At 36.8% G+C, this 72,089-nt stretch overlaps 1 protein-coding gene across 5 annotated transcripts; it reads right to left on the reverse strand.

Moving 5' to 3' along the window:
- Nucleotides 1-31,563: 31,563 nt before the first annotated feature.
- On the reverse strand, nt 31,564-50,336 carry LOC131077739 (protein WVD2-like 4). Of its 5 annotated transcripts, none has more exons than XM_058015290.2 (11): nt 50,100-50,336; nt 49,916-49,969; nt 35,144-35,204; nt 34,780-35,042; nt 34,284-34,670; nt 34,036-34,097; nt 33,740-33,820; nt 33,492-33,591; nt 33,319-33,390; nt 33,023-33,133; nt 31,564-32,398 (listed from the first exon to the last, which is right to left on the reverse strand). In XM_058015290.2, the coding sequence occupies exons 3-11, from the start codon at nt 35,202-35,204 to the stop codon at nt 31,802-31,804; spliced, it is 1,734 nt and encodes a 577-aa protein (XP_057871273.1). In that variant the 5' UTR covers nt 49,916-49,969; nt 50,100-50,336; the 3' UTR covers nt 31,564-31,801. The 5 variants fall into 5 exon arrangements, with proteins under 5 accessions (XP_057871273.1, XP_057871274.1, XP_057871275.1 ...); XM_058015291.2 differs by having other exon boundaries at nt 35,144-35,216; XM_058015292.2 differs by having other exon boundaries at nt 35,144-35,251.
- Between the last annotated feature and the right edge of the window lie 21,753 nt (nt 50,337-72,089).

Below are 72,089 nucleotides of genomic sequence, written 5' to 3' on the forward strand. Positions count from 1 at the left end.
AGACATATTCACCAAGCTGCTACCTAAGGATACTTTTGAGTATCTCAGAGGTAAGCTAGGGGTAATTCCCTTACATGCTCTAAGGTGAGTGAAGATTGGAACTGTGATGCTAAAAATGTTGTTAGTATAAGAGGCATACACATATAATGAGACAATAAAGTATAATCGAAAAGCTTAATTTCAAAACTAAATCAAAGATGCAAACCATAAGCCTTCCTTGAGATGTCCCATTTTCCTCTATTCTAGAGGACCTTGAAGGTGTTGGATTGATGGACTCTCAGCAGAGCAATGACCTCCAAAGTGACAACTCAAGAGTTGAGTAGCTATTTGATCATGATTAACTATGGAGATGATATGAAATGCATGATTTAAGAAACTAGATTACCATGCTATGATAAATCTAAAAGCTAAATGCTAGATAATTGAAATGCAAATTGCCTATAGTAATGATGCCTAAATTGATATGAGATGGGATCCTTATTGCTCCAAAATGGGGGATATTTATAGGAATTCCAAGGCCAAAGCTGAGGCGGCAGGAATTGACGGTCCAGATTTGATCTGAAGATATCAAGGGCCAAGATTGAGGAAGCTGGAGAAGAGGTTGGAGGAAGGGACACTTGTCATCTCTGTGGTGACAAGTCTCAAGGAGCCTTGCTCATGAGAGGGCAAGTGTCCAAGGGAGGAGACATGTGGCAAAAGTTCCATGTGTCTCAAGAAGAGAATATCCACACCATGAGAGGTTAGGATAAGGAGGTTAGGATGTGCAAGATTGGATAGGGTTAGTTAGACCCAATGTTAGATTGAATGGGTTAAGTTAGGGGATGGTTAGGTTAGGTGGTTAAAGTTAGGAGCCATGTGCTCATTTGAATTTAGAAATTCAAATAATTGGAAAATGGTAATTAATCTCAACAAACTTGAGTTTGTTAATCTTAATTAGGGATTAGAAGAATTGATTAATATGGGGAGACATTAATTAATTTAAAATTAATTAATCAAAGGGGGATGTTAGATGAACTATATAAATAAATCATTTAGATTTATTTACTAGTAGATGAATATAGAAATTAATTAAATTGCTTGTGAATTCAATTAATTGGGAAGGGGAATTAATCAAATAATTGTGTATTTAATTAACTATCTTCAGACCATTTTTAGGTGTATACATTTTGCCCCTCTTTGAAGCAATGTGTGACGACGCATTGATTCAAAGAATAATCTCAATGTGATGATGTTGATGTGATATTGGTTTGATGGGATGCCCCAGCCATTGATTGCTAAATTGTGATAGGATGATGCCCCCTCGGGAGATCAATTGAGATAATTGACCTTTGGAGTTTTTGGATCTTTGCGAAATTGATTTCCCGATTAGAAATGATTTGACTTTTGCAATGTTGATTAATGAAAGTGTGAGTTCTTTGATCACTATGATGTGATTCTGGATGTGATGATTGATAAAGCTTGATTGAATTGATAAGATTGATTAGATTGATAAGATCAAGATTTAGTCTAGTTTCAGGAATGACACCTCCTGTATAAGACAAAGATGATCAAAGCGTCTAGTTTCAGGAACGATATATCCTATATAAGACTTGATCAAAACATCTAGTTCCAGGAAGGATTCATCCTGTATAAGACATGATAGAATGGATCAGATGAGATAAAGAACTGACATTTTGTTGATATCCTATTGCAGGAAGATTTAGATGCTGATGTGGGTTCATATTTGAGGGGGTAGCATAAGATTTGTGTTGGGTCGACAATATTTGGAGAGATGAGTCATCGTTCTGATTGTGTATACACCTATGATGATACATTGATGATTCATGTGATAGATTTGGCCTTGGATAAGATGAGCATTGTGATTCCATGCAGAATGAAATGCAAGCTAAATGCAAATGAAAAAATGAAATGCAATGCAGTGATCGTTCCAGTCATGAAGTCATTGCTTTGTTTCATCATTGAGCCTTTGAAATGTGGGAAGTGGGTGCAAATATCAATGGTATAATTGAACCATAATGACCTGAGCACTAGTTTACTGGGTTTTGATATTGCAAGTTAGCACAAGCATCGAGGTATAATTGAACCAAGATGACCAAAGTGTTGCTTGCGTAAAACAGGTAGTATTAACCATTTCTATATGCAAGTCCAAAATGTCTTCAATGATACTCTGGTGATCATTTCCTTAGACAACTTTGCAAATATTAATGATTAATTTATAGACAATAGACAAGAAAAATATCATGTTCCTTCCTCGTTCCTCTAGTCAAAGACATCCTAGAGTTTCTCAGAAATCATGATAGCGAAAATCAACATAAAATAGTTGATCCATTATTGCCAAAGTGTTAAAATCATGAGTCAAGATATATCATCCATTGATATGTGATAGTTAATGGTTGATAATGTGATCTTATGTTCAACGTTGGATGTATCTCAGTTTTTTGTTTGACAAGCGTTGTCTGACTGTTGTTCTACCTGCTTTGATTAAGCTCAAAATGATTGCAACTTTTTGCCCCCAACCAGGTTCAGGATTTTGCCCCCAGCCTAGAAACAAGCCTTATTATGATATAGTCAATGATCTAAACCATGACAAGAAATCACCTGGGATGCCTGTGTATGGACAAAGGCTTTATGATGAATATGAACAACCCTGATGGAAAAGAATGCGCGAACCAATAGATGGCAGAGCTAGTTGACAAATAGTGCCTGTTTGCCAGGTTTTCACCATCTATTTTATTGCACTTTTTCTCATTTTTGATTTTTTACTATTTTTGGATTTTTTTTGCTTTTTCACCGTTTTTGGATTTTCTGCTTTTTTAGTGTTTTTGGATTTTTTTGCTTTTTCACTGTTTTTGGATTTTTTTTTGCTTTTTCACTGTTTTTGGATTTTTCAGACATAAAACTTCTTTAGATGCATGCTATTGATGGGTTCCTCGAGCTGATCTTTGTCTTATGTTGATAGCTGATATGCCCCTAACCCAAATACTATTGTGACCACAAAGGGACCTAACCAGTTTGGTTCAAATTTTCCCTTCTTTTCTCGATCTGACTGATTTCATGGATTTTCCTTTAGTATAGTTCTCCCACTTGAAAGATTCATAGTTTGACCTTGTGATTATAACTTCAGCACATTCTTTGTTGATATACCTTTAGATGATCAAAGGCATTTTGTCTTCTTTCATGGATCAGTTCTAACTCTTGCAGTCTAGATACTCGTTGTTCTTCATCTGGGATAAGTCCTTTTAGTGATACATGTAGAGAGGGTATCTCTACTTCTACTGGCAATATGGCTTCTGATCCATATAGAAGAGAGAAAGGTGTGGCACCTGTTGGTGTGCAGATACTGGTGCGGTAGGCCCAGAGAGCAGGGTTTAATTGAATATGTCAATCTTTCCCAGCATCGTTCACTGTCTTTTTAAGGATTTTTAGAATAGTTTTGTTAGATGCTTCTGCTTGCCCATTCCCCTGTGGATAATAGAGTGTGGAGAATCTGTGCTGGATCTTAAACTTCTCACATAGCTCTTGTACATCCTGATTCTTGAATGGTCGCCCATTATCAGTGATAATGGTCATTGGTATTCCATAACGACAAATGATGTAATTCAAGATAAATGCAGCAATTTGTTTTCCAGTGATATTTGTGAGAGGTACTGCCTCAATCCATTTTGTAAAATATTATGTAGCTACAAGGATGTATTTGTGACCATTAGATGAAGAAGGATTTATTTTTCCTACTAGATCAAGACCCCATTGGCAGAAAGGCCAAGATGTTGCCAAAGCATGAAATTCTTGTGATGGTGCATGAATCAAGTTCCCATGGATCTGACATTGTTTGCATGTTCTAGCTATCTGAAAAGAATCTCGTTCCATAGTCAGCCAATAATAGCCCAAGAGTATGAATTTTTTCGAAAGCGTAAGACCACTTGAATGAGTGCCACAGATGTTGTTATGGACTTCATTTAAGGCCTTCTCAGATTCTTCTTGTTCAAGACATCTTAAAAGAGTACCGTCTAAACCTCGTTTAAATAGGGTATTCGCGACAAGAGTATAATGGGAGGATTGGTGAATAAAGTTTCTCTTTTGATTTTTTGATAAGTCAGGAGGTAAGATGTTATCTTTCAGGTATGTGTAAGTTTGGCCATAGCAAGAGGAATCATGTCCAATAAGTTGACAAATGGTTTGGGAATCAAGACAATTATGAGACAGGTAAAACAACTCTTCAACCAGGAATTCATAACGCTCTTGATTTTCCTGTGTTTGTCATAGAGAAGCAAGTGTTGCCATGGCATATGCTACTTTGTTATCATTTCTTGGAATTTGTTCAAAAGTGATTTCAACAAAATATTTCTTGAAGTCATCCACCATCTTTTTGTAAGGCATGAGTTTGTCATCTTTTGTTTGATAGTCATCATTGATTTGATTGATGACAAGCTGACAGTCTCCAAAGACCTAAAGTTGTGTAATGTTCCATTCTATAGCCATTTTGATACCTGTAACCAAAGCTTCATATTCTGTTGTATTGTTGGTGCATAGGAAGCTTAATTTGTATGCTTTCGGAATTGTATGACCTTGTGGTGTGATGAATGGTATGCTTGCTCTTGATCCATGATGTGTTTCATTATTGATGCTTGCTCTTGGACTGATATTCGGGTGATGTATTATAAGATCTGGATCCAACCCTGGAATGTCTACATATGACCATCTTTTGATTTGCCTCCTTTTGAAGAATTCCAAGTATTTTTGCCTTTCTAGTTCTGATAGAAAAGTTGTTGGATGTAGATCAGTTGTGCCAATGACAACTGCCTCTGCTGGTTCCATCAAGATATATGACTTCTCTTGATAAAATTTAGATAAGGTGTCAAATCTCTCATCTTTCGGTGCCTCGAGGAGGTTTTCACCGTTAGATGTGTCCTTTATTTTTACTCTTTTTTGGTCTAATGTTGCCAAGAAATGGTTTTCAGCATTAGACTTGATATTGTTTTCTTTATTTTCACTTTTGCGACTAGGAGATTTGACACCCATTTGACTTGAAGATACGTCTCTAAAATTTCTGGTGAGAGTTGTTGTAGGTTTGATTTCATTAAGATATAAAGATATGGCATGGTCATTAGGAAAGGTATCCATGGTGGTATGTGTTAGGCCCAATATGGAAAGCTAACATACTGAGAGGGGAGGGGTGAATCAGTACTTCAAATCTTTTCTTCAACAATAACTTTACTGTGCTTATCGACTTAATATTTCGGTAGTAATAACTGACTAGAGTATATAGAATGACTTTGGACATAAAACTAATAACTTAGTAAATAGTAACAATATGTCCTTCATTTTCCCAGTCCATAGGTTCGGGATGAATTAAGGATAAAGGATCCTCATGTTGGATCATGTCAAAAGTATTAGGGGTCATGATAGAGATGTCAAGGATTTCAGTATATATTTCCATGTCTAGAACAATACTCTTGTCAGAGTGACCTCGCGCAAGTAGCTCCTAATTTTCCTCGGTTAAGTCCATGTCAGCCGCATGTGATTATGATTCAAATAGGGTAGTTCCTAACATTTGTCCTGCATACGTGTGAACTATATTGACTTCTACATATTCTTATTCCCTTTCAACTTCAAGTTTCTCTTGTTTGTTGTTCCATGATAATGAATATTCTCTGTTTCCTCGATCTCTTAGTTGTATTTGTTTTTCCATGTTTGACAAAATTGATGCAAATGGTTGTTCTTTGGATAGTGTGCTGGAATATGTTGCCTCTTTTTTATGTGAAACCAGGACCTCTTGAGCTGATTTCAGATTATTACAACACTGCAATGGATTTGAGTCTGCTGATATTGTGATTTCCTGTCCATTGTAGGGAAATTTTAAGCACTGATGGCATGTTGATGGAATAGCTTGCATGTTTTGTATCCATGGTCTCCCCAAGAGTATATTGTATGGCAGGTCCAAGTCTAGAACTTGGCATGTTGTCTCTTTTTGCAAAGGTCCCATGTTGATGGGTAACATCAAAATTCCTTTAGAGTAATGTTCTTCTTCACCATATGCTTTAATTTTGATCTTTTTCAGGGGATCAACTACATCTTCTGAATAACCCAAAGCACGGACAAGACTCAAAGAGAAAATGTTTAAGCCAACTCCTCCATCTATCCAGACATGTTTAACAAGCATTCTATGAATGAGGACTTCAATTTGCAAGGAATCAATGCTTGGATGTGAAGGAAATGAGATTTGAATAGGATCCTCTGAAATAGGCTTGATGGGTATATTGTTTGGTAAGGATGCTATTAAAGGTTCTTGCAAGCTTTTAGGAGGTGTAGGAATAGATGCCTTTGGAGAGTTAATTTGCGTATGGAGGGATGAGTCGTTACTAGACATAGGTGCATGATTTTGATCTTTCTCGGCCAAATCCTTTAGGGATATCTTTAAGAGTTGCATAAAATATAACCACCTTTCTTTTGAGATGTATTTGAATCCTTGTGAGGTTTTAACATGGTTGGATTTTGATTTTGGACTTGTTTGATTGTTCTAAAATGTTGGTTTGTTATGTTTTCTTCTTGTGTTTTGCTTTGGTATGTCATGTTGATATGATTTTCAGCTATTGCAAATGTTTTTGTTTTTGTTTCAAAGGTTTGATTGTCTAAAAGTTGTTTTTGATAAGGGATCAATTGTCAATGTAAATGTGATAGGGCGATATGACAGGACAAGATGGTTTAAGTGTTTTAAAAGTTTGCAAGTTTTTCGATCTTCAGTTTTCGAGTGCAATGGTGATGATTTGATAAGAAGCAAGTCCAATAGGAATGATATATCCTATGATAGAGAATGAGGTTATTTTGATCAATCATTGTAGTTTCATGATTAAAGGATGATAGATCCTGATGAGAAACTATGTTTGAGTGATCAGTTTATCTAAGAAAATGTGATGTTGCACTTTAAGGTGTTAGATCTTTAAACTTGTTGGAAATGAATACTTGAGATCTTTAGCATGTCTAGCTCTTGAATCTATTTTGACATAAGATAACCTGATTGAATGACCCAAGAAGATGAACTAGTCTCTATGTTTGACTGTCTGAGAAATGGGTTATTTTTGTTTTTTGATTTTGATGCACTTTACCATAAACGCTGACAAAATAACCAGAAACGCTGCCAAACTGACTAGAAACACTACTATATGGACCAGAAGAGCTGACAAACTTACCAGAAATGATGTTATACTAACCAGAAATGCTGACAAATAGACCAGAAACGTTGACAACCAGACCAGAAACGCTGCTATACTAACCAGAAACACTGCTATATGGACCAAAAACGCTGACAAACTAACCAGAAACGCTGACAAACTGACCAAGAATAGTGAGGAACATACCAAAAACACTATTATGTAGTGAAATGACTCTAAAGTTCAAAACATTGATGTTTAGATTCAAAAAATTAGGTGTTTGAACTTAGGAGATTGTTGTTTTGACCTATCTTTTTTATTTTCAAACTCAGATAACTGAAATTTAGGCCTAGCAAGTGCATACTAGGAGATTTAGTGTTGAAACATGAGTAATTTGACATTCAACCGAAAAGAGTTGATGTTTAGACCAAGAGAGCTGGCATTTAGACCGCAAGAGCTGAGGTTTAGACCAAGAGAGATGACATTTAGACCAAGAGTGTCGACGTTTAGACCAAGAACTCTGAAGCTTAAACTAGTGATGTTAGAATTATACAATGATTATTTTGACCCCAAGAGTTAATGTGTAGAATGAAAAAATTGATGTTTATACCTAGCAAGCTCAACCTTGGAGAGTTAATGTTGAAATATGAAAAATCTAACATTCATACCAAGAGAGATGACATTTAAACTAGAAGAACAACTATTTGGACCATAGGTGCGACTATTTGGACCATAAGTGCGACTGTTTGAACCGCAGGTGCGACTGTTTGGACCGTATGTGCGACTGTTTGAACCATATGTGCGACTGTTTGGATCGAAAGAGCTAATTTGTAGGTGCGACTATTTGGACTGTAGGTACTACTGTTTGAACCATATGTGCAACCGTTTGGACCTTATGTGCGACTGTTTGAACTGTATGTGCGACCATTTGGACCGTATGTGCGACTGTTTGGACCGAAAGAGCTAACCTACACTAGATCCCAACAACATGAACAAGGCACACACAAATCAAGCCCATGGAGAACATAGAGAACAAGGTTATTTCAATCAAGCGTTGTAGTTTCATGATTAAAGGATGATATATCTTGATGAGAAACTATGTTTGAATGATCAGTTTATCAAAGACAATGTGATGTTGAACTTTAAGGTGTTTGATCTTTAACTTGTTTGGGGTGAAAACTTGAGACCTTTGTGTCTCTTGTTCTTGAATCTATTTTGGCAAAAGATAACCTGATTGAATGACCCAACAAGATGACCTACTCTCTATGTTTGACTGTTTGAGAAATGGGTTGTTTTTGTTTTCTGATTTTGATGCAGTTTACCAAAAACGCTGTCAAAGTGACCAGGAACTCTACTATACTGACTAGAAACGCTGACAGACAAACCAAGAACGCTGACAAATAGATCAGAAATGCTGACAGACAGACCAGAAACTCTGTTCTGCACACCAGAAACATTGACAAATAGACCAGAAACTCTGCTCTATAATACAGTGACTCTAAAGGTCAAATAATGATGTGTATACTTAGCAAATTGGGTGTTTGAACTTAGGAGATCGTTGTTTTAACCCCATTTTATGATTTTCAGACTCAGAAAATAGATATTTAGACCTAGCAAGCACAAACTAGGAGATTTGATGCTGCAACATGAGCAATTTGATATGCAACTCACAAGAGTTGTTGATTATACGAAGGGATCTGACCTTTAGACCAAGAGAGCTATTGTTTAGACCAAGAACTCTGCTATACTGACTAGAAACGCTGCCAAATGGACCAGAAACGCTGGCAAAACATACCAGGAACTCTGTTAACCTGACTAGAAACTCGAATGTTTAGGACAAAAACTCTGATGTTTAGACCAAAAACTCTAATGTGTTCAACCTTGGAGAGTTAATGTTAAACTATGAGAAATTTGACATTCATACCAAAAGATCCGACGTTCGGAATGGAAATGCGGCTGTTTGGACCATAGGTGCGACAGTTTGAACTGCAGATGCGACTGTTTGAACTTTGGATGCAACTGTTTGGACCAAAAGTGCTAATGTTTGGACTGTGAATATGAGTGTTTGGACTGATAAAGCTAATGTTTGGACTGTGAATGTGATTGTTTGGACCGTGGATGTGACTGTTTTGACTGAAAGAGCTAACCTGCTATGAAACTTATGAATTTGACAGTTTGAAGTTTAAGTTTTTTAATGTTTGTTGTATTTCAATGGATGATATATTGACTTGACTTACAAACACAGAATTCAGATTGTATTTTTGTCCCAAAGGACACATAAAGTGTATGTTCAAAAAGCTTTAAAGAAAGCCCAAGTTTTCACAGGTTTTGAACAATTTGAAAACACATCAATCAGTCTATCCTAAGGAGATTGGCTGTGAATGAAAACCTTTGCTTGCTGACTTAGGTACACACCCAATAGCTAATCAGAATACGATCGTTGAGTCTCACGCAATGGATTCTCAACGTCGTATTATCCAACTCCAAACGCTAATGGGGGCACGATATGGCAAGTATCTTGGGAGAGTTACTATCTCTCTTGCATAAAGATTATCACCCTTTCGGAGGTGAATCAAGTAGCTTCTAATTTACTTGGAACTAGTAAGGGGTTTGTTCGGCGCGTCGGGGTATAAACTCAATTAAGAGGTCTCCCAGCCTTGAAAACCAAGGTTTGATATACCTGAAGGTACAGAGGAGAGCTATTCCCGAGCACTGTCGTTGCTTTTATTTTCATCAAAAACACATTTATTTTATAGTGGGTTGGAGTACTTGGCGTTAGCCGTTCCCACTTAGGTTGTTCCCCTCTCATCGGCCTTAAGGGCTAAGAGTTAATAACTCCTCCGGAGGGTTGGCTTGCTAAAGAAATGCATTATTGAAAGAAAAGGATGAGTTTGGTTTTATGATCACCTAAGAAAGGTGAGAGCATACTCGCCTATCATCAAAACACATAAAACATGTTTGTTCATTTCCATTATAATTAGTCCATGCGCCTAATTTAACAAATATAAGTGCAAAATCTTGCGGCTGCAAACAAAGTTAGTAGTTTATGTTGCATTCTTTGGAGGCGAAATAGTTTATGACTCCGGTCTTTCACAGCGAAATAAGCACCTGTAAAACCAACAATCTGCAAATTAGGTTCAGGAAAATGACAATCCAGAAGCAGAAATGAGGAATGCAACATACAATATTTGCAAAATTAATAAAAAACTGAAAACGCCATCAAATTGACCAAGAACACCATCATATATGCCAAGAATGTTGCTCTGCACACCAGAAACGTTGATCTGCACACCAGAAGCGCTGCTCTGAAAACCAGAAATGCTGTCAAATATACTGAAAACGTTGACAAATGTACTAAAAATGCTACAATGCATACCAAAAATGCTAAAGTACACAAAAACATAAAAACAAAGTTGAGGAATCTCCCATGAACGCCATTTGAGGTGTCAGAACGCCACAATAGAGACCAAGAACGCGATTTGAGAGCCCAAGAGAGCTAATCTGCACTCCGAAAGAGCTAATCAACCTGTCAATGAAATTTCCTGCAAGCAAACTTGTTAAAGATCAAAGGGGCTAGGCCCCACGGTGGGCACCAATTAATGTGATGCTAAAAATGTTGTTAATATAAGAGGTATACACATATAATGAGACAATAAAGTATAATTGAAAAGCTTAATTTCAAAACTAAATCAAAGATGCAAACCATAAGCCTTCCTTGAGATGTCCCATTTTCCTCTATTCTTGAGGACCTTGAAGGTGTTGGATTGATGGACTCTTAGCGGAGCAATGACCTCCAAAGTGACAACTCAAGAGTTGAGTAGCTATTTGATCATGATTAACTATGGAGATGATATGAAATGCATGATTTAAGAAACTAGATTACCATGCTATGATAAATCTAAAAGCTAAATGCTAGATAATTGAACTGCAAATTGCCTATAGTAATGATGCCTAAATTGATATGAGATGGGATCCTTATTGCTCCAAAATGGGGGATATTTATAGGAATTCCAAGGCCAAAGCTGAGGTGGCAGGAATTGACGGTTCAGATTTGATCTGAAGATATTAAGGGCCAAGATTGAGGAAGTTGGAGAAGAGGTTGGAGGAAGGGACACTTGTCATCTCTGTGGTGACAAGTGTCAAGGAGCCTTGCTCATGAGAGGGCAAGTGTCCAAGGGAGGAGACATGTGGCAAAAGTGCCATGTGTCTCAAGAAGAGAATATCCACACCATGAGAGGTTAGGATAAGGAGGTTAGGATGTGCAAGATTGGATAGGGTTAGTTAGACCCAATGTTAGATTGAATGGGTTAAGTTAGGGGATGGTTAGGTTAGGTGGTTAAAGTTAGGAGCCATGTGCTCATTTGAATTTAGAAATTCAAATAATTGGAAAATGGTAATTAATCTCAACAAACTTGAGTTTGTTAATCTTAATTAGGGATTAGAAGAATTGATTAATATGGGGAGACATTAATTAATTTAGAATTAATTAATCAAAGGGGGATGTGAGATTAACTATATAAATAAATCATTTAGATTTATTTACTAGTAGATGAATAGATAAATTAATTAAATTGCTTGTGAATTCAATTAATTGGGAAGGGGAATTAATCAAATAACTGTGTATTTAATTAACTATCTTCAGACCATTTTTAGGTGTATACAAGAACAACATCAATCCAGTATGATTTTCCTAAGAAATTTATGTATTTGGATTGATGATTATGGACAACTCCTGTTAGGGGGAGCAGTCATTGCAGTATGTGAAATAGGATGTCTAGACTACACCTTTGGCATTGTTGTCAAAGGGGGAGTGAAGTCAGATGGAACATGAAGGGAGATGAAGTCAGATGTAACATGAATGGAAGCCAATGAGACGGGGAGATTCAAACAGAGCAGTTGATCGATACAACAGAAGCAGAAGTGACTAGTTGCTAAAAGAGAAGTTTGAAGTGTTGCCATCAATGCCAAAGGGGGAGATTGTTGGCATAACTAATGGTGTCAGCACAATCGGTTCATCAGTTAGTATTGTCATTGATGACTAACACTTATCGGTGAATAAGGCTAAGCTCATAGGCAAGGAGGTGTGGCAAACCCCAATGGTTTACTTATGGCTGCAAATAGTATGGAGGATTCAGTGCTTCCCAAATATGCAGTATTGACACACTTAAGCAGTATGTTGGTAGAAGACTAATCAGTTGAAGGATAAATAAAGTAGTTGACTGGTTAGTCAAGCACCTGATAGGTGTTGAGATTAGTTTCTTAAAACTAGCAAATGAAATGATGATGTGGTCACAAGAGGTGACTCAGATTGCAGTTTAGTAGCCTTATGCATGACCAAAACACTCTAGACAGACAGGTGATCGGTTTGATTGATGATCAATGACTGGTGGCAAAAGATGAAGAGTTACACTGGTGAACCGGTGATACGGGTTGAAGAATGCTATCCATCGAGAATCTTGGAGCAATGACTGTTAAGTTGGCTGCGATGACCAAAGGTGAGTCAGTCATGGCAAGATATCATCAAACAAATGGCTAGTGAAGTCTACAGCAGTTAACAACCAGTTAAGGTGAAATTTGTGCGGATTTTCCGGTTCACATTAAAGAGACAGAACACAACCTAGAGGTTAGTGAAATTATGAGTTGCGGAGGCAGATAAAGATGAGTTGCTGGCGAGATTGATGGAGAGCACGCAGAGAGAGTGCGGGAAGATTTGGGAAGATTTGAATTTCAAATCTACCGAGTGTTAGGTGTAAACTCATTGAGGAATCAGTGGGTATGTGTTGGCAAAATATGGTATACATGTTTTTGGTGAAAACCAAAAAGATTGATCGTAAAAATTGCAAAATGCAATTTTGAAGAGAATTGATCCAGCAAGGTGAGAAGAGGGCAGAACTACTAAGTGAATAGTAGAGTGGTGAAGAGAGTGTGCAGAGATCGGATAGTGTGAAGAGAAGAAAAAGAATGCAGAGCACCAATAGAGTGAAGAGCAAGTGTAACTAGTGGTCAAACCGAAGAGCTTCATTTGGATCTGATTAAGCTAAGAGTAGCTATTACAGCAAATCATTCTCTCTGTTGTTTTCTAGTAACTACAACAAAAAAATCCCTTAACCGGGTGGACTTTAATAGGTCCCTTTGTAAAATCCTTTAACCGGGTGACATCTTAAATGATGATCCTAAGTCCTTTAACAAGGCTACCTCTAACAGGGTAAAGGTTCTAACAGGCCTTAAAGAAAATCCCTTAATCGGGTGGCACCTAACAGTGTCTTTGTAATCTCCTAACAGGGATGGCTCCTCATCGGGCGTAGTCCAGAAGAGTGCAGATTTTGTGAGTTTCTACTCACACCGTGGTTTTCTCCCATTTGGGTTTCCACTTGATAAATCTTGGTAGTCATGTTTGTTTGATTTTATGTGTGCATGTTTCTTATTAATGCTGCTTATACTGATAAGTGTTAAGTTTGAATAAAAGTTTTGATTAAGGTTAAATCTGGAACAAACTGGTATAGCGTTGATTCACCCCTCCCCTCTCAGCACCGGTTGGGACTAACAAAGGTTGAGGCAGCTCGTGTTGTTGTGGATGTTCCTTTTGTTTCGGTAGAAGGAAAGTTGGTCAAAGGTGGTGATGAGTCGAAGGTAGTGGATGTTGTTGAGGATACTCAAATCCTCTGGATCAGTCTAAATATGAAACTCCTATGAAGTTTGAGGAAAATGAAGAGGAGATTGAAGTTATGGCATCTATTTCGAAAGCAAGAGACACTACAGAGGAAGTGAGAGAGTTCTTGGAGAAGGACCAACAAGAATCATTAAGGGTGTTGATGTTTCTCATTGAGGATAGTGAACTGCTCACTTTTGTATCTGATGTATTAGAAAAGATCATGCCTACTTACTTACCTGATACACCCTTCATTCAACTGAAGAATCTTGTCAGTTCGGTAAGTGCTCATTTTGAGTCTCTTGTGAAGACTGCAGAGGTTCGGGTTAGGAAAGGAGTTAGAAACAAATGGATTCAGTAAATTGATAATGTTGGTGTAAATAATTATTCATCATGGATATTATTACACTTTACTTAAGTTTACTTAGGAAATGCATTTCATAGTAGTTTGGGTATGAGACACTTGGGTGTTTGTGCCACATTGGGATAGTGTGTGTAGGAGAATTTCCACCTTTTATGAAGTTGATCTTGTTGTTACACTCCACATTCAGTGGGTGATCCACCTCATGTGGACTATTATATTGTTTCTCCTACCTACCCACACCTATTTCCTACCTACCCTTGTTTCTTATTGAGCCACATGTCATGTTTGTGTGCTCACATATCCATAAGCCTTGCCTATATAAGCAAGCTCATCTACATTGTATAAAAATGGAACAATTGATCATTTATCTATTGATGAGAATACAGTTTATTCTTATCCTATATTTTGTCTCTCTATTGTACTTTTCATTGAGCTCTTGATCTTGGCAAAATCTCACATGGTATCAGAGCCATTGGGGCTTCATTGATTGGTTTTTGGAGACATTGTGGAAGGCTTCTATTTTCGGATCTGAGGGACTGCATTTTTTGGAGGCATCTTAGAGCGTTTTTTACCTCACCATTGCGTCCGAGAGTCCATTTCCATAAAAATCGAGTATAAATTCAACCTATTTTGGTGAAAATCGATTTGTGGGTGTGGAGGAAATTTTCTGCCCAATTTGGGTGGTACGGTACGAAATTTTCGGATTTTTGTTTTTAAAAAAAAAAAAAAAAAATTCTCAAAATTATTTTCCAGTTTGAAAATTTTTTTCAAAAAAAAAAAAAAAAATGGAAATTATTTTTGGGATCCATACCTTCTGCCCAGTCAGCAACCCAGTTGGCTGCCACATCACCTGCCAAATCACTTGAATAGACAGGGCCCAGTCAGCCATGAAGTTTGGGTGACGGTCATACGGCCGTCAAATTTAACCTCCTAGTCCACTGACGTCATCATTTTTTCAAAAAATTTGCAGGCCCCTCTCATTGAGCTTTTTGATTTTGCAATTCAACTTCAAATGGCCATATCTTACTCATTTTTGCTCCTTTTTTGGTGCAATTTTTTTTGAAATGGGCTAGAATTTTGTGTACTTTCACGTGGTGGAATTATTTTCTGATTTTGAAAGACAGATTTCTCAAAATTCTCAGTTTTTGGTGATTGTACTTGTCTAATCCCTGTTTCCGCAACTTCTAGGTCTCCGTTCGGGCTCATACGAACTCCTTTTTAGGTGCCGTTTTTTTGAAAGTGCATTATTTTTTGTCTACTCTCAGAATATGCTATCGGTTTGCAGCAATTGTGGGTAGAAATTGTACTTTCATCATATGGTCTTATTTGGCCAATTTGGCATTTGTATTGCATAGATCTATCTTTCTGATCTTTTGCTTTGAAGTTGTCAGCCTATGGCAGTTGTAAAACAAAATCAGAATTCCACCTTGCCATTGTTTGCAAGTGGCCTATTGTACACGCACTACATATAAAGTGCCAAAATCATCATTTTTGGGGGGGTACTTTGATTGAGTGAATTTGGGGGGTGTCTCTTGTGCTTTTGTGCTCTTGTGTTCCTTCTTTTTTTCTGTTGTGGGTTCTTCTAAGTTTCATCTCTTAACTCCTCATAATTATGCTACTTGGAAAATTGATGCATGGAGTAAACTTATGGAAAAAGGACTAACTCATTACATTGATGGAACTATTGTTGCTCCTGCTGATCCTAAGGTTGATCCAGTTGGTCACTTGGATTGGCTCACTAAAAATATCATGGCAATTGGTACCTTAAGAAAGTATGTATCAAAGGATCTCATTTTTCATATTGAGAAGTGTACTCTAATCAAGGATGCTTGGCAAAAGTTTCAAGACTTGTATGGTCAAGTTGATGAGATTAGGGGATATCAAATTGATAGTGATCTCACCATGTTAGATCCCAAGAACTTTGATACTATACAAGATTATGTCACTAAGGCAAATGAGTTGAGGGCACAACTCAAAGATTGTGGCATTGATAAGAAGGATACTCAATTGATATTCAACTTGATAGGCAAGCTTCCACAAGAATATGCGGCATTTGTTTCTAGTTTCCAAACCTATAGGATGACAATGGGTTCAAGCTACACAATGCCTACATTTGATGCTTTCAATGAAATGTTGATGATGGAACAAACTAAGTTGATAAGCATGGGCATTCTTAAGGCTTCTAAGTCTCAAGCATTAGTGGCAAATCAAGGGAACAAAGGAAATCAAGGAAAGGACAACTCAAACAAGAAGAAATGGCAATCAAAGCCTAAGGACAAAGCATCATCCTCTCCACAACGAGGAGATTCATCCTCTTCCAAGAGGGATAACTCACCAAAGAGGGAGAGACCTACTTGTGCCTATTGTAAAAAGTTTGGTCATGAGGAGCATCGTTGCCATTCTAAGAAGATTGATGAGCTCACACGTATCATCAAAAGCATAACATTGATTTGCCTAATGTCTACAAGAAGGATGATTCATCAACTTCCACTCCCTCACATTCAAAAGGAAAAGGGCATGCATTCATGGCTTCTACAAGTGGGAAGACTCACTCTTTTGGGACAAGAAAAGGAAAAGCTTTATGTGCTACTATCAATCATGATTCAGAGAGATGGCTTCTAGATTCAGGGGCTTCTCATCATATGGCATCTTCGCAGTCTATGTTCTCTACATTTGAGCCTTGCACCATGCCACAGATTTTGATGGGCAATCATACATACATGGATGTGATTGGGAAAGGATCTATTGACATTGGGGATAACTCCTTCAATGATGTGTTGTGTGTACCCCACTTGACAAACAATCTCTTTTCCATCTATCAAATCACACATGGCGCAACTAAGAGAGTTGTGGAGTTCACACCTGAGTCGGTTTTCATTAGAGACTTGGAGACTAGAGCTATCATTGCGACTGGGGTGGTTGATCATGCATCTCGGTTATACTCCTTTTCAAATTTTGTTGATGATGATGATTTCACATTTGATGATTCTACACATGATGATCACACTTCTTGTGATGGTTCAGTTTTTTAGGAGAACTTTGGGCACTTGAACATGGGGATTCTCACATGTGGCCCCGTTCTTGAGTCTTGTATTTCATCTCCTCATATTGATATCACATCACCTATTGCACCTAATGATGCAGATAGTGCGATAGTTTTGCCTTCATGTGATTCAGTGCAGCAGGATATTCATTGTCTTCCAACTTCAAATTCATGGGACGGTTACTTGTCAGACATTGCAGGTTTGTTTATGGAATCCTACATTGCAGATTTGGGAGACATCATTGATGACATTCATCTTCTCTTTGGTGAAGGTGATCCTTCTTTGATTGTTGCGAGGGCACACTTTGACCCTCTTGTTCATTCTCTACATGATCATTCTTTTGAGGTTGACATGATTGTGGATATTTGTGTACAGCAGTTGGAGGAGGTCTCTTTATTTTTTGAGGAGACATGTGAGTCTTTGGGACATGTTCTACATCCATCTCCACTAGATCTTGGAGTGCCTTTTTCAGCAGTGTGGCACAGTTTACCACCTTTGGAGGGGGTATCTTTCAGCATCAACATGGGGACACTTGAGCAGTTTTTAGAGATTCCTTTCATCATGAGTTTTCTTCATACATCTTCCCTTCATGATTGGGGAGACTTCATGGATACACCTTTGGTTTTGTTTCTTCCTAAGGGGAGGAATATTGTTCAACGTTCATGGAGCAGTTTCTTCATACATCGAGCTTTTATCATTGGTGCAGATTCCACATTGAGGGGGGGCTTCCTAGCTTCTCTTCTTCTCTCATATGGGGAGGACTTTTTCCTCACATGGGGTTTTGTCCTTCACATACTTCTATGAGAGTTCTTTGTATCTAGTTTTTCATCTCTCTTTTGGGGGAGGGTTTTTTCCCATTGGGTTTTTCTCTCTTTCCCCACTTTGTGATAGATTTCATTGCATTGGTTTTCATGCATTTGCATTTGTACATGGGTACCTAACATGGCCTAGTAGATGGGACGCATCTTGCATTGCTTAGTTGCATTGTAGACTTAAGTGCATTCCCCTAAGTTGCACTTAAGGGGGGTGTTGGTGTAAATAATTATTCATCATGGATATTATTACACTTTACTTAAGTTTACTTAGGAAATGCATTTCATAGTAGTTTGGGTATGAGACACTTGGGTGTTTGTGCCACATTGGGATAGTGTGTGTAGGAGAATTTCCACCTTTTATGGTGTTGATCTTGTTGTTACACTCCACATTCAGTGGGTGATCCACCTCATGTGGACTATTATATTGTTTCTCCTACCTACCCACACCTATTTCCTACCTACCCTTGTTTCTTATTGAGCCACATGTCATGTTTGTGTGCTCACATATCCATAAGCCTTGCCTATATAAGCAGGCTCATCTACATTGTATAAAAATAGAACAATTGATCATTTATCTATTGATAAGAATACAGTTTATTCTTATCCTATATTTTGTCTCTCTATTGTACTTTTCATTGAGCTCTTGATCTTGGCAAAATCTCACAGATAAGTATGTTTGCTAGTGATAGAGTTTTGTTCGACACATGAATTTTCAAGATACACTATCTGAAGGTGGAATTGTCTTCAAAGCAAGTTTATCATCTGAGGATATAGAGAAGCAGGTTATGTAGTTTGAAAAACAGGTAGCAGGCATATCTCAGTCCTTTAATCCTTTGACTATCTCGGTGAGTAGTCAAGAAGGTCAAGTCATTGCTTTGCTTGACAAGATCAAATTTGATGTAGGATTGTAGGAAGAGTGGGTGAGATCTGAGGTCTAAGTTGTCCATAGATGGAGGCTATGCTTAGAATTGTTTGTGATCTGGTAGATCTTTTGGCAGCGGAAATGGAAACTTATATGTCTAGTGGTCTCATATCTATTTTGGAGTGTCTGCCCTTTAATATTTCTTCTAATCCCAATTATTTAATTAACGCTTGATTAATTAACTAATACCATGATTCCTACAAATCCTCCTAATCCCTGTCATTAAGCTTGATTAATCTAAGCCTAACCTTCACTATCATTTCCTCCAATTTTAAATTCCCAACTCATTCTCTCTCCTCATCCCTCATCCTCCTAACTCATCCACTTGCTTTCTTAACCCTCCATTATCTCACCTAATTACTTTCACTAATTATTACACATCCCTAATCCCCAAGATAAGGGCTGAGTCAACAACATGCCATAAGTGGATTTCCCATCTCACCTTCCAACCTTAAATGGCACCCACTTTTGTCTATCCAAGGAATTTTGGATTCCTTGAATCTCCCCATGCCCCATCTTCCCAAGGAATTTTTAATTCCTTTTCTCCTTCCCAAGGAATTTGTAATTCCTTGTTTCTCTTTCTAGTGTACTTGGGATCTCTTCCCCATGTCCTTGAGGAGTGTGGAGACAATAAATGCCTTTATGGAAAAATCTCTTGGATCTCTCACTTGTCCTCTCCCAATCCACCTCATCTTCCTTCAATCTTGGCCCTTCATTCTCCTTCAATCTCAACCGTCGATTTTGAGTCCTTCAAATCTATAAATTGGAGTCTCCTCCCTTCACAAATCATCCACTTCCATCACATTGTTATGTTGCTAATTTGAGTTCACAATCCATCCCTTGCATCCATACTATGTCCAAATTTGGCCTCAACGTAGCCTCATAATCCATCACCTTCAAGCTTATTCACCTACATTGTTGTGTAGCTTTGGAAAGAACCCCACATTCACTCATCCAAGGGGTAAATCAAGTGGAGTATGGGTGCATTCCACTTCTATCTCAAGTATAATTTTAGATGATTTGAATTTTTTTCATTGTTTTATGTATTTTGCATGCTCAATTAATCTCATACCATTTTCACGTTTTCAACTTGGTCCTCGGCCTTCTTGTATTCTTTGATTACCATCTTAATTGCTATGATCACTTCCACAATTGCACTTTTATCTCCATCTTTAGCTAAGATGCCCTTCTCAATCAACAACTTTCATTTACATTCTTTATTATACATAGCACATGAAGGTAATCAACCCACATAAGAATTGAGTCCTCAATACTTATACATTTTTTCCCTTCTCCAGATAACATTCCATGAATAACTTCAACTAATTTTCAATATCATCATATAAAACCAAGACTTGATGAATTACCATTTCACCCAGATGTTCAAACTCATGTAACGAATCGAGTGCTAATATACAAAAGAATATCCACTTGAAGTTGTAATTCCTTGTGACAGAGTAGTTTGTATGCTTTTTGAAGGAGCTCCTGAATCAAGTGGCCCTAGGAGTTGATTGATATATTTCTTCAATTTATATTTTATGTTTTCAACTCCTCTTTCGTCTCATCTTCCTTATCCATTCTTCGAAATATGGTATCAATATTTTGTTGTGGCGAATGTCTTTCTCCCTCTTTATTTTGTTCTCCCAAATCAACTTCTTGGATTTGATAATCTTTTGGTCTCATTTCATTCTCGTACTTATCTACAAGAGTGACTGCAATCCGATCCCTTTGATGGTCGGATGCATAGGTGGTAACTACTGATAGTTTCTAGGCTCACTTCTTAGGCTCAAGAGTCTAGAATGCATGTTCTAACATGGAGAAATTGGCTTCATCTATCTCTTTGTATTTCCTTTCCTTGCGCTCAAATGTTTTGGCCAACCAAGTGAGAGTAATGCCTGCACTTATGTTGGTTAACAAATTTGTCCTTTGATGAAAATAAAATAATCACAACTCTATCGCCCCTTTAAAGAACAAAACAGTAACCAAACAGTTGGGTAAACTTATGAAAGTTTCCCTCTGAATTTTCTTAGGTACAGCTCCCTCTTAGATTTTCAATGACTGAAAACAAGAAAATAAACTATGCATATACTTTTAACTAGAAAGTACCAAAGGCATTTCCACATTTACACATCACTATGTTGTAAATGCGATTTTTAGAAATATAGTTCTCAAATGACAAAGTTCACGGGCTTTGTTATGTCTCGCACCCTTTAATTCAAAATAAATTTTAGACTAAATTTTTCATCAAATGCATTACATTTCTTACAGAAACAAGAGACTATTTCAACATAAATGAATTCCAACAGAAATTCAACTTCATTCATCAAACCCACAGATTGAAACTCCAAAATATTCACTTTCATTTATTCACAGATAAATGAGTGTTTTCTTTTCAAAATATTATGCAACTGTAAAATAAAGTATATCAAGTTTGAAAACCAAAAATTCTCAGACCTTCACATAGTCTTTTTAAAACATATATATAGCCACAGATCGGCTAGCTGCAGTTTAGGGAAACACAGAGTTACATAAATTTAGTTTTGAAATATAACTAGAAAACTAATTTCTAAAAACCGTCCTAAAATTCATCATCAAATAACTTTAAAGGGAATGCACGGCCGAGATTGAAGCTATGGAGCAGGATCCTCGGGCTGATTTTGTACTGCAATGGTGACACGTTTCCATTCTAGATGAGCAGGCAAAAAACTTTGTATAATAGCATAGTTTGGGAGTCTGATATGAGTGATCCTCTGTCGCCACACTTCCTTGTCTCGTTGGACTTGGACCACAATATCCGTGTGACTACCCAAGTGTTCTATGCATAGAAATAGTAGGGACTCAATTTTCGCCACAGTTGAGAAGTCTTTTGTCGTTACAGTTTTTGCTTCTCTGACATAATTAATTTTTCCCTCGAAGGATTGGATGATAACTTCCAGACTCTATTGTTTTCCCATCCTCCTTCAAACATTTGATTCCTATGCATTTCAAGTCATTATGCATGGATAAAACAAGTTGAGCTAACACGTTTCGCAGTTTGGCGGACTCTTCACATCCCTACTTCACAATAGAGTTGCACCACTTAATGCTTTTCTTGCACACATAGAGAACATTATCGTCCAAGCCCTGCACAGCTTTTTATGATAAAAACTTCATAATGCCATATTTTTGCACATCATTCATTTGAGTCACCACAACTATCCACTTTATTTCCTCGTTCTAGTTAGTATTTTTTGTTTCCAACTCTCTCATTACTGTTATGGCGTTTTCATATACTTTGCTCAGGTTCTTGAAGTACTCTGTGCCAGATTGAGTAATCCCATCCAACCATTCCAAAAAGACTGTTGTCACCATTTCTCTTTTGAAATTGACCCAAGAGCTTCTGATTAGCGGGTGAATTAGGGTCAAATGACGTGGGTAGCTGTGAAATTGGTTGGGGATTGGGATTGTGAATAGCATCTATATACTCAGCCATGTGCCTCGGTGTCTCCTTGAGATCATGTTTATCTTTTTCGTCCTTCCATGTCCTACTTATTATTGTTTTTGTAGAAGCTTCCAAATGGTGTACATTAGCTACCCGCGATCCAACGCCTAAATTAATCTTTCCAATGGTGAAATCCTTTGCTAAAGGATTTTCTACCTCTTTATTTGAAACAAGACGAGCTATTTCAGCAGTCCAATTGCTAGTATCTTGGTCAAAATCCATTTTTGAAACTGTTTTAAGCTTTTTGGACTTTGGAGTACTTCCCAAACATTTACTGACCATATCCTCAATGGGAACTTAAGCGGGAACCACATTTCTCTTTTTGTTGCTGAGAGCAATTTCTAACCAATGAGGAGCACTAGAACCTGCATCCTTCTTTGTTCGGGATTGTTCAGCACCAACATTTGCTAAGATCAATGAACCTTCTCAGTATCATCAACTTCTACGGTGGAAATCTCAGTGTTTTGCTTTGTCATTATATTATTGGCCTCTGGGGACCCTTCTAAATCCACCACTACTGTATTTTCAGGTAGCTTTTTGCTTTTGTTTTTGGTTCTTGATCTGGTGATACGGGTTGGAAGTTGGCCTACAAGGAATTTCTTCAAACTTCTGGTAGTATTTGCCTCAACTTTAACTTTGGTGTCACCTACAACACAAGTTTTAACGGATTTATTAGACAAAACATTTTGAACTGGAATAGGAGAATCTTTGATTACTAGCTTTCCAAGTCTCTGTTTCCGTAACCATAGCTCAGTCCTATGAATAATAGGGAATGTTCTCATTTGAATTTGATCCTCCTCTTTCTTGTCCCATTCTATTTCCAAAATTGGGGAACCCTGTACTTTCTTAGCATTTTGCAGATCAATCAAATCCTCGCCATTATCTACAACCCCTATTACATTCATTTTGAGATGAAAGGTATTGATCTAATCCATCGTGAACCTAGAAAATGTTCTCCTTCTTACTTCAAATTCATCACTGCAATCCTCCTAGAAGTCCTCAAGTTGTGGGATGTGAGAAAAACCTTCTTTGAGAGCTAGATGTGCTTGAGCATAACCTTTGCTATCAAAATTAGGTCGAGTTGTATAATATTGAAGATTAAGCTTTTTGAAGTCAACCTCTAGGTTCAACGCATCTAAAACAGTTTTGCAAATATAATAACCCAGTTCAACTAGGAAAGAAACACCTGAATCTTGCCTAGCTAGTGTCCTCTTATCAATGTGAGCAACCTGCCTACAAAGTTCAATCAGCACGAAGCAGTCAAGGGCAAACCTCGGTAATTTAAACGGTTCTCCTTCAAACCCTCCAACTCTGATGTAAGTGAACTGAGGATACTGAATAAAACAACTCCCATATGTGCTCATTAATTGCATAGCGTCATCAGATAGTATTTTGTTTACATTCCCTTGAAGTTAATAGATTAATCTCCTTGCAAACACATCATGAACCCTCCGGAAATTCTCATGGCACTTTTGTCGCTGAAGGTGTGGATGATAATCATAAATCTTCATTCCATCGACCCATTCCTCATGATACAAACCGGGCCAAAGCCTAACACATCCCAAACAATAGAACAAATATGAAGACATATAGAAGTTTTTACTCCCGAGGCAGTTACTTAGTCCTTCGTGTAACCTTTCAGCAATTAGCTATGCCCAATCTATATAGCGCTTCTCATCTAATATGACCTGGATGAAAAAGTACATCTAGTCTTCCCAATAGAATGATTGTTGGCTCCCTTTCACCTTGTGCAACAAAATGGCAATGTCCCTTACCTCCCTGATCAAGTGCTCTCTAGTTAAGGGCTTGGGTAACATTCAATAAAACACCCCCATTTGCATTTCTAATACATATGTGTTCTAGATCATACCTACCCATGTACTCGAGCACTAATTTCGGGCATTGTATAGCAGGAGGAAAAACAATAGCTTCTATTAACCCATTATTCACAATCTTTTCCATCATCGGTGAACAAGAGGGACTCTTAGCTCTTTCTATAAATTCATTCAATTCAGCATGAGCTAAGGATGTGTCCCCAAATTTTGGGAGAGAACAACTTCGACCTGATTCTGGCCCTAACTTTGGTGGAAAGGGCCTCATTTTCAAATTTTACTCAAATTTAGCACACTAACACAGACTGCAATGACACACCCACTACAACTACTACAACAAAAATTAACCAATTTCTTCTTTGAGGCACGAAAAATGACAGAGACGACAAAGATTTTTAACTCACCTTTCATGGAATTGAGTTTCTACTAATCCTGAGAAGTGAGAAAATTACCTCCAACGTCGAACTCCCACCTTCCCCAATTTAGCTTCTCCATGAAGATACAAATCTTTTTGAGGTCGATATAAATGGCTTGAAACTCGGTTTCATGATTACCACATCTCATTCATTCGTGTCGAGTTACTACTGAAGTGATACTTCTGACACATGCTTTTATTACAAAATACTTTGTGCAATCTCTTATCAAGAAAATGATTACCTCCTTAAGTGAGAATTCCTTAAAATAAATCGTCGAGATTCTCGAAATATCCTCCTCCATGTTGGTCATTTCTCTCCTTTGGTCTCCTACTTTTACGATATTTCCACTTTGAATGTTGAACTGCTGAACCATTTAACCGTTGAACTCTTGAACCAACCAAGGTTCAAAGGTTCAAGTTCATTCTCTACACGAACTTTTCTGCACAAGTTAGACTTGCCGCAACTAAGACATCATACACACAAAGACTCAATGAATCGATGAATCGGTGAACTCTTGAACTAAACTCCAGGTTCAAAGACACAAGAACTTATACATAAAGACACATTGGTCGAGATACACTTAAAATAGAAAGATGACAACTTAAGAGAATTAATTATGCCAAATTAAATTGTCATCCCTTGGTGGTTCCTTGGCTTCTTCCTTCATCGCTACCCGAAAAGGTTTCAACCTCGGTTGATCATTTTCTTCATCTAACTCTCTCTCAAGCATGGAGAGAAATGCATCCTTAGCCTTCTTATCAATAACTTTTTCTTCACTACTTGCATTAGGAGGCTTATCATGTACTTCAGTTGTAACAACTCTTGTATTCATCTATGGCAATTTTTCAACTTGTACATTCTCCTGAGGAAGATCTTCTTCTATCCTTTGTTCCTCTTCAGTATGTGTCTCTAGGACACTTCCCTTTTCAACTTCCCCTTCAGTATTATTTTCTCTGTGAATTGTGCCCAAGGGTTGATGATCTACTATATGTTCACAGGGAGTATCTACTAAAGGTGATGGTAAAGGATCCTCTTCCTAAACAGTAGAAGTATGTTGCACAGTTGAGGTTACCTTGTGGGCGTAAGAAGTTTGAACACCTTGCTCTTGCACTGAGAGTTCAACTCTTGCTTGCTTCTTTCTTTGCAATTTGGGTCCAACCTCTTCGGTTTCTTCTTTAGACCAATCCTTGATTATACTTATAGGAGGAAATCCTTTAGGTCCTCTTCTTAATCTCTTATAGACCACTAGATCTTCTTCAGGAATTTCTTTTGTGTTTTCTTTGGCTATTTCTAATCTAGTTCTTTGATGAACTGGAGATGGTGTCGTTGCAGCAAGGGCATAAGGAACTTATTTTCGCTTCCTAGATTGAGGAGCATTGATGGAAGGAGCCTCCTAAGTTCCCTTCTCCTTCATTTTCTTGTGCACTTTTAATGGGACTTGTTTTACATAAGGTCTTGTGTGGCCTATGGGGTTCCTAGGAGGGGGAGGTGGCCTCCTTGATGAAGATGGACCTTTCTTACTCTTAGAAGTGCTAGCATGTTCTTGTTGTGTCCTGTTGTCGACTTGCGAGATAGGCAACATATCATATGGGTGACTTATCCATTCATTAGTCCAATGCATAACATGTCTTGCCCTCTCCTTCATATCTTCTAGCTCAAGGAAGTTTGGATCTACATTATGAATGGGAATATCAAAAACTCTCTTATGATTATACAATGGATGCAACGTATTCTCATGGTCCTTATTTCTTACTTCATCTGACACCCACAAATTCCCTGCTTGGACTACTGAGTCAAGATCTAATCTATAATAATCTCTAATCCTCATTTCATGATCATCAACATAGTTGGCCTAGTGGTCTTCAATATCTGGCACATGTCAAAAATGTGATCCCATTACTTTACTGAATGTGCCACTAGGGTCAAACTTGTTGCATTATATCTTTAGTGACTTCAAAGAGAATTCAAGTAGTTCAACTTCTATGTTCTTTCCAACCTTCATCTCAAGGCAAGAGTGAGCACCTACTCTTACTGGTAACTGGAAACATGGCTTATGCTTGCTCACCACCAATTTATGTGCACCTAAAAATTTTCAACACAGTTCCAAGACAACCAACCTATCACAAGGATATCGAGGCAACTTATCAAGACCAATTGTACACCCAACCACCCATATGTAAGAGAAAGCCTTGAATTGAATAAAATAACTTTGAAATCTTCTTATTTCAGTTGTTGCATTAGGTGACATTATTTTCCTAAAATCTCCTTCCAGAGTCCTTATTACTACAAACACAAAGAAATCATTAACCATGTAATAACTTTTCCTACTTCTTTCCAATGGCAACTGGGGTAATGATTGTATATCTTCATGTTAGGATCTATGAGAGATCCTACTTTTCTCAAGCCTAGATATGTGGCTTGATTCGCCAATAGATAAACCAAATATGATGTCATATAGAACCTAGGACCCCTTCTCACTCTCAAAAATGCTCATCTAAATTGACACTGATCAGCCTTCCCCAATCAATGAACTCTTTTCTTGTAGAGATAGTTTTGATGAACAAAATCATCCATGAAAAGAGTTCCTTTGCACCTAGGAGACCTACTACTCTTCTAAGAAGGGTGGCATAATTTGTCACATACATATGCAGGTAAGCTTGGTGAATGATCTTCATTTGCTCAAGTTGATTGGGTTTCTTAGACTTCTCAATAAGATCCTCATTAATATATACCATTGGGTTCTTCTCCTCTACATAAAATTGCTCTCCACAAGTGACAATCACCTTAGCATATCTGTCATGTTTGGGAATGTAGAAGATGGCTTCAACAACATCAAAAGAAATATCTAAAATGATTTCTCCCAATGGGCATAGACTTTCCTCTCATTTGAATTAAAGTTTGGTGCACATTCCATGACCAAGTCTATAAACTACAAGGAGACGGGGATTACAACCACTTGCACAAGTCTTGAGTAGACTAGTGACATAGTTGTCCTCTCATCTGGTTTTGACATTCAATTTAGGAATTCCTCTAGGTATATATGTCCTAGATCTGTATTCATTATGTCCCTATCTAGCAAGTGCAATTTGGTAGGAGGAAGATAATCATTGAATTTATACTTCATTGGAACAACTTTTGGTTGAGACATTACCAATTATGCATAAAAGCACATCAAATTAGGAGTCTTTATTGAACAAAAACACAATTATGCTACTAATGATAAACATCCTATTAAAAGCAAGAAGAGCTAACTAAGCACTAAAACAACAAATATTTTAATCACCTAACTCATATTCATGCCTTTGAATCATTAACAAACCACCAGTATTTTGGGGGTCGAGGATGGCAACATCCCTGATCCTCGCCTTACACACACAAAGTTATGTTTTGGGGGTCGAGGATGGCAAAATCCCCGATCCCCACCAAACAATGGTGTGTGAGTGATTGAGGGTCAAGGTTGATGGCATCCCCAATATCGAATTTAGTGGTGCTTATTGACCTTCAAGGATTGGCAATGGAAACACCCTCGATCCCTAATTTATGGCTTTATTCATTGTAAGCGTCGGGTATCAAGGGTTGGGGATGTTTCCATCCCCAACCCAAAATTGAGTATCAAAGATGGGAACATCCATGATCCCTACAAGATCATTTTTGTTTATCTCTTAAAGTTCAACCGGTTAGGGGTTTGGGATGTTTACTCTCTACATCACCGAGCTTGTCTTGATGAAACCCTTAGTGACTTTTGAAAAGACAATATTTATCCTTTGAGTCTTTACACAAAGGTTTCCTAAATTGATTTTAGGCCATAAATGATGAAGCAAACACCCACTTATTGAAAAATAAATCAAATCTAAACTAAAGCAACATCACTAAACACCCAAGGAACACACCCACAGATGGAGTACATTGGATAAAAGAAATAGCAACCAAAATACACACCTCAACCAAAGGTGGAAGGATGAGGGTTCAAACCTAAGGGTTACTTCCAAAAAACAAAGGTGGAGAGACCCAGAGGATAGAAACCCTAACACAAACAGAAATAAAAGAAGAAGGCAAGAAGCAAAACAACAAAACAGAGAGAGAGAGAGAGAGAGAGAGAGAGAGAGAGAGAGAGAGAGAGAGAGAGGTGCAAAATAACCCGCGATTCGAGCTTTATATAGGAAATTTAGTGCATTTAATGTGGTGATAGTGGTAGGTGGTGAGACACCAAATCCATGATTCGAGCTTTATATAGGAAATTTAGTGCATTTAATGTGGTGATAGTGGTAGGTGGTGAGACACCAAATCAGGGGTTGGGGATGGTAGGTGTGCATGAGAAGGCGAGCACCTCCTCCCCTAATCCCCAATCCCTACAAGAGCATGTTAGGGGTCGAGGATGGAAACATCTCTGATCCTTGAAAGGGAGGGCAAGACAAACAAAACCCAAGGGTCGGAGGTTGGGGATCTTTTGACTCCAAAGCTGGAAGAGGGATCATCGATCCCCGCAAGACCAAAAAGGGGAAGAAAAAAAAGAGGATAATGAGAAGGAAAGAGAAAAAGGAAACAAGGAGAGAAAGCGGAAAAAATAAAGAAAACAAAGAAAAAAAAAATGAGAAGGCAATGGGAAAAAAAGGGGGGTCCATGTTTTCTCGGCGAAGAAAACGGGGCATGAGTTGTGGAGGCCCATCAAGTTATATCAAAAGGAATGCAATGTTTGTAGGAATTTTGTGTATTGGAGAATATCTGCCATATTGTATTGAAGTTTGGATCTCTCATTGATTCCTACAAATTGTTTTAGCATGCATGTAAACTCTAATTTCCTTGTTATCAAATCGATCTATTGGATTTCTTTTGAATGTTGCAATACTTGAGAAATAAGTGATAAATTATTTTATGTGGCAATTGCAATGGTCATTTTGAAGAGCACTAGGACACCATGTATTACTAGATTCAACCCTTGAAACTACTATAGGGTTTTCTCCTACCTACGAAGGCCAAAGTACATCTCCAGATAGATTCATACAATCTCAAACAAAAAATAATAACGGTCCTATTCTACCATCAATGTGATGGAGAGTTTCAACTACTAGGACTTTTGTGTTGCTCCAAGCTTTCAAACATGTGAGTTTTAGAGGATTACCCATGCCCTGCATATCTCCTTTGCTAGAAGCATTCCAAGACTCATATTTAATCTGAATTGTGGATGATGAAAACTCAATACAAGCCATTGAATAACGTTGAGGATGTTATGTTTGTCTATTAAGGCAATGCATTTCTCTTTGCTAACAATTGGAACATCATTTTTTGAACTATTGTTGAAAAATTTCCATGGTAAATTTATGTTTCTAAAATATACTAAAAGTTGTTAATATCAATGGAACTTGTAAAGGCTAGTTTTTAGTTTACTTCATGATTTCTAAGCATTTTAGCTAGATTTTTTCATTGTGAACATATGAATGTAATAAATATTTCATTTATCTAATGTTGTCACCACTTGCAATCTATTAATTATTAAGTTTGGCTTTTGTAATTAGTCTAAACATTTCATTTCATCATTGTAAAGCATCTTATTGAACGACACCAATGTTAGTTATTTAATGGGTCTTTATGATATTGATTTTCTCTAAAGGTAATAATTTTCTTATGTTACTATGAATCATTTGGTTAAGTAAGAAATGGTACAGTAATTGATTTATTTACTTAAGCAATTAGATAGTGCAACACAAGTTATTTTTCAAAGTAATCTTATTGGTAGATTGTGTATGTGTATGTGTATGTGTATGTGTGTCATTTCTTATAATTAGAAGATTGTTTAGTAAAATATGTTTAAAACCCTTGTTTCTCAAATTTGGAAAAAATGTGAGGTAAAGCAATTGTTTATTTATTTATTATTTTAAATTACATAATTTACTATTAAAAAAACAATGGTAAAATATGTGAAGTACGGTGGTTGCTTTATATATTTTTTTCCTGCCAGTGATTTTTTGAAGAGAAATTAATATTGAATTTTAGGTAACAGATTTATTTATGTCGAAAACATCAGTTTCTAGAGTTCATCAAATTATGGACTCTGCTCAGCGAGATAATAAAATACAGCAAGCACGGTTGAATCCAACATTTCCACGTTATTATCATACAGCAAGCACGGTTGAATCCAACATTTCCAACTATCTTCTAGCCAAGAGAAAGTTGCATGTTACTTAAGTTTCTACTAATTTGCTCTGTTAATACTCTGTTAAGAGCAACCTTCATCTAATTATCTTGGTATTCTCAATAACAAATATATAGATTTCAATTCACCAAAGTTAATAGTGCTTCAGAGAAATTTAGGTGGCAAAACCAAAAGAAAAACTGTACACAAGACAAGGGCGTGCGCAAAAGAATTTGTATCAATTGTGTTCAAACCAATACAAAAATACATTACTAGACATGATCAATGCAACCCATGTTTTGCTACAAAGAAATTGTTGCAAGATATAGATAAGTAAAATTTACCGATTCTTGCAATTGAAAATGCCTAAACAAATGAGTGACACCTCTCTGCATCTTCCTGTAAGCAAATAATTCATTAGATCACATTGAAAAATAGAAGGCTGACGACAACAACTATTCTGCTTCAGGCATGTCAATGTGGGCAAGAAAGAATCAATAGAAGCATAAGCATTATAGGATTCTGCCATGCAGCACTCACTAAGTAACAAGTCAGATGACAGACATACTTGAAATACTTAGAAATTATTTACAGATGCCACACATTTTAAGGCACTAGTAATATTGAAATAAACTAATTAGGTAAACTAAAAATATGGAATCAATAATAATATGTATTTCGACAAAATACTGCTCCTCACTACAAAAAGTACTGATAAAACAGCAGAAACAAAGGCTTGGCACATATAAAGATAGATGAACATATGGCAAAACTAAAGATAGTACTATCGATTCAGCACTAATTTGGATCCGGCATATACATTATGGCATTGTTTTGATCTAGTCTTGGCTAGTGATCCTCATGCCTTTCTTACTGACTTACTGGAACTCTTAAAATGAGATTTGAAGAGAAAAACTTAAATAACCGACTTCCATACAACTGGAGTCTTGGTAAAGTCCATCTTTTGCAACATAGAAGTTCAAACAATTTTTATTTACATTCAGTTTGCGACAAAGCAAGCATGTAATTTTTCATCTAAGGCCATCAAACCTGGATCAAGATCTTCAACATTATCAATAAGAGAGTCTGATTCCCTCAGGATGTTATCGTCAATGACTTCTCCTGCAATGTCATTCTGCGTACTGGAAAAGTCAAATTCCTTTAGCTCTAAAACAGTTTCCGATTGTTTAGCTTCCAGTCTATGATCATGATTAGAACTGACAGAACTAGTATGGGACTCACTGATCACACCGAACTTTCCATTCTCAGTAGATCCACTGGCAGATTCAACATCTGGCATGTTTAAGATATCACTTTCTGCAATATGAGGTCTTGCCTTGGACTTTATTTTTATAGGCTTCTCAGAGGGCAATTTGGTTACTGATTTGTGCATGGATTTCTGTCCAGTCACTCTGCCTTTGTCAGAAGACTTATCTAAATTTGCAGAATTCTGAACTTTCTGTAAACTCTTATTGATATTACTCTGCTCAAAAACAGAAGCAGCTGTACATAACTTAACAGGATTTCCATCAGATTCCACACCTGAACTGCTTTTTCTACGCCCCAGCTTAGGTGATTTAGCACGAGTAGGAGGTATCTGCATATCATAAATCTTGATCAAACTTTATGCACAAGGATCCTCAACTTTCATACAAAGATGCTGTTATCATTTATTATTTTAAAATTTAAAGCAAAATCTGGAGAAGCATTGCATTGCACTAATCCTTTTTTGTGGCGATCTTCATAGTCACCACAAACATTGCATCATCCTTGGTAGGTAGCAGAATATGGCAAATGTGTCGATGATCAGCTTGCCAAACTCTTGAAACAAAAAACCTAGAAATTGTTTTCTATTTGATAGTCACTGCATCCATATTAATCAGACATATTATAGAGAAGTTCTGGATGGACCACTAATGTGACAAGTAAACAAAAACCTCCAAACTATATTGCGGCATACGATCACGAGCAATTTAAAAAGAAACTAGAATCATCACACAGTAAGACTTGACAGCTATATATTAAGTACAAAATAAATTGTAAGCATAACTAGCAGCTGGCTTGTTAGATGTTGCAGACAATTAGCATTACAAAGAGACAATTCTCCACCGATAAAGTGAAAAACATTACTAAAAAAGGCTAACTTATTTTAGTAATTATAGCATAGAACAGCGCACAGAATATGTTTCTTCAAAACAGCAAAAGAACCTGCCATAACTACCTTCTTTAGCTCAACTTTTGGCAGCGATGCTTCATGGTAGAAACTTGGCATTGGTGTAGCTTTAAATGTTAAACTCCTCCTAAGCTCCTTTATGGCAGCTTCTTTCTCCTCCTATGGACACAAGATTCCCACAAGCAAGGATGAAGCACAAAGAAATTCCACCAAAACATTTACAATAAAATAACTAGAAACTGAAACATGACTGAAAATACGGAGCAGCACCTTTAATCACCAAACAAAATAAAACAGGATAACAACCAATATTGCCCCTAACTAAAATGGCACAGTTTCAAAACCTTTGTCTTGGCCTGCAATTGATTTATTTCTTCTTCCCTTGCATGGAGCTTTTCATCTAACTTTGAGAAAAACTAATACAATGCACAAACAAATTGACATTGTCAATATCATCCATATGAAAAAGAAACAGAAATTTTTAAGTAATTATATATTAGTGTTGACCATAAACTACCTCTTTTCGCTTTTCAGCTCGTTCATCACACCTAGAAACAAACCCATGTGAAGAAGCAGAACTTACTAGCTTGGATTTATAAGCCTTCACTGAATTCACAGTGCTACAAAACGTTAAGGAAAAAGAAGCTCAAACAAATATGCACAGCTAGAAAAATAAATTTTGAATTTAAGAAATGTATAATATCAAGGTAAATAAATTAAAACAAACAAAGGATTAAACCACTAATGCTTCAAGTAAAAGGATATGAAGAAGCTACAGAACAAGTTTCTTCAACTTCAGCATTTGATTGTTTTTGTTGAATGTCCTTCAGAACATGTCTGTTCAACCTGCATTTGAATCAAAGAAAGCTAAATGCTTAGACATAAAATACAAATTAGTAACACATTTGACAATGATATTCATCCCTGCTTGTCAGAAAGAGCTTGGAAGAAACATAGGATTAAATCATAAATTCTTCACTAAGTTATTACAGGTAAATAAAATATAAATAAAACCAAAAGTAATGTTAAAGGGTTCAACCGAACAAAATAAAATGACTCACTTTGAGTTTACAGAATGTGAAGGCTTTTTTGTTGAAGATGTCAAGGTGTACTTGGCAGCTAACTGTTCAAGAAACATAAATAAAAACAAAATCAAGCTGAAGGTATGGCCTAGCCAATCATGTATAACTATTCTCAGCCCACTTGTTACAAGATATTGTACGACATCAATGACAATAACAAACTGAGGATAACCTCATTCAATCCCATCATAATCCAATGATGTAACTTATTATACTTGAATGCTTACCTGTGCATCTTTAGTAGCCGATAAAGATATACTATTTGTGTGTGCTTGCCTTGACGTACCACCAGTAGAAGCTCTCTTTCCAGTAGATAAAGAAAATGGTTGTGGAACAGTATGGTTTGATTGTGAACCTCCATCATTAACCGTGCAGAGAACTGGAGCAGACAAACCATGTACCTCAATTGGTGATTTCTCTTGTGTAGATTTTTTCTGCTTACAACTTGTATCCACAACATCTTTTACTCCACCCTTTACAGTTCTACCCACATTCTGAGGATGTTTTGATTTTTGAATTTGAGATAATGAACTAACCCCTTTTCCAGGAACACTAGTGCCAGCCTTTTGTAATTTGGATTGTATTGAACACTGTTTGGATGACAATCCAATTTCCTGCAAGACGCACATCAAGAGTTGGAAAACTATTCACTATGTTAGTTCTCTCATAAGGACAAAGAGAGATAAATAAGCACGTATAGCACAAGCAATTGAGTGCCTCTACCTTAGTACCATGTGTATTTTTCCATTCAGAATTTATATCAGATTGTTCCTGCTCTTCAATTGTTATATTGGACTGCTTTGTCACCTCAGAATGTGACTCTACATCATCGGTGATACCAAATTGAGTAACTCTTATATCTGTAGCTTCTTTTCCCCTCTCTTGGACATCAATAACAGGTACCAAAATCTCCTCAGACCCATCTGTCTTTGAATTGCCTGTAATTGTATTTGCATCATGGTCTATGTTTTCCTTTTCATAGTTTCCTGCACCAGAAGATGAAGTCAATTTTGCATTATCAGAATAGCGACCATTATTCCGATACACATTCATTTGTCAAGCATCCAATATTCCTCAATATGGGTACCTGCATATCCTCCGTCCTTCATAGATTTTGCCACTACAGAACTGGATCCAAGCTCTTCCATCTATGCAACACACTTACACAAGTTCAATTTTAATCACTATCACCCAGCTGCAGGAGAGGAACCAGTATTGCAAAAGGAAAAACCAAAGAATGAGTCATAAACAGGTCTTTATAAATTATATATTGGTCTTTGCTATAGTCAAAACTCATTTTCTTCCTAAACTCTACCCAAGAAATCTAAGTAACAAGAAGTACATGCCTTGAGAATTAAGGCAATACACCATTTTTAACCTTAAGTAATAGAGTTGTTTGATAAAAAATTTGGTGATTTAATAGAAAAATTGTTTTAATAGTCATAACCCAGTCTTGTGGTAGTGTTTCAATGGTTTGTTTATCGAGTTAGCAGTGGGCATAGGACATACACATCTTTTATGTTCATCAATCGTAATTTCAACAAGCAATTATTTTTCTAGAAAATGATGTCTCTGTGAATGTTAAGCAAGTCAAGAAGCCTAAAGACGCTATAGTAGCTTCTCTTGGGTGATTATTGCAACTATTTTGGTTTATTAGCATTCTAGAGGTGTCTAAACAATGATAAATTTCAATTTGAGATTAACTTGGTATAAGCAAGTCAAGAAGCCTTCACCATCAAGTATGCTGCACAAAAACCAACAAACTATAGGTACTGCTATATGCAAGTCCAAATCAAATATAAATTTCCCCAAGACTTGTGAGAGATCAGATATATACTATGTTACCCCAAGTTTCCGGGACGGGGGGACGGGGGGACGAGTTTCTGGGACGGCAAATTTTTTTCCCAAATTTGGGGACGGGGGGGACGGCAAAGGGGACGGCTGTATAAAATATAGGGAAAATTTAAAATATATAGGAAAATTCTAAATGTTCATATGAAAACATGGATAAAGCATGCATCTATACATTATATTCATATGAAAACATGGATATAGCATGTGTATGATACTATGAAAACATTTTAGAATGCAAACATCGAACATACAACATTATCAATAGACTCAATACTCAATATGCACTCATAATTCAGAATTTCAATTCATTCACATTGTCAATATGCATATCATAATAGATGTTAAAGAAATAAAATACATAATGGAGCCTAATCAGACTCAGAGGTTAAATTTTCACTACTTCCATCAGCGCAGTTCCCCCCTATATTTTTTGACGGGGGTTTGGGGGCAGCGCCCCCAACTTGGGGTCAAGGGGCATCGCCCCTTGCGGGGTCAAGGGGCAGCGCCCCGCGAGGCCAAAAATACTTTTATTATTTTATATAGGCATCGGGTGTTATTTTTCTATTGGCAAAAAACCCTTCATGAGATATTTCACTCCCTCAATTATGCAAAAAACATCATTAAAAAAAATTGAAAATACGACATTTTTTATTTTAATATTTTTCCCTAGCCCTAGATGTGGGGGACGTCTGGCCGTCCCCGGGACGGCTGGGACGTCCCCAATCCGTCCCTAGCCGTCCCCGGGACGTACGGACGTCCCCCACAGCTAGGGAAGCCGTCCCCCCGTTTCGGGGACGTCCCCTCAAAATTTTGACAATTTGGGGACGGGGGGGGGACGTCCCCTGGCCGTCCCCAAGTCCCCGAAACGTCCCCGGGACTGGGACGGGGGTTTTCAGGTAGGGGACGCGTCCCCGGGTTTCGTAGGATATATAGCTTTTAATATTTAATGTATTATAATAGAGAAACAATTTGCTCAGGAAACATTTTAAGACAAATGGTTATAATGATCCAGAAAATTATTGGACATGAGGAACGATGATTGGAAGGGATGATGATAAAGAATTATACAATGCAATATATTCTCATATGATTACAAGTAAGCCAAATCAATGGAACGAACAACCATCCACAAGGTGCATATTTGCTCGCAATTGATTTGAATCTCACAATGATCAAACATATTATGCTAATTTCTCACATTGCTCATCCTGTGGGTGGAAATTAACTCCCATTTGATTAGGATACACAAAAGAAATTTGCTCCTTTCATTAAGTTCTATTATCATTTCTATAGATTTATATGGGTAATGAAGTTGGCCTAAGTGGTCTCCATGGCATAAGTACAATATATATAGGAGGTAATGTGTATTTTATTATCATATTGTGCACTTTGTTCTTGTTAAAGACTTTTGAAGGTTTGAAGGTTGCCCCCTAGAAGTGGCTTACTATTATTGAGCATTTGCAAGTAATTCCTATTATAATTCCAAGTATTTTCCATTGTATTCTTCTTCTGTACAAAGTATTTCATTACAAGTGGTATCAAAGCATGATCTTTGTATCCAGAGACAAGAAACAAAGAAAACAATTTCAATTTAGGTCAAGTTGTCAACCACATATCTTCCTCATTTTGGCTAAAAAATTTCTGAAATCTAAGAGTTGATAAAGGACATATTGAAGAAGCTACAATCTAGATTGGAGGTCAGATGTAGCATTTTTGAAAGATTTATAATTTTATTAGGAAATTAGGTTTCATTCTTATTTTTTAAAATTTGCCTGGATTCTCACAAATGCCTGCACATTTATCTACACTATTTATACTAGAACTAGAAGATCCAAGAAAAATTACATTCGAAAATTCACCTTTTTGTGATCAATATTGATTGACTTATTGCAATTTTAGGATTTTTTCATTTTTGTAAATTTTCTCTACATGCTAGAATTATTAGAATATTTCATATTTGTTTGCAGTTTTTCAAAGATCACAAAAATTCATGTCTGCTCATTAATATTTTTATTTTGTGACCAACATAATTCCTAAATCATCCAACCAAAGTTGGATCAATGATGAAAATCAAATTTTGCACTACCAAGCCTCAACAAAGAGGCCATGAACTAGATGTCAAGGAAAGAATTCCTACACAAAGAAAAACTCCAAACAAAGTGGATAAAGATTTTGATATAAGCTTAGGTGGGACTTCAATCATGATATGTCATCTCCATTGGATGATTATGTGGACCAGTTCGAAGAGGGTATGACAACATGTAAGGAGATTTGGCAAGCATGAATAAAAACATTCTCTTCTATCAAAGATTCTATCCAGATGCTGTCGTTATCACTACCAAGCACCCAACCCCATTCATTTCTCACTCCCAAAGTTTCAATCAATTAAGGTGGATTGTCAAGATAACCAAATTCTAGCACTCATTCTGGATCTTGAAGTCTAGTACCAAAAGTAGCCATGCAAAAGTTTTGTTGAAAGGATCCAGTCACTTGGATTAACCAAATGGAGAATTTGTTTGATTTTGATCAGATCTCATGTGGACAAAAGGTTACAGTGGCTTCCTTATATCTGGAACCTAGCAGTTCATTTGGTATAAATGATTATGTTCTCAAAAGAAAAAGAAAACCCTCAATGTCACCTACTCAATTTTACAAAGGAATTGTAGATACAATATAGCAACAATATATCAGAGAATTACTTAAGCCAGTTAGCCAAACTGCAACAAATAGGATTGGTTAAGGAATATATTAAGCAATTCCAAAACCTATCCTTGCACGTAGAAACAATTATGAACTTGGATGATTTGTTTCTTGGTAGGCTCGAATTCATTTCAGAAGATTCTAACCAACTCCACATTCTACTCATCTCTGGAATTTCAGCTATAGAGCAATCAAACAAGGACCTTACAATGACATCACTTTTACCACGTGTCACTCCTACAAGGATTTCCCAACAAATAAAAAAAACTTTCAATATAAAGACTCCCACAATTGATCCAAGCCATCAATAGTTGATGATAAATCTATTGTGTTAAATAAAACACTATAAAGAAATAACTGAACAGTGAATCACACGGTACTACCAAGACCTTCTCATGGCTTGTCATATCTAAGATAACACCTCCATGGTCTACAATACACCAAAACACATTCCAAATGCTCATGATTACACCAAGGCCATCCATCTAACTTATGTAGACGCCACACAGACTCCAACCAAACCTTTTGTGGTTTCTTAAATGCCACAAGCGAAGTCAAATACACCTCCAAGCCAAACAACAAAGGCTAACTTGTACTGCACAATTTCAACACCATTCTACTATCTATGATAGAACTGGTTGTTTGTCTCTGCAGACAAGGAAATTTATCATAGGGGAGTTGCAAAGAAACTAAATAAAGGCAAAGATAAAACAATTGCATCCCTATACCAACAAAAAATTTTAGTGATCATTAGCTTTGTAAAAGATAAGCTACATTTACCAAAATATTAACTTTTTTCATTGAAACATTATTTGCCTCTTCCGACATCAAGTTTTTTGCTAAACAAATTGCAATCTGATAGTCACTGTTGATTGTCATAATCTTGCTCTCAAAATCAATACCAGCTTTCAATTTTTGTAACCTATAATTGCTTTTTCCACTACTAAAAGTTAAAACTAATTGTCATAATAGGTATTGCTCCTATGATTGATACTTAGTTTTAGTAGTGGACAAAGCAATTATAGGTTGCCTTTTTCTCATCCAACTTATTGCTCCTCCAAATAGAGAATAAACATAGCCGCTTGTAGATCTTCTATTGTCAAGATCTACAACCCAATCTAAATCTAGAAAGCCTTGTATATTCAACAACTTGCCAACATTATCAATCCCATGATAACAAATACAATAATCAAAATTTCCTCTCAAGTACCTAAAGACTCTTTTCACATAGGTGCAATGTTCTCTTCTAGGATTTAACATAAATCTCCTAAGAACATCCACTACTTAGACAATGTCTAGTCTACTAATAACCATAGCATACATCAAGCTTCCTACCACACTAGAATAAGGAACATTGTACATGTCAAAATACTCTTGAGAATTAGAACTTTGTTCTAAAGACAACTTAGTGCCTACAACTAAAGGAATGTTTACAAGTTTACTATCGTGTATTAAATCTCTACAACTCCTAGATCCTTCATTTCAAATTTATTTTGAAAGTTGAGTTTTGAGCTCCTTAATTATTGCCTTATTGTTTCAAATGAGTAATATCATTAATATTTAAAATAATAATTATAATGTGATCACCAATCTATTTGTAGTGAACAAAATGATCCACATTACTCCTAGCAAACCCTAGTTCCAAGTCATGCGAATCAAACTTTTGAAACCACATTTAAGGTATCTACTTCAAACCACACAAAGACCTTTAAACTTACAAGCTAGATTTCATTTCCCCTTAACCTCAATTCATTAGGTTGTTTCATATGGATACTCCTCTTAATCTCCATGCAAGAATATAGATTTGTCATCCATTTGTTCTACCTCATGATAAAAAGCAACAATGCCCAGCACAAATTTCATGGAGTTTAATTTAGCTACAAGAAAGAAAATCTCACTAAAAGTATTCCCTCAATTTGAGGATATCCTTTTGCAACCAACCTTACCTTCTATCTTTCCAATTTACCTTCTACCCTCAACTTCTCTTTGTACATATATTTGCAAACAATAATTTTTCTTCCTTCAAGCAAATCAACCAAATCCCAAGTCTCACATTTGTCCAAAGCCGATGTATCCTCCATGACCTTCTTCCAAAACTTGTTTTCTATAGAAAAGAGCTTCCTTCATGGATCTTGGTTCGCCATCAATACAAGATAAACCCAAAAGACAACAAAAATATGGACTATACCTGTCAGGTTGTTTCCAATATGTTGTGGACTTCCTTACAATTGGTGGAAAACAAGCCATAGTCAAAACCTTTGCCAGGATGTGTTTACTCCATGCTCTATTCTTAGCTAATTTGTAGCCTTTCTTCTTCTTTCAAGCATTCATCTCCATCCTTACTATCATGTTCTTGTTCAGAATTTTGATTCTTTGTAAATTTATCTTCTTGCTCTTGTTTGTTTTCAAGATACATCTTGTTATAATTCTTCTAACTATTCTTTCTTAGAGAAAAGTTAAAGATCCCTAAAAACAATCTTTTGAATAACATGTATAAGGTGTTTCTAAATTTGCATTCCTTAAAACATTTCTAGCTTAATTTGCTTAACACATTTTTAGCTCATTTAATTAAAGTTTTAGGTATTATTTCAACTATCCCATCAAATTGTGATGTATACGGTGTAATTTTATCTTCTACAATTCTAGCATGTCTACAGAATTCTTCAAATCCCTTAGAGAAATACTCTCACGATTATCCAACCTTAAAATCTTTTCTTATCTATTTTGCACAAGTAACTTAGATTTCTGAAATTTGCAAAAAAAAACCTCAAACTGGTGCTTAAGAAAATACATCCATGTTTGTCTACAATAATCATTAACAAAGAAGACATAGTACCAAGATTTACCCAAAGAAAGGACATCCACAAAACCAAACACAACATTGTGAATCACTTCTAATATCTTACTAGTCTAATACTACGTGAAGAAAATTCAACCTTATTCTATTTACCAAATATGGAATTCACAATACTCAAAATGTACTAAATAATTAAAAAAACCAGTCACAATCTCTATTAAGCAAGGTCTTCAAACCTTTTTCAACAGTGTGACCCAATCTATGATGCCACAACATACATGATTCCATAGGTTCAATTACATTGGCTGAATTACACAATGTAGTAGCTTCTAGCTTAAAGAGAGTTCCATGCCAAACCCCTTTAGCCTACACCAAGTTCCCTCCTACCAATGTGCAACCCTACTCATCAAAGGTGACATACAGACCAATCATTCCTCTTAGAAATAGAAACTAAATTCCTTCCCAAACCTGGAATGTGCAACACATCTGCTACAAAGTCCACTTGTATCACTAAAGGTCAATTTTACCTTTCCCCAACCAACTATTACAAGCCCAACCAACTATTACAAGTTGTTATCACCAAGGAAAATTCGTCCTCTGTCACACTTCTTGGACTCCGCATACAACTCCTTATAAGGAGTCATAGTAAACAAGGCACCTGAGTCAATTCACCAAGAAACATTACCAACAATGTTAACAAAAATAAAAGCATCATTGCTAAACTAATCACTGTCAAAGGATTGTTTACAGGAATCATCAAATCTTTCTTTCTTTCTCTCCTTTATATGACCTCTTTTACCACAGTCCCAACATTTTAATTTATATTTTGTACAAGTTTCGAACCCACCCATGACTTTGACTTACCTTTATCTCCTATCTTTTTTATACCCCCTCTGCTTTTTTATCAGCCCCTCACAAACAATGCATATTTAGAGGAGTCATCCATGAACTTTCTCTTGATCTCTTCAGTGAGAAAAACTTCTACAATATCTTCAAGCTTAGATGAAGAAGAGTTTCAAATGATTGTCATAATTAAATTTTCCCATGAATTAAGTAAAGAATGGTGTAAAATGAGCATTTATCCTCTTCTTATAATTTAAAACCAATTGAAATCAATTGACTCGGGATTAAATTAAATGCATTGAGATAATCATTTACCGTCTTCTTTCATTTTCAATAAATACAACTTCTTTTTCAACAACAATTTATTCACTAAACTATTGGATTGATATAATGCTCCTATTTTCTTCCACAACAAACATGTAGTTTGTTCTTCTAATACATTCATCAAAACAGTATCTGCAAGACAAACGAATGGTACTTCTAGCTTTCTTATCCAATTTAATCCATTGATCTCTAACATACCAAATGGTTTTGTTGAAGAAGATATCTTAGTCCATTGATCTCTCTCCACTAGAGGTCTTCAACCTTCAACTTCCATAATTCAAAATTCTAACCACTGAATTTCTCAATATCAAATCTCAATGTACTAGCCATGACTCCTACAGCACAAATCCCTAAATTTTCATAAAATCAAGAAATACATGCACTGCAACCAGAAACATAATTATCAAGAAAAGGTGAATCCTTTCTTCCCAACAAAACTTCATTGTATGGCACTTATACCAAAAAAAGAAATTTCTGATCAAAGATTGCAATAGAATCTTAAATTATGTGATCAAATTATTAAATTGTGTTGCTGTATCAATTCACTTAGCAATAAAACTGTGAAATAATAAAAAAACATACAAGGTCACAGAACAAATGAGACAAAATTTAACATGGGAAACCCTTTCAAGAAAAAACCCAACAACAAAATAGAGACAAGGACAACAGTTGTATTAATCTATAAAATACAGAATCTGAATACAAATAGTTGGTCCCTTATGTTGTTATCTTCAATCTGCAAACATACAGTGTACAACCACTACACATCCATTTCAATCTATCACATACTCATCATCATATTCAGCCATCTTCTTTCATGTCTCAACTTAGATGCAATCAAAGTCATTTTATGTAATCCCAACCATCTCAACATTCTAACCATGTTTGGAATGTCACTTGTCAAACAACCAAACAAGAAACTTACAGTGACATCATCTATGCCACATGTCATTCCCACAAAATTTCCCGACTAGCAAAAAACTTTCAATCTAGAAACTCATGATTGGTCCAAGTCATCAACTATTCACCAAACATTCATTGCATTGAATAAAACATTATGAAGAAGTAACTAAATAATGACTCCCACAATACCACCAAGGCAATTCCCATAGATTGTGGTAACTAAGTTAACACTACCGTGGTCTGCGGTGCACTAGAACACCTTCTAAATGCTTGTAGTAATAACAAGACCATCCATCTATTTTTTGCAAATGCCAAACATGCTCCGACAACACCACACATACTCTAGGCAAACCTTCTACAATTTCTACCATGGCTTCAACTGGTCCAACACACCCCCATGCCAAACCACAAATACTAACTCATACTACAAAGGAGCACAATTACAACACCATCCTACAATATATGATTGAACTAGGTTGTTTGTCTATGAAAACAAGGAACTCTCTACAAGTGAATAACACACCATTCTTCCAATAGACTCTAGTTGTGCAACAGTCTTTTGGCTTGGCACAAACTTCCCTAGGAAAGATTTGAATTTGAAATAATAGTTGCCATGATCCTCCAAATGAGATCCTTAATTCCCAAATGTTTGTATCCATGAAATACTTCTAAATGACAAGCATGTTTGGAGGGCTCCCAAACAAACAAATATTTAGCATAAGTTGTGAGTAGAGAGGAGAAACCTTACGTGAATAAGTGTGACAAGCATGCCACAACAAAACCCTATGGCATTAACATACAATCAACTTTAAGCCTTCAAAAGCACACAAGAGAAAGCACAAACTCCTCAAGATGCACAAAAAGAAACCTACAAAACAAAGGGGGGAAAAAAGAAAAAGAGCATAGAATATTTATGGTTGATATGGGATTGTAGATGGGCTAAGGGTATTCTTGGTCACAGACCACAATAGAGAATTTGTGAGCTCAATGCTCACAAATGAGAGCTAAGCGGTAGAATGATTCTTTCAACTAGTAATCAAACTACAGCATGCCCCCCAACACTTGTATAGGAACTTTGGAATGGACTTGTCCTACTTCCTTCACCTCTTCCAACTTTGAGTTGGGTCATGCCCCTTCTCCTCTTCCAAATCTTAGCCACGGTGCACTTGTCCACATCTCTTTTGAACTAAATTATGCCATGTCCCATCCACCTTCAATTTCTGTCCCATCCACCTTCAATTTCTATCTCCATGTTTTGCCCTACTATATGGATTCTATTTTGACTTTCGCATGCAAGTACTTAGTGTAAAAGTCTATCTTCTCCTTCTACCAAGAAATTATATCTAATGAATTCAATGGCTCGATGACCTTGTTGTCCACACTACAAACAAGTACACCAAATTATCTTCCTTGATTTTTAGTTCCTCCTCAACTCTTCCTCAAGCTTGAGAAATTGCACCTACTAATGGTTGGCCTAGGAGGGCTCGTTCCCTTTCCTCCACCTTGTCGGGGTTTCTCAAAACTAGATCCCACCTCTATCACCAATAGTTCCTTCTTTCTCTTTGGCACTCTTTTGTTGCCTCCTACTTAGCTTCTCCTCAACCTTCAAGGTGTACTAGTAAGCCTCCTCAATGGTGCGAAGCCTCAACATATTCATATCCTCTTGAATGGTAAGTTAAAGGTCATTGCATATTGTGCCATCTTCTCTTAGTCCATATCATGATGTCCAAATTGAATAATTAGCTTGTAAAATTCCTCAACATAAATCTGTACCCTTCTCTCAATCCTAATGTTTCTCCAAAAGATCCAACTAATAGTCCCACAATAAGAACTTGCCTCTCATCTCGGCAATGATCTACTCCCAACAAGTGGCTTTCTCCTTCTTGTGCTTTGTTCTCTACAAATACAACTCCTTCCAACTTTGTATGGGCAAATCCCACTTTATGAGTCTAAGATGTCTTTAAACTTATCTCAATGATCCGACCAATCAATTCTTCTAGATTTGGTGATCCAGCAAAGCATAGTACCTCCACCTATGTGTAATGTCCCCACTTTGAAATATAATTTAATAATAAATAATAATAATAAAATTAAAATACAAAAGAATAAAAATTAAAATTAAATTAAAATATAAAAGAATAACAAATATCATAAAATTTGATTAGAGAATAATGAATGGTCAAAAGGCATAAAATGAAAAGTTGTGACTCCCTCAAACATGAGATATAAAAGGGAGAAGAGAACCTCATTTAAGGGGGGATTATTTGGGAATCAAAAGTGCAGATCTGATTGTGAAAGGTTGTGTCCCTTTCAAAGGGCAGAAATAATGAAGAGTTGCACTCTTTCAAATGGTGTTAATGGTGAAAGGGTGTGTCTCTTGCCAAAGGGCATACATGATGAAGAGGTGTGACCTCTCCCTCACATTGAGAGATATAAAGGAAAGGAATCAAAAGCATCCAGTGAGATCACCATGGATCAGATCAAATCAGAACTGTTATTAAGTTACAGGCAGTAACATCCTTGTTCTTGGTGGTATGCATGGGGATGTGCTTAATATATGGAGCCTGATAATGTTCTTATGCAGAATTTAATAGTAATATTAATATAGACTGCAATATGTATGACAGTCATACTTAATTTCATATACATTCATAGAACATGAAAGACTATTATATTAATGGCCTAGACTTTAATTCATTTGCTAATGCCTATGAGAGGATAGGTTGGTGTGTGTAGAGAAAGGTGAGTAAACCCATCACAAATGATGGTGAGCCCAAGACAGGTAGGGAGGTAGTCCTGGGCCTTGAGGAAGCCTCTTTGTAGTTGGTGTCAGCACCCTATGACAGTAAATCCCCGTCCCTCATTAGGATTAGGAAAGAAGCTAAGATAGGACTTAATGTAACGAATGTTGAATGTGTTATGAATACTAATTCATGTAATAGTTTACGAAATATGAATTAAAGCATAATAATGTATAGTAATGTGCGTTAATTCATTGGAAAACAGGCAACCTCCTAGTAGGGGACATTACACTATGCACCTCTACTAACCCAACAGGTGGCTCACAACAATATTTCATCTGTAACATTTGCATTTAATGCCTTAGCTCACTCTTGTTCATTTTCCTCCTAGCCTCTCTCCTCATCCTCCAAATCATTGGGGTCTTCCCATTAGAGTAACTCTCTATGACAATCTTCTTCCATTGCATCATACAACTCAGACACCTCTTCCAACCACATTGGCAAACCCAACTAGGCCCCTACCAACTAGTCTTCTAGGCAAAATTATCAAATATGAGTCAACAATTCTTTGAGTGCAACTACAAGACACGCCATGCATAGACTGAACCTTCACAGATCCTCAAAGATCTTCTCATTTCACAAAAGGCCCTCACTCTAATAAAACTTGATGCAAAGCAAGGTCTAAGAACCCAATCAAGAGCTATCAAACCAAGCAACTCGACTCAAAAACACAACATCCATGAAATACAGATGGAGATGAATGGAAAAATACAAATCTTTATTGAACTTTAATTGAAAGATTCATTCATCAAGGCATGGAGCTAAAGAATAACAAATCTTGGTGATCTCTTTACAATTTCAAAAAATAGAAACTTAGAGCAAGAGATGATTATAATGAATTCCAAAAATGCGTATCTGTAAACATCCTGGCTCCTAAAACAGAAAACATTACAATCTCTCAAAAATCGAGGCAACCCTCTAAATTTGGCACATCATTGGAATTTGTGTTCATACAGTTAAAGTGGGTCAATATAAGTGTGGATTCTGGTGCTAACCATGCTGGATCTCCTCATTAATCTAACTGGCAAGTGAAAGTTCTGGAACTTAATGACAAAAACAATGCAAGGCTCCAGCTGTGCAATGGCCTTATGCAACTTCCCTTCAAAAGATTTGAATTCAAAATAACATTTGTCATTATTTTCCAAATGAGGTCCTTAATTCCCATACAATTGAATCCATGAAGTACTTCCCAATGACGAGAAAGATAGAAGCAGATCTTGTAGAGGTCTCAAACAAATGCTGAGCCTAAGACAGGTCACAGTGCTAATGCATAACGTACATGAATTGCATGGTGAGAAGTAGGAAAACCTTCAATAACTGTGGCAAGCACGCCAAAGCTGAACCCCTCAGTGCTTACACAAAATCACCTTGAAGCCTCCAAAAGCACACAAGAAAGTGTAAACTCTTTCTTAAATCAGACAGAGAGAAGCATACAAAACAGAAGAAAGCAAAGGCAAGAACATAGAATTATTTGGTTGATACAGGATTGCAAATAAGCCGAGGAAGCTCCTGCATCACGTATCTATTATATTGTTGAATGAGGCTAACAAGATTGTTGTCAAGGTACTAATTTTGATCTTGAAAAAGCAGCATCACAGTGATCGGGACAGAGTGAACCAGCTTCACTGGGGAAAGCCAACCTTGAAAATATTATGTCTGCCTGGTAAGCCACTGAATGGAAAAAAAAAAGCTGAAGGCATATTATAAGATTGAAAGGATTCCTCTCTTGATATGCCTCGTCATTTGGTTGTGGCCCAAAGTTTTCAGCTGCTACACACCTCTTTCAAGAAATTCTGTTAGATTGCGAGTTAATAGTCAATTCTTTAAATATATTATGTTACAAACATCTATCAAACCAAGGTCTTTTGAGTCCTCTTATGCTACTTTATTCATCCATGGATGTTGAAACATTGATTTACTTTTCCTTTTTTTTTACAATTGTTGGACCCAAGCTGCCTTAGTTCTCACAGACAAATTTCAATTCAATCCCTTGGAGGGGATGCAATGTGGTAAGCAATGATAATTTTAATATTTAGAAGCTTGCTTGCTAAGTTTAAACTTGGAATTTGAAGACAACTGTCTCTGTCAGGCTTCAGCTTATAATGTATAAAATCTTTCTTTTCCATGCCGTTATGTGTTTAAAAGTTAAAATAATACAAAAATCTCAGAGAGTAGTTTCTACCTATTTGTTTTGGTCCATAAAATTTGGGAAATGCATGGAACATAGGAAGCACTTTTATATGGTGCTTCAAATCTTTTGTTGGTTCTTTGAGTTAAAGTCCAAGGTTGAAGGATAGAGATCCTTATATAAAAATTTGGGTTCCTTGGCATGATTTATGAGACACAGATAGCTGATTTTGTAGTTACCTGGGATTTTGTCACATGAATTACTATAAATAGATCAGGAAATACATCAACAACTCATTCTGAATCAGATAATCAAGTGGGAGAGTGTAACATTAAATGAAATGATATAGTTGAAATTGAGTGTCAGAGTTTTTACGCTAGGCCTTCTTTTAACTGCAGTTTCACTAGAGGGAAAGATACTAATGGAGTACTAGTGCTCTGCTGTTTCAACCCCATTGTTTCAGAGATAATGAAAATGCACCTTATTAACAGGGATCCTACTTTCCACGGAGTAAATTCATGACATTTCAAATTTCGAATATTTGGTCCAAACTGCCACAGAATTTTGTATGCATGTCTTTGATAATTTCTATACAGGTGCAGCCCGGACAGAATAACCAACAGTACAGAACCAGGCAGTCGTCCAATAAGCAATCCAACGAAGAATTCAAATTAAACTATTTGTTTCATGTGTGCTGAACTGAGTAATATTGTACCGCAACAGGCATACTCAAGATGATGCGAACTTTAGAACATACATATATAAACATAATCAAATCGTAGCAAACTTGGAAACTATACACCGATGATAATATATATTCTGTCTACAGGCTTTCTAAGAAAAAAATGACAAACTCAGGCAGTGGCATACCAATGTCAATCCAAGCCAAAACATCTTTATCTACGCCACTTTCAATTTCGATTCTCTCAACTATTATTCCTGCATATTCCCTTCCATTTGGTAAATAGCCAAAAAGGTCTTTCTATAATTCTTATAAAAAGAGTTCACAATTCCTTCCTAACTACACACTCAATGAGGAAAAGTCTTCCTTCTCATTACAGGTATCCTTCGAACCAAAGAAACAAGGCCAGGTCATCTGGAAACTACATTCCAGCGTGACCAGCATTGTTTCCTGATAATCCAGGGCTAAACAATTATTCATTTAGTGAAAATCCCGTTGCTTTGCATTCGATTGTTTTCAAGTAGGAAATAAAATGTCGTGCATACCCCAACGAATCCAAGTATAACTTTACAAGAAATAAATGACAAGCCTATCTCACTGCAACCAAAGCAGACAACTGGACTCTAGAGGCCAATACTCTAAAGGAACTAAAACAGTGAAAACAGAGGACAAACACTTACGACAACAAAACATACACAAACCCTATTTCTCCTACTCCCGCAATTTTCTTTCAAGATAGCAATAACAAGAGAAAATAACAATACAAACCACTAATTTTTTCAGAAACGAAAATAATACAATCAGGTCAAGGAAAAACAAGAATGCACCTTATTGCCAAAACACCAGCAGATCTTCTGCACGTCCCTGGATCGAATCCCGCCCTTGTAAAGCAAGAAAATCCACTTCAAATAAGCAGATATGTGAAGCAATGCGTCACCTAAAACACAGATCTTCAAATATTGGCGAAAATTAGAAGAAATGTATGCAACGAAAGAGAAGATCGGCCTCAACTATAAGGCGACGAGGAGAGCATATGTGGTTGTTGGAAGAAGCATGCAAGGAATGCACCCAGGAAGGACTGTAATTGAAAATGCCTTTGCCTGTCTGTTCAGAATATTGCACTAATAATTGGTTTTCTTCTTTCCATTATTTGCCTATCATCATGGTGCTTTGTTTTTGTTTCTTCATCTACAACTCAGCAAGATTATCGGGCCCTTCGCGCCCCTCCACAATTTTCTGGTTAAATGTTAAATCTCGGTTTTTCAAATTTTATAAAGTAAGTTTCAAATCTATTGTCTTTTAATACGTGGAAAAAAAATTTTAATATAAAGTTTTAAAAAATTAATGGCAAGGGCCCACTTTGAGAAAGACTTGATCTAGAATTTTTTAGTTTAGATTAGGTACTAAATATATCAAAAAAAAAGTTCCATTGAGTCTCATGATTAATGTATAAGTCATTTTTTAGATGAATTTTTTAATGATAAGTTTTAAAATTTTAGTTGTTTAAAAAGATTATATTTTTTATTCATTTTGGCATGCATTTAAATTGGTGGTAGTAGTTTTTATATTTTAATAATTTGTTTATATTAATTATAATTGAAAAGAAAAGGTAGGAAATGTACATTTAGGTTGTTCTTTGTGTGATTGAACTGTTTTAATATCAATGATCAAATTGGTATGACTTTTATTAATTGTTGTTTGATTGGAGGAGTAATTTCATGTTGTGATGCTTTTGAATTGGGAAATTTTATGTTCTCTATGCAAGCCAAATTAGACAATTCCTATTCAAAACCTATGGTTAAATATGTAAATAGTGAAGGTAGAAATTGTTGACTTGGCTAATGAAAGCAAGTATATCTTTAGTTCTTTTGGTTGTTTACTTGGCCAATAGATATGTAATTATGTTGTCTTGCATGGTCTATTTTGCCTTAGCAAAATGTGGACCTCTTTTTTTTCCTTTTTGATTCCATGTTTCTAATTTTCTCAAGTTCTTCAAGCTATGTATGTAAGATTTTTTTTATGTATCCCTTTGTCATATATGATGAACTTCGTAGATACATTTGAGTTGAAAGTTATAAAGGAGTGCTTAAGAAGTGGCTTTAAAAAGTTTGGATTGAACACATGTTAAGTTTTGAAGGTCCTATAGAAGTGCAAAGTTCCCATGGGCTTATGGAACTTTTCTCTCAAGGTTCATTCACCTTCATATTCCTGCATAATTTTAAATTGTGGCTTTGTTAGAAAAATTGACCCTTTTGAAACTTTCCCAAGTTGCTACCATCCAGTCTTGCAACCACATGATCCTTGCTTTTTCAAAAAATTCCCTTTGTATTTAAAAAGTGTGAAAGTATCATAATACTTAGTGTAGCATCCTAAAATTGCACCCCTTGCAATTTTGACCACATTTGGGGCCCTCACCTTAGCGGTCTCATCCTCATGCTTGATAGAGACCTATTTGTGTCTCCCCCATGCAACCAAGCTTCATTTTTCCATCTTGCACCTTGCCTAGCCCCTTGTTCTTGACCCAATTTGAGGTAGAACCAGGCCGCCACACCTTGGTCCTCCCTAATTAGGTCCCATTTTGGCCCCTAGGCCTTATCTCAAATTTGAGCGGGAAAACAATTCCTCATGTCAGCCCATGTCAGAAAATTAGAATGTTTGACGATAGGCAAGTATATAAGGAGCTCTTCCTCTCTCATTTGGGCATAAGGTGAATAAGAGGAGAAGGAAAGGAGACTACATCAAACATTCAAGCATTCTTCAAGGCTGCATATTCTTCATTGGAGCAACATTATATCATTCATTTGCAAGCATGTGTGTGTTAGGGTTTTATCATGTTCATGCCATTCCATACAACGTATGTGATTACATTCAAGAAGCAAAAAATCATTATCAATCATTGTAGATCTAAGGTATACCTTTCCATTATTTACTTCAGTATTTGCAATATTTCATTCAAGGTTGGTTCCTCAATCGAGGTTTGACTTAGGCAAACCCCTATTGTAGTACCCCTCCTCAATCAGTCTCTTTTTTATGTTTTGAGTTACTTTAGTGACTGTTCAGTGGAACATTATTGTATATTTATTCGGATGTTATGCGATGTTATTTCATACTTTATTTGGATTTATGGGTATGATTTTATGTAGTATCTCAGTGCTTATGATTAATGTTATGTTATGGATCATTATCATGGACTGACACTTTTCCCTTATATTGCGATGTGTTATTTGTATGTTGCATGTTTGCAAGTGTATTGGGATGCGAGGGGATGATTTTCCTTCACTCACTCCGGTGAGACAGGGAACGTCATGATTCTCCTTCATCAGTTTGTGTGTCATGTCTGTATATATATTGGTCTATATGCACATGTGGTTCTTTGGTGCAAGACATTGCAGGTACTAGTACCGGGTAGGTACGGGGTATTGACTCCACCTGGTTTCACAAGTCTGAGCATGCCTTATATATCTGATGGGAGTGGAGAAGATAGTTGTTGTACCCTAGTTTGACCGCAGTTACACTCGTGTGAGTGTTGTCAGTCGGTTGTGTTTCCCTGTCTGGTTGTGATGTGTGTCATGGTGCCTTGGTTTGGTCATTTGAGAGTCGTCATTTGATCATTCTTGGTTTTGCGTGTTTTCATTTATTTAAATGGTTATTTAATTTAAATGGATGATGTTATCTTATGTTGGCGTAATTATTTAATTATTATGCTCTGTGATTATTGATTTATTTAAATTAATGATAGCTAGATTAAATGGTAAATGGCTTAATTTATTGTGTTAAGTTGCATAATGTGTTTTGTGGGATGAAATAAATAATTGCTTAGCCATTTAAATGAAAAATGCTTATGTTGGAAGAAAGTATTCTGGAAATAGAAATTAGTAAAAACTGTCTTTTTTGTACTTTTTCATTTTAATTATTGGAAAAGAATTATTTTGAAAAGGAGTAAATCTGATTGTTTTTACTTTTTAATTATTTTAATCTGATTGGTTGGGAAACTTTTAACCTAGAAAGCTTAGGTTAAAAGAGAATTTTTCCATCTATTTTGGGGATTCACAGGAAGGAGAAGAAGAGAATTTTTGGAGAGGAAATTCTGGAAAAACTTCCTGGAAGAGCTTAAAGATTCGACCTGGTTTGCAAGACTGGAATTTCTTCATCTCTTTGCTTCCTAATTGCTTCAAGGTTGGAGGTTCTCTTCTTGCTTTGAATTTATTATTTGAAATTTTCAGTTTGCTTCCAGTGTATGGAAATTCATACAATCTTCCTGTAGATGCTTGTGGAATGATGGGAATGGAAGAAAGGGTGTTTATTGTTGTTGATTTTGTGAATCTATATCATATGGTTGCATTTGGGAAAGAAATGGTTCATTTCTCTTTCTGTTGTGTGTTTGATCTTGAAAATCAATTTCTTGTTTTACCTCTTCTATTTGGAAAGAATGAACTAGTTTCAGCTTGTTGTGTGCTTTCTAGTTTCATGTTGCATAGATTTTGGGTTCTTGTGGGACTATATTTCATCTTTTACCTTATTGGTAAATATCCATTTGAGAAAATTGGATTTGGCATTGTGTATGTGTGTGTCGTGAAATGTTCCGGTAAAGAATCATTTTCATGCTTAAGCGATTGGGTGTATGGATTTTTATGCCTTGGGAGGCATGTATTTTATTTGTTTTATTTCCTTGCCTTTCCCCATCGTGTGGCGGGCTAGTCCCACCATGTGGGACGGTAGTCTCTACTGCCCACAGGTTGCAGTACTACCGGTCGACAGTAGCAGTACTACCGGTCGGTAGCAGCGCTACCAGTCGGTAGTGCTTGCTACCGGTCGATAGTGCCTACTACCGGTCGACAGCAGTACTACCGGTAGGTAGTGCCTGCAGCCCCTGACAGTGGCACTGTTGCGGGTTGGTTTAACCCTCGCATTACTAGGTACTTTACCGATTCAAACCGATCAATGCTTTAAGTTAATTTTTAATAAATGAAATATATTTTGGAATGGATTTTTGTGTTGAAAGTGATTTTCATATAATATTGATTATGTGGTTAATAAATTTACCAATGAGAATCAAGGCATGGATTAAGAATTCAACGTGGTTAATTTGGTTATATTCTAGAAACGAATTAAAATGCCTATTTGGATTCATGTTTTTTTATTCAGTTGAATGCTTAATGTGGATTTCATTCCTGATGGAGTATTGATGTGGAAATTAAATAATTTGACTGTTGGAAAGAGTTTTTTATTTAATTTGTCAATCAATGATGTTGCAAGTGTATTATGTGTTATTATGGTCTGTGGTTTAGTCGTCCCATGGTGGCATATTTGGTACCTTTGACCAAGAGATATATGTTGGCTTCGTTGTCTTAACCATGTAGTGTCTTTGCCTTATGGTTAGCCAAGAGTCAGTATGTCCTTGTTTGACCACATGTTTCTGATAGTGGTGTTATGGCTGCCCACTTCGCCATAGGGTCCTCAGGGAGTGTCCATGTTTGTTTAGTGTCCTTTGAGAGAGTGGCTTTCGCTTGGGGATTGCGCCCAAAGTGGTAGGCATTACGACCTAGCGAAAGTCAGATAATAACTGGTAATCTAATGTATTGATTAGGTGGGTAGTATCATAACATTAATAAAGATAATTGTACCTCGTGCATAGGTGAGTGCTAGTACAGGGCTCATAATGTTGCGAGAAGGCCTGGAATGGCAAACCGACCTCCTTGTCTCCACGAAAGGTTGGTAGGGTCCGCATGAACTTAGTTGGAACCGGAGGTTCGGGAGAGGTTACCAGGATAGTGAGTCAGGACCTATGGAGGTTGTACCGTGGTATCCATCTTAAGCTATGCAATGACACTCTCTCATTTGGTTCACTTGTGTGTTTGTGATGTTGAGTCACCTAGAGTTTGTGGAGTCATATTGTGTTGTCATGGATTCGTATTGTTTTGTCAACCATGTCATGTTTATGCTTGTTTGAGGGTCCTCATCTATCTCCTTGCACAGTGGGGTGATTCCATTTTGGGAATTACATGGTCGGGTGGTAGTGCCACTTCCCATCGGATGTTTGGATTTGTACCTTCATACGAGGATTGGCTTTGCAGGTGTTCCTGTGGTTCGTGGTTCATGCTTCATCTCGTGTTAGAGATTATTATTATTTGGAGACCTATGTTGTCATTGTAATATTGATCTTATGTAACCTTGTATTTGGTTGGGATGTACCCTTAAATGTATTTTGAGAAGCTATGTATTGGAAGAGCAATGTAACCCTATGTTGGGATGTTTTTATCAGTTTCCTTTGTGATGTTGTAAATGCTAGAAGTGGAATTGTATTGTATCCTTTCAATCTTTCTATGCTGAATCTTTATGTACTTATGGCTCCTTGTGATCAGTGAGTTAATGAAGCATATGTGGATTTATGGTTTTGTGAAATTTATTCTTGAATTAATTCTTCGTTGGTTACCCTTAAGGAATTATGGTGTAAGTCTTCCGCTTGTGTTATTGTGCATGTTGTGTAAATGCACTTGTGATGTTTATACTTTAAAAATAAAATAAAAATGTTTCACCCTTGTTGTGGGTTTTTCCTTCGGGGTTCCTGGCGGGGCATTACACCTATTCCCAACACATTTCCCCTTCTTTCTGCGTGCAAGAAACAAGTGCATGGTTGTACTTCTGGAAATAAGCTTCAAACATAGAGATAGAAAAATCCTTTTCGACGGTCGGAAATTTTGGAGGAGCAAGACACCCCACTTGGTCCCTGCTATTTTTGGCAGTTTTCGCAGAGCAATTCCGAATGTATACGGTGAAAACTAATGATGAAAAACCATTGAAAAACCACAAAGACCCAACCATGATAAACCCTAGTTCTACAATAAAACATTCACCATGCACCAATGAATATACTTAAGAACATGCAAATCAACAAATTGAACAATAATACCATTCACATGCCAAGTAGGGTTTCAATCTCCATTCTCTCCTATCTCTATTGATCTTGTTTGATATATTTGCTCTCAGATTTTGTATGTGCACAAGAGCTCAAAAAGAACGCATTATGGTTGTGAAGTTGCTTGATTGCTGATGAATACTAAGAGGGGGGTGAATTAGTATACCCAATAACCTTACCAAACACTTAAGCAATTTTACTGGAGACCGGTATAGCTCTTTAAACAACAAACCAGTTAATACACAAACAAGTCAAATAGTAAATAAAGCATTCACCCACAATAACACAATCACCATAACACAAGATATTTTGACATGGAAACCCAAATGGGAAAAATCATGATGAGTAAAACTCACAAGTCTACTATCTGCAAAATAGCAACCAGACCGATTAAGGTCAGACCGGTTAAGGCCTTACAATGTTCTTCACCAGAACAGATCCTATTAGGAATCTTGATCTCTGTTAGGAGATAAGTCCTGTTAAAGACTACCTCGTTAAAGGATTTCAGATCCATAACTATGAACCACCTTGTTAGAGGATTTAGAACAGGCTTAACTGATCCTACCCGGTTAAGGGTTTCTAACTTATCGAAGAGATTAGTAATCAACAAGTAAGTGATCTACAAAGTAGCACAAAATGCTTAGTTAGATCCTTTATTGCTCTCTGTTAATGTATTGCAGCATTACTTCAGTCTTCTGTCCTTTGCACGTTCAATCTCTGTCGCAAGATACTTTTTGCAAAGACCTAATCTTCTTACACAACACACTCAAAACCCTATACATGATGTCCTCATATAGGAATCTGATTTCATGTCAGTACAATGAGATTATATTACAATTTATTAGGTACAGCGCATCTAGACATAATTGCAATATAGCACAAAATCACCGCATTGGTGTCGATGGATGATAACTCATCACACTTTACAAGTTTGTCGGTTAAAGAAAAGTATACCGATTACCGGTTTACAAACAAAGACTGGTAAACTAGAACATAGTGTTCTGATCTTAAAAAGATTGATTGTTGCTTGGGGTCCTCATACCGCTTGAGGTCCTCGGTCATGCTTTGACCAGTAAGCTCCTTCTGCAAACACCGATAGTCTTCTACAAACAAAGACTATGCATACATTGGCATATAATATCAATTTGAACAATACATCACATACTAACAATTGAGAATAACTCATACAACAAATAAGTGTGTGTCCATCAATGAAAATCACAACTAAGTACAAACATCATCAAAATGCCAACAATCTCCCCCTTTGGCATTGATGGCAACACTTAGGAAAATTTGACATCTAAGTGCTTACAAAACAAAAATGATGTCATAATCAAAATTACTCCCCCTAAGCATATACACTACTCCCTTTACCAAAATTACAAGCATGTACTACTTCCATTTGCATAAAAATTTCACAATACCACTCCCCCTTTGCCAACAATGACAAAGTAATGCAAACATGTCGCGGAGATTTACCAAATCCATATTGCATAACATGAAAACAGAGTATATGTTTATGACAATAATGAGTAAAACTTCTCAAAAATGAATTTAAAGTGCTTCAAAAAATCCTGCATGTCTGTAGACCAAGTATCTAGGAGTGAGGCAGCAATTTCACTATGAGTCTTCATCCGGAATGCTAAATTCCTAAGTGACAATAATGGCTTCCATGTTCAGAAAACACTTCTAAAGAATCTGCAACTTAGGTAACAAAAGCAATTGAAGCTCCTACAGATTTTGAGTCCGCTTGCAGATCTCTGAATCAATCCTAGCAATTTGTTGCCTGTGAGTCTGTATAGTCTACCCATACACTGTGAAGGAATCATATGGCACTTTGAAGGTCTCCATATGCTGCTTTGATTCCAATTGGAGTTGACCTTTCTTCTTCATAGCATCATCACAAAATAGATCGAGCTGGCAGATTTTGCTCAAAAGTTTATGTCCCTCAGCCATTGCCAGACTGATATCATCTCTCTGATGGATCATATTGGTTCTATCTTCATCAATTTGCTTCACCAATGCAAATTTTAGTGCCTTTTCATGCTTTTTCTCTGCACTAGTTTGGGCAACATCTTCCAATGATTGCACTTGATCACCCACTATTGCGCATAGAAGCTTCAACTAAGCCAGTGAGGAATCGATACCGAGAAGATCAGTATTAGGGAATAAGTTTGAAAGATTATCAACAACAAATTGAACATCATCTTTTTCTTTCTTCTTTCTTAGTTCCTCCAATATTTCTTTAGCAAGTTGAATACTTCTAAGTAGCTCATTTTCGTCTTCAGATTTGGTAAGACAGGCAAGAGTCAATTCACTGTGACCGGTGGGATCAACCTGTTTAGCTTGAACTTGATCTTCGATTGCCTTGGGAATCTCAGAAGTCTGTCCTCCTTCCTTTGCTTTGATCTCCTGTTGTCTCTTCTTCTCCTGCTCTTCTTTTTCCTTGGCCTCCTTGTCGGCCTTTTCTTTCTCCTCTTTTTTTTACTTTCTCCTTCTCCACTTTCTCCTTCTCTACTTTCTCCTTCTCTTCTTTCTCTTTCTATTCTTTCTCCTTCTCTATTTTCTCCTTCTCTGCTTTCTCTTTCTCTGCTTTCTCCTTCTCTGCTTTCTCCTTCTCTGCTTTCTCTTTCTCTGCTTTCTCCTTCTCCGCTTTCTCCTTCTCCGCTTCCTTTAGTTTAGTACCTTCAGCCTCTAATGCATCCACATCGATAGGATCATTTTTCTCAGCTTCTCTTTCTCCCTAATCATTGAAGGCTTCATCCGGTTTTGATTTTGATAGGTCAATCACTTGCTCAACCTGTATATTTACTTCGAATACCTTTTGCATCTTGACAGCTCCTTGAGTCTGTATATGAGTGTCCTTTTCTACTTCAGAGATTTTACCTCCAAGTAATTGAAGTCTTCTCTTTCTCATGAAAAGGGTGTCTTTGTATTGATCAAGAATCTCAAATAATTCATAATTGGAAGCATCTGGAAAATATTGAGCAAAAATTTACTCCCTAATTGCTTGCTCCTTTTCAATGACAATGCACCATTTATTGTCCAAAGAATCATACAAAGAATTAGAAACTATAAGTTTAATATTGGTTGGAGACTGATCATTATCACATAAATACTTAATGAGTTCTTGCTCTACCTCCTACTTTTCAGTATCGTTAAGATCATCAAAATAATCTTTTAGATTATCAAGAATTTTCCTTCTAATATTCTTTATAGTCCTTTGATAATGTGTCATAGGCTTGTAAGAAGCAATGTGTATATTTACTGGTGCAGAGGTTATAAGTACATTACCGGTTAACTTGGTCTTCTTACCCGATTGCCTCATCTTCTTCATTTCAACTTCCGATTCAGTGTCTTTTGAATCTTGTGCTCTATTCTTGGTTTTCCTCTTCCTCTCAAATACCTTTGGCGGAATAGCCTTTGGTTTCTTCTTGGTTGGTGACCTCTTGATCACTTTTGGATTGGCAGCAGATGTAACCGGTGCCGATGTCGATGGCAGAATCTTCTTCTTCTTCTTCTTCTGCTTCAGTACTTCAGTAGGATTAACCCTCTTAGAGTAGGTATCATTCCTCTTCTTTGGATCAAGCGGTGAAGCAAGTAGGGTAGAGGCATACCCAATGAGTATATCGTTCACCACTTCATAGCCCATAGGCTCAACTTCCTCTTTTCTTGGCTCAACTGCTTCCATTATGCAATGATCCACTTGGATCGTAAAACAAATATCATCGTCATACTTCTTAACTAGGTCACCTGATAGCCTTGTTCTCTGGTTCATCTTCAATCTGAACTCATCAAAATACTTGTTTAGAGTCTTCGGATAAGTAGATCCCATTGCTTGCAGACTCTCCTTGATTTGTCTTGTAACTAGTAGGTCACTTGACCATTGACCATCACCAACTCCCAGAAAATACCCTCGAAAGTAAAAAAACAACCCGGCAAGTAGTTGACTGAACTTGAACCTTAGTGCCTTGTCCTCTTTGATGGATTTTAAATTCTCCATTAGCTGTTTTTGCATGCAGGTACACAAGTCGTACTCTACATCTTCCTTGATCATTCGATAAGCGACATGCACCGTAGCTGTAGGAACATAATTCATCTTGTTGGCATAGAATACTCTATACCCGATCACCATGCACGCATACTTCACCAAGTCATCTCTTATGGTGTTAACAATCATTGCCCGCTTGTCGCTCATAGAACCAGTGAGCTTTTCTACTTTGGCTTTTGTGATCTTATGAAGAACAAGGACTTCTCCAATATTGCAGAAATTGGTCACAACATGGATTGCCTCCAGTGTGATATCATGGGTTCACTCAAGATACATCTTGTCACCATGAACCCTACTAAGAATAATTCTTATATGATCTTATATGAATTCCTTGTGAAAATATGCTGCATTGTGGAAATTCTTCTTCTCGATCACGTTGTACTTTAGTTTAATCTTCTTGTCTTCTCCACAAAACAAACTCAACTGGGAGTGAATCACTAGAGACCCTAGGTCTTCCAGTCTGCAATCAATGTAACTAGAAACTTCCCCTTTGACAATGACTCTGGTGGGAATTTGAGATAGAGCATTGTAATGCAACTTCTTCCTAAGAGATTTGGATGACTCCTCAAGTGCGGAAGAACTAGAAGCAACTTTGGATGGAGAAGCCATGTCTAAATAATTATGAATGATAAGAGTGATTCGATGAAAAATACCTTTTCACTTCGAACTAGGGTTCGCCAATGTCGAGCACAATATACTTCTCCAAAAGTTTGCTTTATCACTCTGACCTCCACTCTGGATAGCTTGAAATGACTACTGGGTCTTGCACAAGATTTCTTTCTAAATTTCTTCGAATGCAAGATTGATCGCTTTTGTTGCGCTGCTCAAGTTAGAAAAATGCTTCTTCAAAAATAGGTAAGTAAAAATGACTACAAGAGTCACCTTTATACATGCTCCTACATACCATAATAAATGCATCACCGATAGGGTACAAACCCTAATTTTTCCTTTTACCACTTCATTTCTTTTGTCGGTCGACAGGTAACCAATACTGATAAAAGCACTTTACCTATATACTCCGGGGGTCCAAAACATTGTTACCGATATGTTCCCCCTTAAGCTTTTCAAAGCTCAATTTGCCGATTCAGGGGTCTCCACACTAGGTGCGAAAACTAGTACATCTTGTGGCTTCTCTTCAGATTTCTTTTTCCAAATTTTATTCATATCTACTTGAGCGGTTTCAACATCGACCTTTCCTTTACCTTCTGGGTCAACCGGTCTATCTTCCGATGGATTCTATCTCAGTCTGCATGATCTGGCAAGATGTCCCGGTTTGTGACAATGATAGCATACCATACCAGGTGCTCTCCATGGTCCGGTGTTCACATTTCCATTCTTTCTCCTACATGTTGCAGTAGTGTGACCGCTACCATGACAGATCAAATAGGTTGCACTCCAACCGTTTGTCGCTCCATAACCATTTGACTAGTGGTCATAGGTTCTATACTAGTTTGGGTTCCAGTTCATAAGAGGTTCTTGGACAACTCCTTTTGATCTTGATGCATAACCTCCAGGGTTATTCATAACCGATTTGCACTCAAAAGATCTATGCCCAAACTTGTTGCATGCATAACAATGACCATTAAATCTCCCAGTTCTAGCCTTGTGGTCATACACATTGTTTTGCATGTCAGGGAAATTATTTTAAGTCTTGCTCCTACATAAATTGGCAGTATATCCTTCTTTATGATAGTTAAAGCATACAGGTTTGAACTTTGACTTAACCTTTGCTTTTGCTGCTATTCTCGGGTACCGCTTGCTCTTTTGGTGCATCAATCTTGGTTCCAGAGGATTCACCTTCCTCATACGCAGAGAAAACAAGTCCAGTGGTATCCCTTGATGACTTCATTGATTCCAGTAGTTGGTCCAATTTTGTAGAGCTCTGGTTGAACTTTGCAAGTATCTCCTTCGTCTCAACAAGTTCTTTGGAAAGAGCTTCATTGGTCTTCATTAGGGTTTCATTCTGAGAAATGGTTGTATTGAGTTTTTCTTGCATTTCTTCTTTCTCTTCCTTACCCTCTTGCAGATAAGCGGTAATGGTACCAATTTCTTGATTCAACTTAAAGATCTCGTGCTCCTTGTCCTTCACTAGATCCTCAGCTTTTCTTCGGTTTTCCAGTTCCTGACTCATCCTAATGGTTAGTGCTTCCACCTCCCTCCTCGGGTTAGTTTTGGACTCATCTAGTTTCTCCACTTATTCGACTAGGGCATCCATGTCTCCTTCATCAGAAGAGTTGTTTTCAGTAATTTCCAGCATTTGTTTAGTAAGTTCTCTTCTTTTGGCTAAAGAGGCTTTATGCTTGACCTTAAGTTCATCATAGGCTCTCTCAGATTCAACCAGATGGTGAGTGAGTTCCCTCATGTTGTATTCCCCCATATCTCCTTTCAAGTGGTTAGACTTAATGAAAGGTTGGCTCTGATACCAATTGATGAATACTAAGAGGGGGGGGGGGTGAATTAGTATACCCAATAACCTTACCAAACACTTAAGTAATTTTACTGCAGACCGATATAGCCCTTTAAACAATAAACCGGTTAATACACAAACAAGCCAAATAGCAAATAAAGAATTCACCCATAATAACACAATCACCATAACACAAGATATTTTGATGTGGAAACCTAAATGGGAAAAACCACGGTGAGTAAAACTCACAAGTCTACTATCTGTAGAATAGCAACCAGATCGGTTAAGGTCAGACCGGTTAAGGCCTTATAATGTTCTTCACCAGAACAGATCCTGTTAGGAATCCTGATCTCTGTTAAGAGACAAGTCCTGTTAAAGACTACCCTGTTAAAGGATTTCAGATCCACAACTGTGAACCATCTTGTTAGAGGATTTAGAACACGCTTAACTGAGCCTACCCAGTTAAGGGTTTTTGACTTGTTGAAGAGATTAGTAATCAATAAGTAAGTGATCTAAAAAGTAGCACAAAATGCTTAGTTAGATCCTTGATTGCTCTTTGTTAATGCATTGTAGCATTACTTCAGTCTTTTGTCCTTCGTACGTTCAATCTCTGTCGCAAGATACTTTTTGCAAAGACCTAATCTTCTTACACAACACACTCAAAACCCTATACATGATGTCCTCATATAGGAATCTGATTTCATGTCGGTCCAATGAGATTAGATTACAATTTCCTAGGTATAGTGCATCTGGACATAATTGTAACACGACATAGAATCACCGCATCGGTGTCGGTGGATGATAACTCATCACACTTTACAAGCTTGTCGGTTAACAAAACAAAGTATATCGATTACCCGTTTACAAACAAAGATTGGTAAACTGGAACATAGTGTTTCGATCTTAAAAAGATTGACTGTCGCTTGGGGTCCTTGTACCGCTTGAGGTCCTCGGTCATGCTTTGACCGGTAAGCTCCTTCTGCAAAACCGATAGTCTTGTACAAACAAAGACTATGCATACATTGGCATATAATACCGGTTTGAACAATACACCACATACTACCGGTTGAGAATAACTCATACAACAAATAAGTGTGTGTCCATCAATGACAATCACAACTAAGTACAAACATCATCAAAATGCCAACAATTGCAAGTAGGCTTGATTTCATAAAGTATTGATTAGGTAGATGCATTAGGTGTTAGAAAGAGAGAAAGAATCCTCTTATATAGAAGATGCTTTGGAAAATGGAAGGATAAGATTAAGAGGTGAAAGAAATAAATGGTCGGCTAGGATTAAAGGGTAGGTAGAAGAAATAATAAAATAATGAATGACATGTGTCATATAGGAAAAAGCTAATGAATTAATTAAATAAGTAAAGATTTATTGAATTAATAAAGGAAGTGGGACCAATTAAATAAATAAAATATTTATTTAATTTAGGAGAAAGAATAATTTAAATAAATAAAAATATTTATTTAAATGAGGAAAGTCTTAGAAAAGGATAAATGAATTAATTAAATAAATAAATAATTATTCAATTAATAAAAGACTTAAGATAAAATAATTAAATAAATAAAAATATTTATTTAATTAACATGACAATTTTAGGTGTCTACATTTTGCCCCTTTTTAAGACAATGTAGTCTGTCGTGTTGGCTCAAAGAAGATAAAATAAACCGATACAAAGTTGCCCCAAGATGGGAATGATATGCCCCATCGAGAGATTGGATGGAAAAAAAGTGCAGACAATCTGTCGATAAGAAAGAAAGGCTAGAAATGACTAATAGGATAGGATAACAAGGTTACGCGGGAAAAAGACTGACTCTGGAAGGAAGAATTGAAATGGTAGACTAGGGTTGAGCAGCCTATATACGCAGGCTCAAAGGAAAAACATCTTCATACAGGAGAGATGACAGGGGGCTTCATAGATTCGATCTCGTTTGGCAGTTCCAGTGGCTAGATGACATAGGTGAGCTAGTATTTACCCTGACTGTGCTTTGTATGTTTTGCATTTATGACACATTTAATGCATTCTAGGAGTAGTTTAATAAAAACATGGAATCGGTAATTAGGCTAGAAATGCGTCTAGGTTAGGTTTGACCGCGTCTGTGACAAATAGGCACATTTAGGTTAGGTTTGCACACATTTACTCACATGATCACGTCTATGTCAAGTATGTTCGCATATGTGATAAACAAACACATCTACATCAAAAAATCACATGTAAAGTAGTGTCGCATCTGTGATTAACAAGTGCATTTGTGATGCCAAAGCACGTTTAGGTCTAGCAGTGTCACGTTTGTGCTGATAAAGCATGTCTATGATGCAGAAACACATATGTGTTTGGTAAAGGCACATTTGCATGGCAAAAATGTGTCTATGTCTAGAAAAGGCAAAAATTGTCAGTTATGTGATGAACATATGTTGTCAATTAGATAAACTACCGAGAGGAATCACTCAAACAGGTGCCCTAGAGTAGACAAACTAGAAACAAGGCTAGAATTGACAATTTTGTGACAAAAATGTGTTGCCAATTGGATAAACTACTGAGAGGACTCACTCAACAAGTTCCCTAAAATAGATAGGTTTGCTAAGCTAAGTATAGGATAAGTTGTCGAATTGATAAAATTTGATGAGTGCTCTTAGAAAAATAGGTTGTAGTGTCGTGTGATAAACATAAGCACTAGGATAGATAGGATAAACTATGTAGCACTATGTGATAAACATGAGTACCACTAGGATTGACATGATTGGTTTGACTGGATGCAGGAGGACTTGCCCCAGCTAGAGTCATGAGAGAGATTCCCATTGACTTAGTGATTATGACCAAATTTAACCGGCGATGATCATGTCGCCATTGATACTATGGGACTAAGGCACAGGTGAACCCACAATAGTGGGTTACACTTTTTTGCCAACTTTGACACTACAATATTCATTTTCAAAAAAAACTTCAGGTTCAAACACCTATTACTTCTAAATTGTAAGGATTTTGTAGATGATGTGAACTAGTTATTTGTGTCATTTTGTATGTAGATTCTAAAAATATTTTTTTGATAATTTTTGGAGTCAATTTGCTTCCATTTTTCTATCTCCCTCGAAAACTAGTTTTTTTTTCAAAAAAACAACATTTTTAAAGATTGATACTCACTCTGTATAGCATAACTTTTGTTCTATAATAGATATGAATGTAATTCTTTCTAATTTGGTTTTGTAACATCCATATCTAGTGTTTGCAATTGGTTTTGTAACATTACCTTCAATATTTAATATTTTATGAAGATTTGAAGTTGAGTTAACTGTAATTTTGACATATGTCCATTTGATATTACATAACTTGTTCTATATGTAACGAAAATCAATATTCTTTTTTTTTTTGGAAAGAGGACTTCAATACCTAGTGCATAAATATTTTTCAGAATATTTTGGGTGACATTTACTATTTTTCCATTAGCATTGAACAAAGAAGTTCATGTTCGGTGAAAACCCTACATTCATAAGAAATAAAATAAAAATATATTAATGAAATTAAATATATTAAAAATTATACTATTTGGAAAGGTTATAATAAGAGCTAAATACTTAGAAAAACAAAACTTCTAAATAAGTTCATTTGACCCCCCAAAAGCTAATGTAAAATTGTTTTTTTATTAGCATTTGATAGATGCAAAGGAGACTCCATTGCAAGTATGATTTAGAAGAAGAGAGGTTCTATCCAAGAAATTTTGATCTAAGAGCCTTTGATCTAACTCTCTTCAATTAATTACTTCAAATGGGACCTCTTAAAGCTTAAATCATTATATTTTTTTTAAAAGGTATGATTTTAGCAAAAATTGGGATGTATGTAAAAGTGGGAACCAACATTGTGAGTTCACCCCATGCGATGTTTATGCCAAAGATTCGGACCAACACAAGACTGTTGATTGCTCTTAGAGAGAGGTGGCACTCGGAGATGTGCACATTTTATTTGTCGACTGGTGGGATATCAATTACATTAGAGGATGTTTATAGGATACTACAGATATCGATCCATGGAGATCTAGTAGTATATGACCAGGAAGGAGACAAATGCACTCTAACAAGTCTTTGGAGACCCAAATCTAGAGCTCAAACCAGGACATTTGAGTTGGGATGCCATGTATTCTAGCGGATGGACATTGGCAACAGTGTTAGGAGGGATGATCAGTGGGTATCTATGTCCCGACAGAGTGACATGTGGATTAGCTATCAGATGGGGGAGGACACTGGAGATCCTACTCACTGAGAGGAGGATATTTGCATGGGGGCCCTATGTACCAGTGCACCTATACCATGATCTTCATCAATTTGTTTACCTTGGTGGCTACAGGTTAGGGTGTGGGGTGACATTACTACAGGTATGGGTCTATGAGCATATAGCAGTGACAAGGTCAATCTATTTTATATTTAGGGGACACATGCAGGCATATGTACACCTATATAGCATGATTACTTCCCAACCATGGATTGGGAAGGTAGAGTAATGGTGGCACGTCATTGATGATATAGACAGTGTTACATGGCAGTCGTATACTGATTGCAAGGCCTGGGAGGAGGATACCACAAAGCTACCATTTTGTTTCCACAAAAAGTATCTCATTGGGATGAATCATTATATTTTGGATAGGCATTTGATAGACAGGGTTACTAGGCAGTTCGATAGGAGACAATAGATTCCATGGGGGTCAAGAAAGTTTGCACGAACTGTCAGAGTGTAAGCTCACTAGAGGCCAATTTTGTCATATGATGCAACAGTTACTCAGTTCCAGGAGATGGTAGCTATGCCATGGGACATTTTGCTGGATATATTTGATGTAGGGATGGATGATGAGTACAGAGCATATTTTGAGGCACATCCATTTTCATGACTAACGGATCCTGGAGAGCCCATGCTTGCAGAGGAGGAGGATGACAGTGAGGATGGAGGTGGCCAATGGAGGAGGCGGAGGAGAGGAGGGGCGAGGAGGATTGTGTGGGGTAGAGGAGGGCAAAGGGATGGGGGGAGAGTAGAGGGAGCATAATGAGGTGGGGAGGGAGGTAGACCACTGAGGCAACCCAGAGGGAGAGGAGGACAACCATTACAGGTTCCAGCTCAGGCATAGGGACAACTACAAGTTGGATAGAGACAGGCACAGGGACAGGGTGCACCAGAGCAAAGTGGACAAGTAGAGGGATCCTATGGAGGAGATGAGGAGGAGGATGAGCTTCTCATGCTACGAGATCTCACGTAGGGACAAGTTGATGATATCGATGATCTCGAGAGAGAAGTGACTCGATTGAGGTGACAACTAGCCGAGATGCAGAGGGAGAGAGACAAGGCCATATCGCGGTATACAACCCTAGAGGAGACATTGAGGGTTGGATGGGCTGCAACATCAAGTGACTCTGAAGAAGGATTTTCTTTATCTCTAGGCATGAGAGGAGATAGCATACTGGAGGAACTTATATTATGCATCAGTTCCTCCATACCTGAGGGTAGGCAGCTACAAGAGAGATTCCCATTCGATGACCACAGGACGAAATAGATGAGCAACATTTAGTGGGGATGTTATGGGTCCACCTGCACCACCATCAACAGGAAGGGGAGACAAATGAGATGATCCTGGGGTTGGGACTTTGAGAACTTAGATTCCTTCGAGACTTGTTGGCTCCAAGAGGGAGTTCATCATAGCTCTCTTGGATCTAGTTTGTATCAGTTTTGTTGTATGATTATGTAGACACCTTCGAGTGATTTTGTAGCCATATGTGATATTTTGACATCATTGTATCATGACACTGATATTTTTCGTATATATATATATATATATATATATATATATGAGATGACCTATCCTTTGCGGTGATTATATGCAAGTGTTCTTATGTGATGCTTCTATATGCTTTATGATTATGATGATGTAGTATATGTATGTTTTCTATATGATTATGTAGTTTATGTTATGATGCATGTTGTATTATGATTCTATGATGCCTACGATGATGTAATGAGATATGATGTGATGCATTTGTTTTTGTGCTTTTAATGTTTTTATGTATGCATGTTGTTCCATGATTACTTATATGATACACTATATACATGATGGAATGCATTTTTTTATGGTTTATACAAGGATGAAAATGCTTATATGAGATACTAATAAGTGGGGTGTGTAGGATGTGATGCTATTATGATTTGTATATGCATATGGTGAAATTTATTGACATATGATTGTTGGCTTGATGATGATTGTAATATATTCATCATATGTTGTCATTGATGAAACACATACACACACATATGTTTATAGTGTCTACCGGTGTAACTTCAATTTGTTCATACTACAACCAGTATGCTAGAGGTTATACTAAGAGTTTTATCTCTAACCGGTACTTTGTGACAAACCGGTATATGCATAGAAGACAACTAGTGGATACACATTAGTCGACATCAACATGAAGATCAAGCAGAGATTATATCGGAAGATTTAAGGATAACACTTCATATATTTAACTCTAACCGGTATTGATTGTTCCAACTGGTATTTGTTGATTTTTTGATGAGTTACCACAAATCGTAATGAGTTATCCCACCGACAAATTTTGGCGGTATTTTTGTGATGAGTTATGATCACTTGACTAGATACACTGCACCTAGGAAATTGTGTTATGATTTCTTTGGGGCCGACATGAAATCTTAATGTCTATATATTGCCATTACAATGAATTATTTCATATGAGTGAAAGTGATATGTTGTGTGCGAAAGTCAAAAGAGTTAAGTTGCATAGTATGTAGAGGAACAGTGTTGAAAATGTCTACAAGGATATGATCAAGCAAGTATTGTGCTACTCAGATAGATCAAACCAATCCTATTGTTTTCTAACAATCACAGCAGAATTCAAATCCCCTAACCGGGTAAGCTCTAACAAGCTTCTTTGTACAAATCCTCTAATAGGGTGATCCATTAGTTTGGATTCAAAAATTCTCCACCGAGGTTACTCCTAACAGGGCACTACCTTTAATAGGGTATAAGCTTCTAATCAAGTTTTGGGATCTCTAACAAAATTTGCTCCTAGCAGAGCACTTTGTAGACCCTAACCGGTCAGTTATCTATTACTGCAGATATTTAACTTGTGAGTTCCATCTCACCATGGTTTTTACCTATTTGGTTTTCCCATGTACAAACACTTGTGTTATGGTGGATGTTTTACTTAATGTGGATGTTGTTATATCATTTTGGATTACATTGTGTTTAATTTTTTTGTTAATTTCATCTACCGGTTAGTGTTTGAAGTAGTTTTATTTTTGGTGTCACTAATTCACCCCCCCTCTCAGTGTTTTTCAAGTCCATCAATTAGTATCAGAGCCTTACTTCTTTGAAGCCTAATCGCTTAGAAGAGAACCTTGAAACCACCATGGGGGACATGAGCTACTTTGAGATGGCTAGAGAGCTAGAAGCTAGCAGAAATGAGCTTGAAACCCTTAGGGTCAAATTGAAAGATTCACAAGTCAAAAGGAGAGAGCTTACTAAACAACTGTTAGAGATATTTGATAATAGTTCTTCAGATAAGGCCAATATTGATGCTTTAGCCGAGGAAGTTGAAAAGTTAAACGGTGAAAAGCTAAACCTGAGGAGAGAGCTGAAAGGTCTTACTATCCGCATGAGTCAGGTGTTGGTATTTTGGTATGGTTTTGTCATTGATGTGAACACCTACTAAATACACCTACTTTGGAGATCCAACAACATTCACCGGCAAACAGTAAACTGTGCAACAGTTACCGGTATATGATTAACCGATAGGATATAATGTTCACCGGTACCTGGAATGACATGGAAGACACTTGGTAATGTCGAAGACATCATGTGGACACTTTATTTTGAAGTAATAATCATTGGTATATTCTTATTTGCATATTTTCTCTTACTGGAAAATAGGTCCAGGTTATCTAGGGTTACACCGACAGGTTTTCCAGATCAGCATGGCACGCTATGGAGATGATTTATTATTGTTGTAAATGCATTAAGCCGACATGTTCAATTGATTATTGCATCGGATATTGTATTATTTGTAAAATGTTTTTATTGTAATATCTTGTAGAGCCGACCTACTAAAATTGGTCTTAGGGTATGGTATAAATGTAAGATCTTATTTGTAAGATCAAGTGTGGAATGTGAAAAAGATTTTAAGAAAAGGTATATGCGAGATAAAGCAGAGGCATACACGAAGACATCATTTGAAGGTGAAGTTAGGTTTTTGTAGAAGCATATTAGCATTACATCGGTACTGAATCTAGCATATGAAGATGCTATTTTGTGCAGTACATTCTTATTGGATTTAACCATCCAACTGTAGTCAGTGTGACTCCCATTTGTGATTGAGCAGTGAGCTCTAGGCTGTTGGCCTTTCTGCATGTGCAGACCCCTTTTGTACACTTACTATTTGCAGTAGTATCATCTGATTGTGGGTAAGGTTTCCCACCATGGTTTTTCCCCTTACAGGGTTTCCACGTACAAATATTGGTGTCATGTGTTGTGGATGACTTTGTGCTTATGTTTCATGCATTAATTCTTACCGGTATAGCAATTTATTGTTAACATTGTTTATTGGCATACTTAACTAATTTACTGGTATTAAGCATTAAGTTGGTTAATAAGTTTTTGGTTTGAATTTATTAGACAACTAATTCACCCCCCCCCCCCCCCCCCCCCCTCTCTCAGTTGTCTCTGGGACCTACAATTGGTATCAGAGCCTAGTCCTCTTTTTGCAGAAGTTTAACAACTTGAGGAGATCCAATGTCTACTAATTATTTCAGAAAGGATAGTCCTAAACTTGATGGAACCAACTATGGGATATGGAAAATCAGAATGGAGACACATTTGAATTGCATTGGTAAAGACATCTGGGAAGTTACTAAGAATGGTTATACTGCTGCTATAGCTGGTCAGATTGCTCCCACTACTTTAGCTAAAGATGAAGAAAATGATTGCAAAGCAAGAGAAGCACTCTTGAGCACATTATCAGATCAACAAATCATGGGATTATCAGATAGGTCCACTGCAAAAGCTATTTGGGATCATTTGGAAACACTGAATGAAGGGGATTCCACAGTCAAAATTGCAAAACTTGAAAGCTTCTGAGTCAGGTATGAACATCTGAAAATGGAAGAAGATGAAAGGATTTCTGCTTTTATGGAAAGAGTAAATGAAATTGTTTTGGGTATCAAATGTTGTGGAGGAACCTTGAGTGAAGATGAGATTGTTTCAAAAATCTTAAGAGGTTTTCCACCGGCATATAAAATGAAGGTTACTGCTATAAATGAGTTGAGAACAATGCCTAATACATCAGTAACTAGGGATACATTGATTGGAAAACTTTCAGCTTTTGAAATTGAGGAATTTGGTCCTGTTACTACTATAAAAACTGATTTGGCCTTCAAAGCATCAACATCATCTGCTCCATCCTTTGACAAATCAGACTAGAGATCCTTTTATGTAAGAGAACTTGAAGAAACCAGGAAGGAGAATGAAGAGCTTGAAGAACTTGAAGCACTATTTGCAAGAAAAATGCCAAAAGGCCCAATTGGAAGTAAGTATGAAGGTAAAGCACCCTTTAAATGTTTTAACTGT

Source organism: Cryptomeria japonica, chromosome 11, assembly GCF_030272615.1.
Source record: "Cryptomeria japonica chromosome 11, Sugi_1.0, whole genome shotgun sequence".
NCBI lineage: Eukaryota > Viridiplantae > Streptophyta > Pinopsida > Cupressales > Cupressaceae > Cryptomeria > Cryptomeria japonica.

What these genes read in the sequence shown, in the direction of transcription:
- LOC131077739 (XM_058015290.2), bottom strand. Translation starts at nt 35,204, where the DNA reads ATGGAAGAGCTTGGATCCAGTTCTGTAGTGGCAAAATCTATGAAGGAC. An exon ending in CGGCTACTAAAGATGCACAG is followed by an intron (nt 34,098 to 34,283) that starts GTAAGCATTCAA and finishes TTTCTTGAACAG; the next exon opens with TTAGCTGCCAAGTACACCTT. An exon ending in TCACATTCTGTAAACTCAAA is followed by an intron (nt 33,821 to 34,035) that starts GTGAGTCATTTT and finishes ATTCAAATGCAG; the next exon opens with GTTGAACAGACATGTTCTGA.